Source organism: Lotus japonicus, chromosome 2 (assembly GCF_012489685.1).
Source record: "Lotus japonicus ecotype B-129 chromosome 2, LjGifu_v1.2".
NCBI lineage: Eukaryota > Viridiplantae > Streptophyta > Magnoliopsida > Fabales > Fabaceae > Lotus > Lotus japonicus.
This window is the reverse complement of record NC_080042.1, coordinates 45575575-45636522: the sequence shown is the minus strand read 5'-3', so window position 1 is coordinate 45636522 and position 60948 is coordinate 45575575. Positions and strand designations below refer to the sequence as shown.

General features: G+C 37.4%; 3 protein-coding genes across 3 annotated transcripts; 2 read left to right on the top strand and 1 right to left on the bottom strand.

Annotated features, from left to right (window-relative positions):
* The first annotated feature begins 13305 nt into the window (after positions 1 to 13305).
* Positions 13306 to 14574, top strand: LOC130736498 (uncharacterized). The gene has a single exon (XM_057588324.1). It carries the CDS (start codon positions 13306 to 13308, stop codon positions 14572 to 14574), a length of 1269 nt encoding a protein of 422 aa, XP_057444307.1.
* Positions 14575 to 25113: 10539 nt separating this feature from the next.
* On the top strand, positions 25114 to 25879 carry LOC130736497 (probable serine/threonine-protein kinase At1g01540). Its single transcript, XM_057588323.1, has 4 exons — positions 25114 to 25187; positions 25288 to 25410; positions 25500 to 25773; positions 25868 to 25879. The coding sequence occupies exons 1-4, from the start codon at positions 25114 to 25116 to the stop codon at positions 25877 to 25879; spliced, it is 483 nt and encodes a 160-aa protein (XP_057444306.1).
* A 292-nt stretch (positions 25880 to 26171) lies between these two features.
* LOC130735413 (probable polygalacturonase) lies at positions 26172 to 29553 on the bottom strand. The gene is made up of 6 exons (XM_057587415.1): positions 29479 to 29553; positions 28657 to 28989; positions 27726 to 27846; positions 27446 to 27620; positions 27301 to 27371; positions 26172 to 27056 (listed from the first exon to the last, which is right to left on the bottom strand). Exons 1-6 carry the CDS (start codon positions 29509 to 29511, stop codon positions 26356 to 26358), a joined length of 1434 nt encoding a protein of 477 aa, XP_057443398.1. The 5' UTR covers positions 29512 to 29553; the 3' UTR covers positions 26172 to 26355.
* Positions 29554 to 60948: the final 31395 nt, after the last annotated feature.

The window sequence follows — 60948 nt, the reverse complement described above, 5'->3', positions numbered from 1 at the left end:
CTTTAATTAAAACATACATATCAATCAAGAAAATCATCAATCATTGAAAATTCATACTCTATTATTTATTTAAAATAAATAATAGTAATCATAAAATTAGGGTCTTATATTACCACCCCCTTAAAATAGTTTCGCCCTCGAAACTCTAGGTTCTTCAATCAGATTCTGAATGCAGTTCCAGCAATTGGCCAACGGTGAACTTCGTAAGGGTCACTTGCTAATGGCCTAAGCCAACTGTGTGTTAGATGGATCGTGTCGTGGTTGTATCTTTCAACCGTCACGAGTTCCTCATCTAGGTTCACAGTCCACAAAACATCAAATAAGACTTCAGAGTCTAAAGACTCCAAGGGTTGAGCATCATGACAATGATGCTCCAGACAATCTCACAAGTCAAGCAAACATCTTAGCAAAACTAGTCTACCCAAATCTCACCGCGGAAATCTAGAAATCACTTCTACCCAAAACAAAACACAAACGAGTTCAAAAACTCGTGTGCCCAAAACCCTTAGTGCTCTAGTTTCTCAACTGGAGCTCTGATACCACAATGTAACGCCCCGATTTATCGAGTGTCACATAGTAACTAAATAATACAATTTTCGTAAATAATTTTCGTCGATTCAATTATTAACCCTTAATTAATGACAAACGTTCAATTTTACGAAACTCTTGAAACTTAACCTTTTTAAAACGCGGAAAATAATCGACATCGCAAAACTTTCCAATTGACCATCTGAAGTAGTATGAAATATATGTTTGGAATCAAAGTAAATTACATCAAAGTAAAATATCCAAACGAAAATAAAGTAAATTTTCTTCCTCTTCATTAGACGTGTAGTCGTCATCCGGTAGTGGCTCGTCACAGAGTATCAACTCCCAAGAACGCACCACACTCTTTGTCAAGGTCATCTGCCCCCCCAGAACAAAACAAATAACTGATAATAGAGGGTCAGTTCCCATGTATCAATCACAGATAAAACAATTACAGAATAATCATAAGATCATTATCGGTCTCAAGTACTCATCTCTAGAGTTAGCAACTTAATGTTCAGTTAGACTAACGTCCTCACCATTCACACAACCACCTCAACACCTTGGATCCAATCTCGATCATCCGCAGATGAACAACACAAGGGGACCACACAGTCAACCCAAGCCACGTGGAGACCACACAGTCAATCCTTATCCCATGACTAAATCATGGTTATCACGTGGAGACCACACAGTCAATCCACAAAAACTCCCTCGCGTGTCAGTCACCGTTTGTCTCTAACGGCACCATCGTTCTCATGGTCCATAGCCTATACCCTAGCATTATAGCCATAACATTCACTACTTGCAAGCGAAGTTCACATCTCTAGGTTTAGTTACTAATATCATTACACACAGGCAACTTAATGAGTTATCATGGTCATCAAGGGGCTTAGGGTTTTGTCCCATTCCTCACAGAGTAGAAAAATTATCAAATAAATTATCATCATGTAAACCTAGTCCATGCCTACCCCTAAAGAGCCAATAGGGTTCGATCAAGGCATCATCCATTCAATCAAGTACTCATGGCAACACGCTTCTTCACACATCAAATACAAAGTCTAGCAACTAACATCAACACATGCCTCCATAGACAAAACAAAGTCACATGCGCCTAACCCTAACAAACTAGGGTTTCGGCCACCATGACTAAGGTATCATCAAATCTTGTTATCATGCTTAATCATTCATTACATGAAAAATCCAGCAAGCTTTCAACATATTTATCATCAAATAACTCATTCTAAAACACATGTTATATACTATCACCTAGATCCAAACATATTCATCAAGTATAGCATGATTTCATCTAAGGATTTCATAGATCATGGCATCAACCTTAAGAGAAGGTAAAAACAGAACCTTGGCCCTAAACATGTTCAAAAGGACTCTACTTGATCAATACAAAGTTTCACATACTAGAGAGATGACAAAACATCATCACAAGAAAGCTTTTCATGCATTCAAACCAAAACATGCATCACATAACCTAGACTCTACCCAAGACCAGAAAAGCCCTCACCTTGGCCTAAGATTTGAGGAAGGAAATATGAAAAATGTAGAAGATGGTCCTTGCTCCCTGCTCCTTTCTTAAGTCCCTTCTTCTCCCTTGATCTCCTTCACAAGCTTCTTCTTCTTCCCCTTGCTCTCTTTCTCTTTCACGATCTCTCTCCCTCTCTCTTTTCTCTCAAAAGCTCTCTCTTCTCTTTGCTGGAGTTTTTTACGTGAAAACAGTATGTGGTTGCCTTTCTATTTTTCCCTTCTTTGGCTTGAGAAAAGAAAATAAAACCCATCTCTCTCCCTTGCATAACACCGGCGGCTACAACACAGTGGGTTAGGGTTTTTCACACTTTTCTACCCAAGCCCAACTCAATTCAATTAATATCTCTTAATTAAAATAAAATAAAACCCCCATTTTGTGAAAACAAACTCAAACCTTTAGAATTTAAAGATAAAATTCGGAATATGCAAACCCTTGCAGCAAATCGTGAAAAACAGGGCAGCTTGACCTCTGCTCACTAAAACGTGAATAACTCAAGCTACAGAGGTCAGAATGACATGAAGTCAAAGGGAGAATTTAGATAACAGAGAGTGCTACAACTCTTATGAAGGACGTTTCTTCAGATTAGGTCGTTACGACCACTCTAAAAATCATTCAAAATTACGTAATATTCTAAAAAAACCCAATCTTTTTTTTTTGAAAACTAAATCTTATCATATCTCTTAGGTTTTAAAAAAAAGAAGATAAAACCCTTATCTTTTTAAAAAACTGAAATCAATCAATTAAATCCATTTTTAATAAAAAGAAACCCAATCTTTTATTAAAACATATATATCAATCAAGAAAATCATCAATCATTGAAAATCCATACTCTATTAATTATTTAAAATAAATAATAGTTATCATAAAATTAGGGTCTTATAACCTTCATGAGCTACCTTGAGAATTTCCCAAGCATCTTTTGCCACAGTGCAAGTGTTGATAAGTCGGAACATATTATTGTCAACTCCATTAAAAATAGAATTCAGTGCCTTGGAATTTCCTAGAGCTTCCTCATCTACTTCTTTATTCCACTCCTCCTCAGGTTTCAGCTCAGTTGTTGAGGTACCCTCTTTATTAGCTGTCACAAGATGTTTCCAGCCTTTGACAATCGCTTTCCAAGTTTTGCTGTCAATGGACTTGAGAAAAGCAATCATACGAGCCTTCCAGTAATCATAGTTGGTCCAATCCAAAATATGTGGCATGTTGATAGATCCTCATTCCTTTTCGTTGTCCATAATACTAGAATATAACTTCCCTGGTGCTTACCCTAAACAGAACAGGGTGCCTGCTCTGATGCCGATTGAAATTTTGGCACACGTAAGGACAGATGTTGTACACGATGTCTAGGACATCTTGTATAACATATTACAATCAGAAAACATATTTGACAGAATGTAAAATAACTGCAAAAAGAACACACATGATTGTTAACCCAGTTCGGTGCAAATTCACCTACGTCTGGAAGATTTTCATCCGAGAAAGATAATCCACTATATCAAATAATCAAGTACACAAGGTCTTAAATGAATAGCCCATTTTCCCTATTACTATAGTGTCTTATTACTTAGTCCTCCCCCCTAAGTATGAGAGCCCCTCTCACTTTCTCACATAACCACTGCCACAGTCATTGATCCCTTACAATCAGAGTAAAGATAGATCACACGATCAAACAAACCGCACAAACTACTCTTAGCCTAACCAGATTCAGTAAGAGCTGCTAAGAGAGTTACACCAAAGTACACAGTATGAACTCACTAGAAAACTCTAATATTCTCTCTACTTAAAAACTCATGACCTATCAGCTAGGTCTTGGTCTTCACATATAGCAGTTCCTCAGGCCGTTTCTTCGATGGGCTTGAGCAACAAAGAGTCCATAACTCAAACAGGAAGTCTATCTTTTTAAAGCAGCAACAAATCTCTTACTACTAAGATTTGAACATAAGATAAACCTTCCACAAACAACCGTTAGATCAAACCAGCTGAAATCAATTTGATCACACTTGACATATCCATTATACAGCGCGTAGAAGCGTTATAGCAAACCCTAGCATGTTGACTGTAAGGCCCTAAACTCATTTTATATTATTCAAGTGGAAAATTGAATAAAAATGAAGGTTTTTACAAGGTTTGATTTTTGACAGATTCTGGCTGTTACTTTGTACGAATTTTTAGAGGGTCTTTAAGTTAAGAAAATTTTCCAAGTGGTTTCAGGGCATTCCGATCTCGGTAGCTCGAGATATCCTCGTTTTAGTGACTGTGGTTAGGGATGTACAGTGCCAGCGAATTAATTGAATTGTTTTTCTTTTAATTCCGAGTTTGCTTGTAAATTTACTAAAAAAGGTTTAGGTTTTAAGTAGGTTCAGACCTGATTAAGTGTGTGATTAGTGGGTCAAGGTAGATATGGGTTTGGGCTTAAGTGAAAAGAAAGAAAACAACCCTAACCCATGGGTTGTGATCCGCGGGTTGCATGGGGATTAAGGGGGAAAACCCTTATTTTTCCTTCACACTCAGAAACAGAACTGCACCCACACCATATTCATGTAAAACACAGAGGGAAAAAGAGAGAGAAGCCGAGTGAGAGAAGGAGGAGCCGCCGCCCCTAGCCCATCATCGCCGTCGAGTGCCGCGCAAAGGAGGGAGAGTTCGCGAGAGAGAGTGAGACCGCGAGGGAGGAAGAAGAAAGAAAGGGACTTGGACAGCAAGGGACTGAGTTCTGAACCTGCATTCTTTTCTATTTTTCAGAACAAGGATTCAAGGTAAGGGCTGGTCTAGGAAACGGGTAGTTGCTTAGGGTTTTTCTTTACCATGAAATTCATGAGAAAGTTGTGATATTGCATGTTTGTGTGTGAGATATGTGAAAGTGTATGTTGCTGCACCTTTGTGCTTGAAAACCATGTTTATTGAGGATGCTTGGCTTAGAGTTTTATCAGGTTGAATCAAAATAGGAACCCTAGACTTGATCATTCGTAAAGAAATATGAGGCCGAAGGGACGCTGTCAGATTTCTGTGCTGGACAGAGAACTTCGAGGTCCAATATCACCCAGTTGTAGCGTTCAAATGAAAGTGAAATGAACTAAGAAATTGTAGGATTTTTAACCAGCTTTCCAGACGTATACAGAACATAATTTTTGGTTTAGTAATGAGTTCTGGAGAACGTTTTTAGTAACTGTTGTACCTGCTGTTTTTCCTGTACTGGACAGAAACCTTCGTGGTCCAATATCACCTAGTTCTGATTTTCAAACGAAAACGTGGTGAACTAGAAAGTTGTAGGATTTCAAATTCTCTTTCCAGATATGTGTAAAACGTAAAATTGGGTTGTGAAATGCGTTCTGTAAAACATTTTTAGTGACTGTAGTTTCTGCTGTTTTTTTTAGAAAACGACCGTGACCTTTAAATTCAGAAAAACTTGTATCCATCTGCTATTTAGTTGGTTGTCCTTTTGAATTTGGCATGGTTTATGTGTGAAAGACATGTGAATATGATTATGAATATCTATGATATACGAATATTGCCTGACTGAGGAACCATGGGTCGCTCACCTAGCCGTAATTCCCATTGGTGTTGTGAATATCTATTGTCGTTATGTTTATTATTTGTCGTTAAGGTTGATAAGACTCTAGGACTGACTTTAGAGCCTTAAATACAAAGAGAATGAGATTATAACTCGCTTGCAAGTAAATGTGATTAATCGGTCATAGGTCTAGTGAAGACTATGGGTCATGAGAACGATGGTGCCGTTAGAGACAAACGGTAGCTTGCACGCGAGGGAGATTTTGTGGATCAGTGGATCCTCGTGATTTGGTTGACTGCGGTCACCGTGAGAATTGTGATTTGTGGATCATTGCGTATCCATGTGATTGTACATCTGCGGATGTATGTGATTGGCCAAGGTGTTTTGGTGGGTTGTGTGATGTGAGGATGCGCTAGTTTAACTGACTAACTGTCATAAAACTTAAATTTCATAAGCGAATGATTATTCTGCTTTATGATATGGATTATGATTTTGTTGTTTGCGACCTGACCCTTGCACTACTTGTTTATGTGTTTATTTGGGGGGGTAGATGGTCGTGAAGATAACGGCGACGGCTCATTCTTGGGAGCTGATACTACGTGACGAGCCACTACCGGATGACGACTATACTCCTGATGAAGAGGAAGAAGATAAAGAGGAAGGGGTCAAGGATATGGTTGGGTTGAGAGACATCCATTTTTCCTTTTGGGTTGAGAGTACCGAGTTTTGGAAGCATTGAACCATTACTTTATTTTAGTTGAGATATTTTAACTTGATGTAATTTACTTTGAAATTTTCTTTCGGATATTTATTTCATACTCTTTTCAACGATTAATAAAGTTTCAGGTTTACGTTGATGATTATTTCCGCAAGTTTGAAATGGTTAAGCTTCAAGAAGTTTGTAAAACTGAACTTTTGTCACTAATTGAAGATTAATTAATTAAACGACGAAAATTCACGACGTTTTGGTTACTGTGTGACACTCGAGAAATCGGGGCGTTACATTGACCACTTGATGAATCCAACGCTTCTGAGATAAACAAATTAATCACACACAACAGACCCACAGGGACAAATGTTACATCCAAGATGCTACAACATCGTGTCCCACATCTTGCCACAAAAACACTGTAACACCCCGATTTCTCGAGTGTCACGAGTAACCAAATATCATAAAGTTTGTAGAGAATTTTTGTCGATTAAATTATTAATCTTCAATTAATGAATAAACGTTCAAATTTTCCAAAAACTCTTGAAACTTAACCTTTTCAAAACATGCGGAAGTATTCAATATCGCAAACCTTTCGAAATAAATAAACCATTAAATATCCAATTGAAATAAATATGAAACATGCGTCTGATTACATCAAATTTTTTCCAAAAGACATAAGGATAATTAAGATAGTTTGAAACCAAATTCGCACTCTAGCCCAACAACAAAACAATCTCACGACCCAACCCTAGTCATCCAGGAACCTTCCCTCCATGTAAGCCCTCAGTCCCTTGTAGATACCACCATAATGATACTCGAACTGTCGCCTCGCCCTGGCAGTAAAGCTCCGGAACCTCGGCTCATCATCAGACGGGTCAACCTCGTTCCAGGGATCGCCTATCACCTCTGGAAGTTCCTCCTCTAGCTCGGCACTTGACCCCTTCTCCTCTTCCATGCTCTCTGGCATCTACTCGGAATCCTCAGCGTGATCACTCTGATCCATAGCCACCTGCTCGTCAAGGTCGATCTCCGGGTCTGGCATCGGTGGTGCCTCCTCAGCTAGCTCCTCGTCCCACTCTCTCGGGGTGTCCTCTAAAGGATCCGACTCGGACTCTGACTTAGTAGTCGAAGATCCCTCTGGGTCAATGGGTCTCCATTCCTCTCGGGAACCAATCCACCTCCCCTGCTGGTCTAGCTTACGGAAGTTGGCAACGTCGTCGTCATAACTCTGGCCCTGGTACCCGTCGGTAGCTCCAGTCATGCCCCTATTCACCTCATGCAGATGAGTCTCCCAGGTCTTGTATGTCGACTTCTTCACGGACATCTGGCCGCAATTAAGCGCACTAGAGGGTCACTTCCGACTCTCAAACAAAACACTCAAGCAAGATAAAAACATCACAAGAATAAATAATAGAACTCATATGACTAAACAGTTATCATGTTCATCGTTAAGGTTAGATGTTTAACCTATAAGTTTAGTCAGTCACATTCATCCGCAGATGAACAAGTGAGCATGGCTCACAACCTCATGGGTCACAGACACCCACCAGTCTCCTCATAGGTCACGACACCTACCAGTCTCAGTGGATTAACCACCATCTCATGGGCCACAAAGGACACCACATTCTCCCTCGCGTGCAAGTTAACCGTTTTAATCTCTAACGGCTCATCGTTCTCATGGTCCATAGTCTACACTTAGAACTACGTTCCATGATTCACATCGCCCTACTTGCAAGCGAATCACTTCACATCACTAGTTTAAGGCTCTAAAGTTAAGCACTTTCTAGATCTTGAACAATTATCATGAGTCAAAACAGAGATCTCTAACATCACAATACTCAGTTCACAGTAGAGGTAAAAACTCATGAAACAACCATCAAGGCATTATTCACCCACAACAACTAACATGGCATGAGGGAAAAATAAAGAACATCATGTTTACACACTTAGATGGTTCGACCATCATCACATACTCAACATATATCACAAGATCTGAACTTATATTGATTAAAATGGATGTATCATGCTCCCAAAAACAAGGATCTCTCAACCCAAACCTCATTTCACATGCTCATGTATCAAGGAAAGATAGGCAAGACAAAAATAAACCCAAAACCCTCATAGAGCCTCACGGCCAGCCTCCTCTTTCCATTCATGCTCTCATGATTCCAAAATCATTTACCCCAAATTAACATAGCACATCATGCATACTAGATCTAATTCGTTTTCCTGACAAAGAAAGGAAGCATACTAGATCTGGTCATTACAATTGAATCACACGTGTTCAAGAAGAGAAATTTGACAAATCCATGGACAAATATCATATAGGCCTCTCGGCCACACATATATTACACACACCACACAAGATCATGCTTGCTTTTCATGGAATAGAGAAAAGATCATTACTTCCAACACAAACCGTGCAAGGATCATACAAGGCATGTTATCTCTCAAGATCATGTTATCATACAACTCATACATCAACAATAAGCATACAAAATGATGGCATCAAAGGTAAAGGACCTATCCTAGGAAGTGATCCCCTCACCTTGATTAGATCTAGTTGAAAAAGAAGAATAAGTGGTCTTTCTCCTAGAGCAAGGTTCGGCCACTCCTCCTTGGTGATCAAGAGCTTCACTTTGTTCCTCCTCAAGCTTGATCAAGTCTTCCTCCCTTGCTATAGCTCACGACCCTCTCTCCCTTTCCCTCTAGTTCTCTCTCAATTCTTGTGTGTTATGAAATTGTGGTGGCTAGGGTTCTCCTTGGCTTTACCTATCATCTATTTATAAGATCCACCTAGGCTTCACAAAACTAAACCTAGCCTCCTCCTCTTCCCCTATGACCATCCCCTGGTCTTCATTTCAAATTAATGCTCAATCAACTCCTTGATTGAAACCTTCCTAAATTAGAATCCATCTCCACTTCAAATTCCTCCATAAATGGCCCTAGTCAACTCTTGATTATTTTTAAAATAATTAAACAAATGGCTGAATATATAATCAACTAAAAATGATAAAAACTTTCCTCACTCAAGCCCCATCACACGTGACACACACCCAAGCAAGGGCAAATATCACAAAAATTCACTTCTCGTGCACACATGCATATCACCAATCACCTTGACGTAATATTTCTAATTATGCAAGACTTTATTGATTATTAAATCAGAGAAATCACAACAACACATAAAGCCACATAAGTCACCCAAAGATGCAAAAACAATAACTTAGCAGTTACCGTCGGATCACACAAGGTAAAACAATAACTACTGTAACTGTATTACTGAATCACGCAATTATTATTTAATTAAGTAATATTCATCAAAACAAGGTCTTACAAACACTTAGCTAAAATGTAGACAATCCAAGATAAAGGAACAACAACCATCAATAGTCCCAGATCAGCATTAACGAGGGTGAGAAATTATAATTGGAAATTGCAAATTCGAATTCAACAAATTGAATAACAGATCAAAAATTAAGCGCAACAACAACAAATAGCCAAACAATAATCATTTATTGCTAAATTGAAGTTCAAGAGCTATTACACAATATCAAGTGAAATCTGGTTCTCCCTCTTCTTCCAGCAACCCGCATTAGAACTTGGTTCTCCCTCTTCTCCCAGCAATCAGAGCCCCAAAACCCATAACCCCAACCCATCGAAACCCACACCCAAAAACCCATAACTTGTCCCACAGAACCTGTTGGAGTTGAAATGGAAGAGCGTGAGATCTGAGAGCAAGCCAAGCTCTTCGGCAATGTCGTCGTGGTTGAGGTCATTTTCAGCGACTGTGCAGATCTTGGGGTGGTCGACGAAGAGAAGAGGGTGTTGGTGATGGATTTTGAGAAAATGGGTTTCTGGCTGGAGAAGAGAAGAGGCAGATCTGTTGGTGGAGAAGAGAAAATGAGTTTTAATGGATTGATTCCTGGGACAACTATTGCTCTCACTTCCAGGTCGTCCTCCACGGCGTCGTTAACATTGAGCTTCCAAATCGGTGACTTTGGGATATGTGGATGAGTTCGTTCACCAGTTTCAAATCTTCTCTCAGTACTGTGCCAAGATGAAGAAGGAGGAAAGTTTTTTTTCTGGGTTTTTTATGATGCTTTTCTGGGTTTTTCAGGGGTAGAGACTTATTTCGATTAAAAAAAAAATTCCAGGGATCCGGAATAGGATTTTTTTTTCAGAGACTTATTTTCGTACGCTACACAATTTCAGGGATCTCTAGAGTATTTAAGCATTTTCATATTTATGCTTACACTTTTGAACAGTTGTGAAAAGAAAAATGGTGTAGTGAGGGAAGCATGCTGACCCCATGATTTGACCTTTGATCTTTCCATAAAACTAGCCCAAAATGAATGAAATTTTCCTTCGAGAACGCAACATCTATATTTGCTTTTAGGTTAAACAATAAATATGCATACGAAAATAAATTTCAATCAAAAGTCTTGATATAATAAGTGATTGATTCCAAGGACAATTTGAAGTCAATTTTATTACTAACAATCAAGTGATTATCACAAAATCCACAATTGACCTCAAAAAATACTAACGAGTTGTTTGTTCAAGTGAGAAATGTTTGATTCTTTTGAAGTAAAGTCTTCAATCAAAGTTTCATGGATGAAAATAACTATTCCTCGGAAACTAGCCCACTAAAATATGAATGTTCTCGACTCGAACATGTCAATTTACCTACTGAGGAGGAAATTTTTCTTACAGAAAAACTTCAATAAGGTAAACATAGTGATTATATTTGCCTCTGGTAAACATGTCAAATTATATGAATATTGTAATTAGTTGATTGAGGGCCATATGTTTGTAATTGGGCTTTTATATTAGGTTTAGCCTTTAATTTGTATTCTGGTTCATATAGGTTATCGGTTTTTGGGTCTTGCATTTCCAATGGATTAAAGTGTACCTATGGGAGGGTAGCATAAGCTTTGGGCCATCATGGGCTTGGACTATTAAATCTACATGGTCGCATTTATAAGGAATGCTATTCGTAGTTTTCCTTTTTACTTTTCTCATTACGATTATTCATATTTTGAAATTCAAATTTGTGAATTTAGAAAACTTTCTCCCAATTATCTCTTGGAAATCCTAACTTGAGAATGATCAAGTTCTTTAGATCATTTGTGGCTTCTCCTCAATTTGCTTATCATTCCTCTTCACAAGATGAATGTGGCGCAACACTTCCTGCTCATTCCTTTCCAATTTTGGTTTTCTTCCCTTTGGTGACTTCCTCCACAAGCAAAGTTCTATCCAAAGCAATTGAAGCTAGATCCACAGAGTTTGATATCCTTATCATGTGGTATCAAGAGTTTATTGTTATATGATGACCCGAGGTTTATTCTATGTTTATCGAGTCCTTTTGCCTCTTTATTCTTCTTTTTGAGTCCTTCATTGAGTGTTGAGTCAAGTTGAGTCCCTTTATAGTTCATAATTGCATTTGCATTAGTTTATGTATTTTTAATTTATTTATTTGTTCTTTTTATTAGTTTTAGTTTGAGGTTAATTCTTATGTTCAGATTTGAGCTGAAATCTAGAGAGAATATGAGAGTTGATTCCATATTAGGAGTTTTATTTGATGAATTGAATGGGTGATTTCTAAATTATTGTGATTAAATGAGTGGATCCATGAGTTACATTGGTGGAATGATGGTTTGTTAAGATTCCTTGAAGGTTTCAAGTGTTTTTGATGGCTAATGAAGTTGATTGAAGACCAAGTAATGAGCCATGATGATAGTTGAAGAAGGAGTTACAAAATTCGGAGAAGAATCTGATGAGCCACGCATGTGCGCCACCTGTGCCACGCACATGCGTGGCTGTTCTGTGAATGAAGGGGAGGATTTGCTAAAGCCCACGCATGTGTGCCCCCTTGGCCACGCACATGCGTGGTGGACGGGCCTGGGAGTTATTTTGGACAGGTTGTCCACGCATGTGCATGGTGTGGCGGGCCGCTGGAAAGTCTATAAATTAGGATTTTGTGATTTCTTTTTGGTATCTTTGTACTTTTCTGAACAAAACTTAAGTTCTAGTTTCTTGGAGCTTGTGGGAGGCTTCTTGGCACTCTTGTTTCAGGTTTTTGTTCTTTTGATTTACATTATGAATTCTCTAGCCATGCTTGGCTAATTTCTCTTTGTACTTTGGGTGAAGTGAACTTTAGTTCTGATTATGGTTTGATCTCTTATTTTCTTATATGAATAAAGTTTATTTTCCAAGTATCTTTTCTCTGAATCAATATTCTCTTGAGTGCACACAAGTGTTTTGCTTTCTTCTTGCACAACGGAAGTTGGTAAGGATTAAAGGACTTGGGATGAGATTGATTTGTTTGCTATCACTTAGGTATAAGGGTAGAAACTTATTGTGTTGGCATGAACTTATAAACTTCATTCTTCAATTGAATTGACTAGGCACTAAGGCATTAGGTTTGGCAAATGAAATTGAATGATTTACTTGATTAAGGAATTAACAAGTTGAGGTAGAGGCTACATCACCATGGATAAGGATTCTGAATTTCATATAAGAACTTGATTTGAGAAACATAATTGGACTAAGTGGAGCTTTGCCCAGGGTACTTCTTTTCTGAATTATAATTTTAGCTTTTACTCACAAGTGTTTCTCACACAATCAAACTTCAAACATATATTGCTTTTACCTTTTAATTTACAATTTTGAACACTAAAGTCCTTGAACAATTTGATAAACAACTATCTCTGTGGTTCAATATCTTTATATTACTTCGGGCAATCCGTGCACTTGCAGAATTGCTATCAAGTTTTTGGCGCCGTTGCCGGGGATAGTTTTGTTTTATCAAACATTCTTGGATTGTTTTTGTTTAGAATCTTTGTTACTTACTTGCTTGAATCTCTGCTGAGTGAATAAGTGCTATTAACTGTTTGCTAGTTTATGCGAGGTTCAGTTGATCCTAAGTCATTGCTATTTGATCCAGAGATTGACCATACCTTCCATCGCAGACTTGCATAACAGAGGAGACGCACCCCGGCTATTAACATGGCCGCTGAAGAAACACTAGCTGAGATAGAAGCAAGGCTTCGTGTGGAAATGGAAGCGAGACTTCGTGCTGAGATCACTGCTCAAGTTGCTGCCCAGAATGAAAGAGATAGGCAACTTCGAGAAGAGCAGGAGGCTCAAAGGTCCTTGGGAGACATCACTGCACCTCGTGTGGACTACAACTTTGAGGGGAGCGTTGTTGTACCTCAAGATGCTCCTCCAGACTTCCAAATTCCACCACACTTCATCACTTTGGTCAGTCAACATCAATTCGGTGGGAGTGCAAACGAGGATGTTCATGGACACTTGGAGCGCTTTACCAGACAATGTTCCACACTTAAAAGGAATGTCAACTTGGACACTATTAGGTTAATGTTGTTTCCTTTTTCTTTCAGGAACACTGCTGAAGAATGGTTGAGAACACAACCATTGAGGAGTATTACTTCTTGGGATGATTTAGCTGAAAAATTTACAGCTAAGTTCTTTCCCTACAACCGCATAAGGAAGTTGAAACAAGAGATCAATTCCTTCATCCAGCTGGACTCCGAGAATCTCTATGAGTCATGGGTGAGGTTCAAAAGACTCTTGATGAAATGCCCAGGCCACAACTTCTCCACAGCTGACCAAGTGGAGAAGTTCTATGCAGCTCTCAATGACTACACTAGAGACAAGTTGGACATAGCTGCAAGCGGAGCCTTTGATGCTCTAGCAACCCAACCAGCACTTGATATCATAAACAAGTTGGCTGCTAGAGCTGCACATTCAAACAATGACAGGCAGAACCGGAAGGGAGTTTATGAGGTTGAGACTCTTGATGCAGTTCTTGCATCCAACAAAAAGCTTGCACAAAAGGTGGATGTCATGGTGAAGAGGCTTGAAGGTGGGCAAAGGAATGCTGAGGATGCTGAATTTGATGAAGAGGTGAAGGCCATGGGGAATTATCAAAATGATCCCTACTCCAACACTTATAATCCAGGTTGGAGAAATCATCCTAACTTCTCTTGGAGGGACCAAAACAACTCAGGAGATGCTGGTGGTTCAAAGCAATTTCCAAATCAGAGGCAATACCAGCTGAATCAAAGGCCTCCACCACCTCAAAATCAGGAGAATGGTAAGAAGAGTTTGGAGGAGATTGTAGCTGATTTGACACTTACCAATCAGAGTTTCATGAATGAGACCAGAAGTTTCATAAATGAAACCAGAACCAGCTCGAAGAATCACGAGTCCTCCATAAAAAATTTGGAGACTCAAGTTGGACAAATTTCCTAGGCCATTACTGAAAGGTTCCCAGGCATGTTCCCCAGTGACACTCTCATTAATCCTAAGGACTCCAAATCTGAAAATTGTTCTGCTGTCACTCTTAGGAGTGGCAAAATTTTAAATGAAATTGAGGAGTTAGTTGAAAAGAAGAGTGATGAACTTGAGAAAGAAAAAGAGGGAACAAAAAGTGAGGAAGCTGTAAAAAACAAAGAGAGTAAGGATTCTTCTCCTGAGAAAATAACTTGCAAGGTACCATTTCCTAAGGCTTTAGTGAAGAAAAATCTGGAAAAACAATTTTCAAAGTTCTTAGAAATTTTTAAAAAGTTGCAAATCAACATTCCTTTTTCTGAAGCCTTAGAGCAAATGCCTACCTATGCAAAGTTCATGAAGGATATTGTATCTGGGAGGAAGAGATTGAGTGAGGTGAATGAAACAATTATGATGACAGAGGAGTGTAGTGCAATTGTCCAGAGAAAACTCCCCCAAAATTTGAAAGATCCTAGGAGTTTTACTATTCCTGTTGACATTGAAGGATTGCCTGGGGCTAAAGCCTTGTGTGATCTGGGAGCTAGCATCAATCTGATGCTGCTCTCCATGTTTAAAAGGTTGGATATGGGTGAGGCCACCCCTACCTTGATGTCATTGCAGTTGGCGGACAGGTCCATTAAGCGCCCCTATGGGGTCGCTGAAGATGTTTTGGTAAGGGTGGACAAATTTATTTTTCCTGTTGATTTTGTGATTTTGGACATTGAAGAGGACTCTAGAGTTCCTCTAATTTTGGGGAGACCTTTCTTGGCAACCGGTAATGCAAAAATCAATGTTGCCAAGGGTCTTTTGTCTTTGAAAGTTGGTGATGAAAAGGTAAAATTTTCTGTCATTGAAACATTGAAGCATCCTAACTATGAGGATGTATTTAGCTGTGAAGTGATTAATGAATATGTTTGTGAAGAGTTTGCTAAGATTTCAGGAAAGGCGGTCTCAGAAGTAAAAAAAGACAACTATGAGATGAACCCAACTCTCATAAAGCTTGTAGGCGAGAACCAATATGGAGGTTCAGCCACAGAGAATTTTCATGCTCATATGGTGCAGTTTCATCAGTTCAGTAGCATGGTAAGGATAAAAGATGTGTCCGATGATGCCTTTAGGCTGAGGTTGTTCCCATACTCCTTGAAGGATGAAGCTAAGGTTTTGTTTCAATCTCAACCTCAAGGAAGTATTGTTACTTGGGAAGACCTTGTGGAAAAGTTTGGGGCAAAATTCCTACCTTGCTCATGCAAAAGTTTGAGAAAGTGTGATTCTAATCCTTCTTAGCTGAAAAGGAAAGAAGTCTATCAAAGACTTTAAAATTGAGCTTCTTGGGAGACAACCCAAGTCCAGGTTTGCTTTTCTTGAATTTGAGTTTGCTTTAGTTTTGTGTTCCTCTATAAAAAAAAAATTTCTTTTTAGGTAGTTAGTGCATTGAGTCTTTTGCATGTTTTGCTTTTTACCTTTGAGTCAGTATGAATATCCTTGAGTTTCTTGCTGCTATGCTGAACTTGCTTAAGTGGTTTCACCCTTGACTTAGCTGCTTCTTATTGAAAGTTGATGATACTTCCATGTTTTTATCTTGTGGTCTTTGTACATACTATTGTGATTGGAAGGTGAGGTAGCTTGATCTTACTTGCTTGAGTTCATAAGAAAGGGTATTTCGCTTCAACACCCTATTGTTTTTGTTGAGTGCTAAGTGTCTCAAAGTTTATTCCTAACATGTTTGCACACATTTAGCTCTGTTTTGAAATGCATATTGATTGTTGCTTAGTGCTTGAATGTTTTAAGAGACTTGGTAGGAAATTCTTTCTGGCCTCAAAGTTTTGTTGAAATTGCACTTTTTCCCCTAGTTGCCCAAGTTGAGCCTTATAATTGAATAATTTTCCTTGGTCCCCAAACTATGGTAAATTGTGTTGTTGGTGAGTGTCTTATGGTTTTGTTTGAGCAGGTAAAATTATAAAAGAATTCCTTCCTAACAAAGAAAAAAAAAAAGCTAGCTAAATTGTCAAAAGAAGGGCAAGTGCCTTGATAATTGAAAAAAAATATAAAAGGAAAATAAATATAAAAAGAAGGAAGGAGTCCCAAAGTCTTAGCATTCTGCTCAGGTTGTATTGAATAAAGAAGTCACTCACCCCAAAATGTCTTGAGAGCTTCTTGTGCTATCCCTCTTCTTGGTTTCCCTACCTTTACCCTAGCCAAAGTTACAACCATTTTCAGTCTCTATCTGATTCTTGCTTCTTAGCAACTAACTTTGATTTGATTGATTACCAGGGCTGAAGTTTTGTGCTTGTATGTTAGAGCACCAAAATGTGAGGAAAGAGCTTGATATGTGAGGAAGTTGATGAGCTCTTGCTTGGAAGTCTTGCTTACTCTTGATGACCCGAGGTTTATTCTATGTTTATCAAGTCATTTTGCCTCTTTATTCTTCTTTTTGAGTCCTTCATTGAGTGTTGAGTCAAGTTGAGTCCCTTTATAGTTCATAATTGCATTTGCATTAGTTTAGGTATTTTTAATTTATTTATTTGGTCTTTTTATTAGTTTTAGTTTGAGGTTAATTCTTATGTTCAGATTTGAGCTGAAATCTAGAGAGAATATGAGAGTTGATTGCATATTAGAAGTTTTATTTGATGAATTGAATGGATGATTTCTGAATTATTGTGATTAAATGAGTGGATCCATGAGTTACATTGGTGGAATGATGGTTTGTTAAGATTCCTTGAAGGTTTCAAGTGTTTTTGATGGCTAATGAAGTTGATTGAAGACCAAGTAATGAGCCATGATGATAGTTGAAGAAGGAGTTACAAAATTCGGAGAAGAATCTGATGAGCCACGCATGTGCGCCACCTGTGCCACAAACATGCGTGGCTGTTCTGTGAACGAAGGGGAGGATTTGCTGAAGCCCACGCATGTGCACCCCCTTGGCCACACGCATGCGTGGTGGACGAGCCTGGGAGTTATTTTGGACAGGTTGTCCACGCATGTGCGTGGTGGGCCGCTGGAAAGTCTATAAATTAGGATTTTGTGATTTCTTTTAGGTATCTTTGTACTTTTCTAGTTTCTTGGAGCTTGTGGGAGGCTTCTTGACACTCTTGTTTTTAGGTTTTTGTTCTTTTGATTTACATTATGAATTCTCTTGCCATGCTTGGCTAATTTCTCTTTGTACTTTGGGTGAAGTGAACCTTAGTTCTGATTATGGTTTGATCTCCTTATGTTCTTATATGAATAAAGTTTCTTTTCCATGTATCTTTTCTCTGAATCAATATTCTCTTGAGGGCACACAAGTGTTTTGCTTTCTTCTTGCACAAGGGAAGTTGGTAAGGATTAAGGGACTTGGGATGAGATTGATTTGTTTGCTATCACTTAGGTATAAGTGTAGAAACTTATTGTGTTGGCATGAACTTATAAACTTCATTCTTCAATTGAATTGACTAGGCACTAAGGCATTAGGTTTGACAAATGAAATTGAATGATTTACTTGATTAAGGAATTAACAAGTTGAGGTAGAGGCTACATCACCATGGATAAGGATTCTGAATTTCATATAAGAACTTGATTTGAGAAACATAATTGGACTAAGTGGAGCTTTGCCCAGGGCACTTCTTTTCTGAATTATAATTTTAGCTTTTACTCACAATTGTTTCTCACACAATCAAACTTCAAACATATATTGCTTTTACCTTTTAATTTCCAATTCTGAACACTAAAGTCCTTGAACAATTTGATAAACAACTATCTCTGTGGTTCGATATCTTTATATTACTTCAGGCAATCCGTGCACTTGCGGAATTGCTATCATTAGACTCTGAAAAATATAGGTTTGATCTGTGTCTTCTCATGTTGGAGGTTTCCCATATAAATAGCATAATACAATCCATCGAAAGTAGCTTAACTGTTGAATAAGCTATCTTACAACTAGGCTATTCTAATTATGAAGAAATTACAAAATCACATAATTAGTGCTCTGCAAAAATGTAAGATGTGTTGGTTTAAATGGTAGGCTATTCTAATTAAGGAGATAATTATAGAATTGTAGAGTCACAATTGTACGTAATGCATGATGTTGGTTTTAATGGAAAAATATGCCACAAATTGTTTGTCTAGCAGAACAAGAGAAGCCCTAAGATGGGAAACTCTACAGAAATAGGAAAGTGTAATAATCTAGCCGCAATTCAACCCCCTTATACAAGTCAAACCCCTCCTTTTATAGTGGGAGGGTCTGGATCCTAATCCTTAGCCGAATTGGACTCTTGGGCCTTATAAATAATCGCCCAAGAGTCCTTACAAGAGAACATTCTAAACCTAATCTCTGATGGCGTGGCAAGATCTCCTCACTACGGTCGATTCGCCCTATTATGATGAAGCCTGTTGCAAGAGAGTCGTGTGGACCTCACTGGAAGGGGTGTGATGAGTCGCTCCTCTAGGCCTTGAGAAGGCCTCACGCTAGCCGTCCAACTGCTAGCTCATGCTCATGCCTACTGGTGAGTCCTATCATGCAACGTCCCACCCAACCCACATGCCCACAAGACAGTGCGCCTTTAAAGTGTGTCTTAGTTGTCCTTATTTGTTTGTCTTCAGGTTTCTGACTTCAAATGAGTTTAGATCATCCTGTCCTAGGCGACTTCTATAGCTCTAAGTCTAACCCAGTCCACGAATAATAACCAATATTCTGCAAGCTAATTTCATTGATAGGAAAACGGTGCATGTGCCCCATTCTCCAGTTTGACCGTTGGTAATTTGAAGGGGAGTCTTGACAAAACTGTAAAAAATAAATGTTGTCATGTGACTGTGGTCTGGGGTTGAAGTCTTGGGAACAGTCTCTTAGGTAAAACACGGGGTGAGGCTGTGAACAATAGATAAAGTGGTCAGACACTTCCTCGAAACTGCGCATAGCGAGAGATTTGGTGTTTCTTTGGCTGTTTGTAATGTTTTCTTGTATGCATTCAATTTTGCTTTTCTAAATTGATGGAATTGCTTATTGGAGTTAATTGTAATTCAGAAATATTTGTTTCTTTTATAGTTTGGTCCCTAGGATCTGATGTTAGTGGACTTAAGTCCTCAGACTGAGTAATAAATACTCAGAGTTTACACATTGTACTTTAGTGCGATTCAATAAAGTTTTCCTTCCCTCTGATCATTATTCTCTCTTGTTCTCATCGTGTTCAGCTCTGGTATCAGAATCAAGAGTGATCTTTGATTCTCGTTCTTTCCTACTGATTGCATTCCAATCCTACAATTGTTTGTGATAATCAATTGCTACTTGGTGATTTCTGAGACTGAAATCCAACAGTGGTATCAGAGCTTGACGATCCGGCGACCGGCGACGTAAGCCACCACCAGTGCACGGCGATCTACGGCGGAGTGTGAATCAGTCATAACGGAGGTGCTTGCTCCGTTTGAAGCTCCGGTGGAAGTGGACGCCTCTTTCAAGGTGATGGCTGGAACAAACGGTAATTTCCCAGCTTCGTTGCCGGTTCTTGACGGCAAGACTGATTGGGAACGGTGGAACACCCAGATGCTCGTGATTTTCGGATTCCAGGACGTTCTTGAGCTGGTGACTTCTGGGTTGGAGGCTCTACCAGCGGAACCCACGGTGGAGCAGATTGCAGCTAACAAGGAATTGAAGAAGAAAGATATGCGGGCTCTGTTCATTATCCATCAGTGTGTTTCCCCTGCCAATTTTGAGAAAATTGCAGCGGCGAAAACGTCGAAGGAGGCGTGGGATATTCTGATCAAGAGTTACGAAGGTGTGGCAAAATTGAAGAAGGTCAAGTTGCAAACTCTCATAAGACAGTATGAAGCTCTGAAGATGGAGAAATCAGAGACGATTTCTAAGTTTTTCACTCGACTTCAGACCTTGACAAACCAAATGAAGACGAATGGAGAGACCATGAATGATCAAATGCTTGTAGAAAAGGTTCTTCGATCTTTGACTACAAGATTTGATCATATAGTCACTACGATAGAGGAGTCTAAGGATCTTGAGACTATGAAGGTGGAGGAGCTTCAAGGTTCATTGGAGGCTCATGAAATGCGGTTAAATCTGCGAGATTCTGAGAGAGAAACTGAGCAGGCACTATACGTTAAAGGCAGTACTAGCAAGAAGAAATGGGGTAGCAACTATAAGACCTTCAAGGAGAAGAATTGGAAGAACAAGGATTCTGGGCAGTCTTCACATGAGAATGAGGGTGAATCCAAGAAGAAGTGGGATTCCAAGGAAAAGAATCAGGACAAAGATAAGTTCAAGAAAGGGAAAAGCAAGCAGAGTGTTCAGTGTTTTGCCTGCAAAAAGTATGGCCATTTTGCATTTGAGTGCAAAAGTAAGAAGAAGAATGCCAAGCAAAGTGGTGGTGAGAGTGCATACTCTGCTCAGGAGGAAGATGACTCTGATGATGAGCAGGTATTACTTGTTGTTTATGATATGCCTGCAAATAATAGTTCAAATGATCTGCCAGTCAATGATAGTTCACATGATATGCCTGCAAATGATAGTTCTGTTATAGTTCTTAGTAGTCATGTGAAAGCTTCTGAGATAGTTAGACAAGAAGTTAGTAATTCTGCTGTGGAATCTAGTTCCAATATTGAGGGCACTTGGTACTTGGATTCTGGCTGTTCTTCCCATATGACAGGCCACAAGGAGTGGTTTGTAGAGCTAGATGAAGGGAAGATTAGTAGTGTCAAATTTGCAGATAATAGAACTATCAAGGCTGCTGGTATTGGCAAGGTTTTGGTGAAAAAAAGGAATGGAAAGCAGGCCTTCATTCCTGATGTTTTGTATGTTCCAAATGTGACACATAACCTGATCAGTCTGGGACAACTGGTAGAAAAGGGATATTCTGTTAAGATTGAAGATAGGAGATTGGAGCTGTTTGATCCAAAGAAGAAGTTTATTTTGAAGTCAGTATTGTCAAAGAATAGGACATTTCGTGTAGATTTGCAAACTGATGAACTGAAATGTTTGTCAGCTAGTCTTCAAGATGAGAACTGGTTATGGCACTTGAGATATGGTCATCTACACTTCAAAGGATTGCATCAGCTTCATCATGATGGAATGGTTGAGGGTCTACCAATGATCAAGTCTCCAGGACAGCTCTGTGAAGGTTGTTTGCTCAGTAAGCTACCTAGGAATTCATTTGGTGATACAATGCCAGTGGTGTCAAAGGGAGCTCTTGATGTGATCTTTTCAGATGTTTGTGGTCCCTTTGAGGTTGCTTCTACAGGAGGCAATAGGTATTTTGTGTCATTTATTGATGATCATACTAGAAGAATGTGGACATATCTTCTCAGTAAGAAATCAGAGGTGTTTGGAATTTTTAAGAAGTTCAAGGCTATGGTTGAAAAGCAAAGTGGAAGAAAAGTGAAGACTCTGAGAACTGATGGAGGTGGAGAGTATGTTTCAAATGAAATGAAGAGTTATTGTGAAGAAGAGGGCATCTTTCATGAAGTAATAGCGCCATATACTCCTCAGCACAATGGTGTGGCTGAGAGGAGAAATAGGACTATTGCAAACATGGTGAGAAGCATGCTTAAGAGTAAGAACTTGCCAGCTCATCTGTGGGGAGAAGCTGTGTCTACAGCCACATACATCATAAATAGATGCCCTACTAAGAAGCTGAAGTCTCTTACTCCTGAAGAAGCCTGGACAGGACTTAAACCTAGTGTAAGACATTTAAGGGTTTTTGGTTCATTATGTTTCAGACATATACCTGATCAGAGAAGGAAGAAACTTGATGATAAGAGTGAGAAGCTCTTGTTAGTTGGTTTTCATTCTACAGGTGCCTATAGGCTTCTTAATCCTACTACTAATGCCATAATTGTTAGTAGAGATGTTGTCATAGATGAGGAATCTGGTTGGGATTGGCAACATGATCAATCAGTGGGCACTAGCTTGCCTAATACTAGAACAAGTGTCAACTTTCCTGAGTTGAATCCCTTGCTAGAGACTGTGATAGTCTCTAATGGAGATCAAGGGATGGCAGTACCTACTCAACAAGGAGTTCAGAGGTCTTCAAGAGTGAGACAGCCTCCAGCTAGGCTTAATGACTATGTCCTTTTCCCAGACAATGCAGTTACTGGAGATGGTGACTTGGTTCATTTGGCACTTTATGCTGAGACTGAGCCAGTGAGTGTTGAAGAAGCCTTCAAGCATGAGAACTGGATTACTGCTATGAGAGAGGAGCTGAATTCCATTGATAAAAATAAAACTTGGAGTTTGGTGGAACTGCCTGAGAAGAAGAAGCCAATTTCAGTGAAATGGGTTTATAAGACCAAGCTAAAGCCTGATGGTTCAGTGTCTAGATACAAAGCCAGACTTGTAGCTAGAGGTTTTCAACAGAAAGAGGGTTTGGACTATACTGAGGTTTTTGCTCCTGTAGCGAGAATGGAAACTGTTAGGTTGGTGGTTATAGCTGCTAGCTTGAAGGGTTGGAAGTTACATCAGCTGGATGTAAAATCAGCTTTCTTGAATGGTCCTTTGGATGAGGAGGTTTACATACATCAGCCACCTGGTTTTGAGGTGCAGGGCAGTGAGCATATGGTGTACAAGTTGCATAAGGCTTTGTATGGCCTCAAGCAAGCTCCTCGAGCTTGGAATAAGAGGATTGATTCATTCTTGAATCAGATGGGGTTCTTAAAATGCACAACTGAGCATGGTGTGTATGTGATCAAGTCTAAGAGTTCAGGTATTCTTATTGTATGTTTGTATGTTGATGATTTGCTTGTGACTGGGAGTGATGAGGCTGAGGTACACAAGTTTAAAGATAAGATGGAAAAAGAGTTTGAGATGAGTGACATGGGAGAGTTATCCTATTTTCTAGGAATTGAGTTTCTGAAGACTGAGAGAGGTGTGTTCATGAGTCAGAAGAAATATGCTACTGAAGTGTTGAAGAGATTCAATCTTGCTGATTGTAATCCAGCAGCTACACCAGTGGATTGTGGACTGATTCTCACTAAGTCTGATACTGGAAAAGCAGTGAACTCTACTCTGTTTAAGCAGATTGTTGGTTCACTGAGATATTTGTGTTGCAGTAGGCCTGAGATCAGTTATGGTGTGGGATTGGTGAGTAGGTTTATGGAAAATCCTAAGGAGACACACTTCTTAGCTGCAAAGAGAATTCTCAGATACATAAAGGGAACAGTTGATCATGGAATCTTGTTTCCTGGCAAAGCTTATAATATGAGGAATGATGTGGTTGGATATGTTGATTCAGACTGGTGTGGAGATAAGGATGATAGGAAAAGCACTACTGGATATGTGTTTTTGTGTGGAGATGCACCAATTTCTTGGTGCTCAAAGAAGCAGCCGATTGTAGCATTATCTTCATGTGAAGCTGAGTATGTTGCAGCTTCTTATGGAGCTTGTCAGGCTGTGTGGCTTAGCATGTTGTTAGAAGAGATTGGACTGAAGACATCTAGCACAATGAAGCTTCTGATTGATAATAAGTCAGCAATTGACTTGGCCAAGCATCCAGTAGCACATGGACGTAGTAAACATATTGAAACCAGGTTTCATTTTCTGAGAGACCAAGTGTCTAAGGAGAAGCTGATGCTTGTGCATTGTCCAACTGAAGATCAGCTTGCAGATTTTTTCACTAAGCCTCTGAAGGCTGAGAGGTTTTCCTTGCTGTGCAAGAAGCTCAATATCATGTCACTTGATAGTATTCTGAATTAGGAGGGAGTATTGGAGTTAATTGTAATTCAGAAATATTTGTTTCTTTTATAGTTTGGTCCCTAGGATCTGATGTTAGTGGACTTAAGTCCTCAGACTGAGTAATAAATACTCAGAGTTAACACATTGTACTTTAGTGCAATTCAATAAAGTTTTCCTTCCCTCTGATCATTATTCTCTCTTGTTCTCATCGTGTTCAGCTCTGGTATCAGAATCAAGAGTGATCCTTGATTCTCGTTCTTTCCTACTGATTGCATTCCAATCCTACAATTGTTTGTGATAATCAATTGCTACTTGGTGATTTCTGAGACTGAAATCCAACATTGCTTTTCTAAATTGATGGAATTATTATGCCTTCACTGATCACAGAAATTAGTTGTTTTGAAAGTTGAATTTAATCAGAACTATCAAGTTGGATTTGTGCATGTTGCTTGACAAAAGTATGAGGTAACTTCATGTCATGTTTTGCTTTGTCTGATCAATTTAATGTAATAGAGAATTTATTTTACTAAATGCATGTTTGGATTAGTTGACTTTTTCTCAAGAATCAAGTCCGGCATTGAGAAGCTACTCACAAAAGCTTATGTCCAGAATTGATTTTGGTTTTAGAATCAACTGTAGAAAGATTTCCAAGCATACTATAAAATTGCATCCCGTGCAAGGAATCTAAAGGACTAAAACCATCAACATGTTATTTTTATTAATGTTATTATTATCTGCATATGGTTCAGATTGTGACTTAGTAATCGGAAAAACTCTTCAGTTTTAGGTTGACATCATTGGAAAGCAAGTAAATAGTGACTTGAATTTCTTACCTGTTTATTAGTAGTCAACTTAAAGAATATTTTGCATCACAAATGGAGGAAATTGGACATGTAAAGCACAACAACTTGGTGAAATTGCTTGGGTACTGTGCTGAGGGTGTTTACAGGTAAAACTAATTTTATCTAAAATGAAAGAACTCTTTCAAGTTCTACTCATATTATTATTGTAAATATACAAATTTTAACACTAAATAGTCCTCCTCTCAGGATGTCAGTATCTGAATATGTAGACAATGGAAATCTGCATTATTGGCTTCATGAATTTCCTGGACAAGTTAGCCCTTTAACGTGGACTATAAGATCAAACATTATTCATAATGTGGCAAAAGGGTTAGAATTAATTAGATACCAAAATAAACATTACAAATCATCTGAGGAAATTTATGTTTATTTGACCTGAAGACAAGGTACATTTGCAGATTGGCATACCTTCATGAGGAAAATAAACCAAAGATTCTCCCTGGCAGCATAAAATCCAGCACTATATTGCTTGATGAGAATTGGAATCCCAATATTTCTGATTATGGTCTTGCTAAACTTCTCAGTCCTGAATCGAGTCACATTTTATTTTGCACATGCTCCAGTCATGTATCCACCAATACTTCCATTGAGGGTAGTGACATTTATGGTTTTGGAGTACTCATGATGGAGATTATATCAGGAAAGATTCATGTACTGCACAGTCAGCTCCAGGTATAATTAGTAAAATTGAATTCATTAGTTACTGGTTTTCATTCCTGATTACTAATCTTTGTGAAAATGAACTTAACATGAGTCCAAAATGCAGGGTTCTCTATAGTAGATTGGTTCAAATCATGAGTCCAAATTGAGGCATTAATACCTGGTGCTGATTTAGATTGTGTTTGAGTAAACAGTTTAATTAAGCGATAACTGGATTAAATGCTTATTCATATGCTAATTTGAGACACTTATTTAAATAATTAGAACATAAGTTGTATGTTAACATGAGTTGTTATTCATAAGTTAATCAAAACATTTTACGAAAATTAGTTCAAAACAACTTATAAATAGGCCATAAGGCATAAGCCATTAACATAAGCTATAAGCTAAATACTTGCATAAGTGTTTATGCCTTTATGGTATAACATAAGCTCAAATAAGCGATTATAGGTAATCCAACCCGACCAACATTATGGTACCAAGGAAAACACATGTTTACTCTCTAAATTTGATTTAATTTTTTCAGAACTCATTCATAGATAACAATAGCATCATTACTGTATTACATTCAAAATTTAAAATACATTCATTCTCTCAGAAGAGTGACAAACTTTTAAAGGAACAAGTCTTCAGCTGAACACTTTCAATGGGAAGTTTGTCTGCTGGAAAAGGACAGTCAAATTTCCCAGGCTTCTCTTGCAGCAATGCACAAGGCTCAGGAGACACATTGCTTGTAACACCGTGAACATCAGTGCAATTCCATGCCAATTTCTTTCCCACTTTCTCAATATTCGCATTAGAAATGCAAATTCCAGTGAAAGGATCATTAGCAATTCCTTCAAGCTTTGCAGGATATGTGACATTCTTCGCAATCACATCTCTATAATTGATTCCAGTGATGGTAGGAAGTGCTTTTGGATCAAAGCCAGTGTCAGGGTGTGATCCATAAGAACCTGTCATCCAAAACACATATTTCATGGTGAACAAGTTCATTCCTTTGACAAAAATGTTCTTCACATATGCTCCTCTACCAACTGCAGTTTTGATTCTAACTGCTGATTGAGTGTTGATAGCAGTGAGGTCTTCTGCTCTAATGTCTTGGATTCCACCAGACATTTCACTTCCTAAAGCAATCATAGCACTATCTGGGGATATGCATGTAAGTCTTCTGATTATTATGTGTTGGCTTGGCATCCCAACTTTGATTCCATACTCATCCCAACCACTTTTCACTGCAATGCAATCATCACCAGATACAATATAGCAATCTTCAATCCTAGTGTTGGAACAAGAATCTGCAAAATTGAGGAAAATAGTTAGAGAATGATTGAAATTTAAGTGAATAGTAACTTTACTCGTTGAAAATTATCAGGGCTAAGAAAATAGGGAAACTAGTCGCCGAAAGATGAAACCAAATTTCAGTTAGTCTTTCAAGATCTAAAATGGATTTTGTCCTTTTTTCATCTTTTAAGGACTAAATTGAAATCCAGTGGAAATAAAATATATATAATATAATTATAGAAATGTTATAAATATTACCAGGATCAATTCCATCTGTGTTAGGAGAGTCAACTGGTGCAAGAATGGTCAGCCCTTGAATTATAATGTCACTGCAGAGAAAGGTGAGACAAGAACATGAGAATAACATAACAGAAAATATGGTCCATGAAGATCATTGTCAAACCTGCTGTAAATTGGATGGACAAACCAAGATGGGGAATTGACCAAAGTGAGATTCGAGATTTGAATTTGATTAGAGTACATAATCTCAATCATGTAAGGCCTGGTGAGTGTAAATTGTCCCTTGTGGAACTTGTCCCACCAGTAAGATCCTTGCCCATCAATAGTACCATTGTGACCTAATGAACAAATTCAAAACATGTGAAATTAAAAATGATTTTCCAAAGGGGAATGAATTAACAAATTCTGATAGTGATGATAGTATATGGGCCTTGAAGTTTTACCAGTAATAACAACATCAGTGAGGTTTGTTCCAAAAATGAGACTACTGAACCTTCCAGCAGGTGCATCCCTTCCTCTGCCATATGATGGAAGAACAGGAAGTGAGGGCCACTCTGATTCAACCTGTTAAAGTTGGTCAATGGTCAATCGTAGTGTTTATTTAGGAGAAAAGTAATTAAAAAAAACTAACAATTGATGTCAAATGGTGCTTAACTAACGTGACCAGAAATCAAAGATAGGTTAGAGATAAATGTGATTAGATAAATAAATTTCCATCAATTGCACTGTGTTGACGAATGCTACATAGCTTTTGATAAATGCTACTTTCATAGTAAAATAGAATGCAAAGGACATGTGTAATACACAAAAGAAATCAATTTTTGCCACGTGGAAAGAGAGTTACATTCATTTTTAATTTTAATTAAAACAAAATCACATTTGCTTATTTGGCGGAATTCAATTGGATGTCAGTGTAAAACTATTTTACACTGACAGTGCATATCCATTAAATTCTTTTTTTTTTTGAAAGAAAAAGAAATCATATTCAATTAGTCAACAACTATAATTTTTTTACTTTTTTTCCACACCTCATATAGACAATACGCGATTGGCCACAAGAACAACATCGGATTTTATCTTTTTTTTTTACTCATTCACATCTCATATGAAGAACACATGATTGACCACAAAATCAACATGGTGTTTTTTTTTATAATTGGATTGGAATTATGTAACCATAATGAATAAAATCGTAAATTCACGCAAATAAGAAATTTGAATCGTTTGATCCACATTAGTCATCCGATCTTGAAAAAACCTTTGAGCCATTAGATATTGTTGGCTTCGATTAGGGTCACACCGAATGCAATGAATCAAAGACCCAAATAATATAACAATTTAACCACAGGAAAAGGGGAGAAGGTGACTAGATACCTGAGATCCAAGAATGACAGCCTCTTTTTGGAGAAAAAGTGTGAAATGGCTAGTGAGATTAAAGCTTCCTGTGAGCCATTTCCCTGGTGGCACCACCAGCATAGCCCCGCCATCATTTGCATAGTGGCTGAGATTGCTGATTGCAGATTGAAAGGCCTTGGTGTTAGATGTTTTGCCATCACCAACACCACCAAAATCAGTCAAGACTGCACTATGTTTTCTGCAGTTGATAGCAGGGTACTCAAGATCCTGTAATCTTCTGACTACTCTGCATTCTGCTACCTTCACTCCTAGTGACCCCAATAACACCACTGCAAAAATAATCCCTGCAACCTGCACAAATCAAAAAATTGTTTTCAATCGATAATTTCAATTATTTAGGGATTAAAATGATTGATGCATAATGTTCATATATTAAATTGTTATAATATTTAGAACCCTGTGACAAGGAATAACAAATTTGATTTGACTTTATTTCACGGTTATGCGTGGAACATTCACACCATTGTGGGTTCAACTGTATTTTTCATTCATATGATTTAACAATGACCCTTACTTAGGTTATGCATGTATGACTTGAATCAACCAAACAAAATTCTAGTCATGGAACAAGGTAATTAGAGTAAAAAAAACACTGAAGCAAAAGACACAAAATTGATCTTTGAACAAAACCAAGAAACAATTTTCTTTAAAATACTGGAAAAGAAAAGAGAAAAGTGCATTCGATATACTCAAACTCGAATCACATTCAGAAGAATAAAAAGAAAAGCATCGTTTAGATGTCTGAAAAGCTCAATGGAAAAAAAAAAGAGAAAAAATTACATAGGAGTTTCTAAGCTTTGGACACGACTTCATAGTTTGATTGTAACTTTGAGACTGGTTTCAGTTCTCTTTGGTGGCTAAGAAGGAATAGACAAAGGTCATATTTATAGTGTTAGATAAGTATGGAAGGGATTTTAGGCGTTACTTTGAGGAGCAATTATCGGAGAATTCAACGAACTTGTTGATTTAAGAGCAATTAATTAGTCAACTAAAAAAAAAGAGCTATTAATTAGAATATTAAAAATAATTAGTAACGGTTACATAAAGTTTATAATTACGTGTTGGGAAAGAACAGTATGGTCCTGTATAGTGGCGGTTATAGGCAAATGATACATGCATGGAAATGGATCAGTCATGATGCCTTGCCATTTCGGAGAAGTTTTTAGGGCCTATTCCTTTAAACGTTTAAAAGTAAGTGATTATAAAAGTCTATTTCTTTGGTACATACACCCTCCGGTCGCTATTATAAGCAAAAGTTAGCTTTTTAGGTTCATTTAATAAATGATGTATGTAGTCATTAAAATGGTCACATACATCATTTATTGAATGAACCTACAAAACTAACTTTTGCATATAATAGTGACCGAAGGGTGTACATATTTAAGATTTCAAGAAAGTAAATTATAAAAAGGGATATGCATATATGAAAAAGAACAATAAATATTTCTGAAATTTAATGGGAGTCTTAGATAGAGACACCAAATATGTCTCTACATGGTCTTATATCATAAATAGATTAAAGACCAAAAAATATTATAGATGAAGTGAGTAATAAATTTTTTAACTATTCCCTTTTTGAAAATTGTTATATTAAATTATTTTATTAATTATATTAAATATTGATTATAAACATCTAATACATTTAACTAAAATATGAAATATTTTATTTGAGTTTAAAAATATTAAATACTAAACTAAATTAAAACTTTAATTACTAATTAAAATAAATAGTGATAAAATATTAATTATTAAATAAATTTTATTTATATGTATAAAATAATTTTAATATTAATTAAAAATGCCATACATATAAATAAAATATTAAATATAACCAGTCAAATGTTAATTATTATGCATAATTTGAAGAAAAAATTCAAATAATAATATTTTATTAATTAATACTTGTAAATAAAAATAGTATTGAAAATAGCTAATTCCATAAAGAAACAATCACATAATTAGTATTATTTTCTATTGCATAAAGAAAAAAAATTAATTACATCATGTATTATTTTCTATTGACTCTAATGATTATGCATATTATTTAATTTCAATTTTTAAATATATTTAGTAATATTATATATATATATGTGTGTACATTAGTAGAATTGACTTGAAAGAATATATATATATATATATATATATTTATGAAATTCGTATGCACCTGGGACAGATGTTGTACACGATGTTGCACCAACGTGTACGACAATAATACACAACAGTCAGAGTTAAATGTTTCTCGTTAACAACTAAACAGAACCATAAATAAAAGAACACAAGGGATTGTTAACCCAGTTCGGTGAACATCACCTACGTCTGGAGGATACCAATCCAGGAGTTAATTCACTATTAAATAATAGCTCTAAGGTCTCATGAAAGTCCCTCCTATACCTAAGTACTTCCCCTTAGTATAGAGCTTTTTTTATGTCTACCACTATTACACAAGTGAATCTAGCTTAGCCCTTCTCCTCTAAGCTATGAGAAAACTTTCTCTAACCCCTAATGACCACTGCCACAGCGATCAAGACTTGTTTATCAATAAACAAGGTTGATGAGATTACAACTCAACTAAACAAATCAACTCAGTACTTTGATGAACACGAAAGCACTAAGTTGGTACAAAACTCACAAGAAAGACTCACACAATAAACCCTAGGGATGAAAACAACACGCTCAAAATCCTTGCACAGCTAGGGTTACAAAACTTGAATAAATAGACATCCAGCGTAGAGACTTGGGTCTTGGATGGGCTTGATGTCTTGAGTCCATAACACATCTTCTGAAAAACGAATCTTCAAAGAATCATATCTTTCCATAATCAAATCTGAACCAATTAAAAAAACAGAACATATCTCTTATTTCAAACTTGGTTCATACATCAACAACTTGTAACAACCTCAAGGTTAGCACACGCGATAATAACTGAATCCTTAAGCTTCAACAAAACGCACAGCTTCACTTAAGTCTTCTTGAACCCACAAACAACAATCAAACGTAACACAGAACCTTCAGCGTTTGATTGCACAATTTAGCAGAGACCACATGTTGCATCATCTGGTCGCACAATAATGTGTTGAGACAAAATGCAGCCAATTCACACATCACAAACACAGGAACAACAATCTCCCCCTTTGGCAAATTTTGGCTAAAACACATTCAAGGGGTCTTCAATAAATTAGCTTTTCAGAAACAGAGTTCTTCACCATAAGAGGCTTCAATTCACATACACATTTACAACATAGCACAGCGGAAAAGAGATTATCACTTTGCAGCACAAGCCTCTACATGGGGCTACCAGAAAATTAGCTAATTTAAACAATCAACATTGTAGATCTTCATACAGAATCTTCTTCAAGGTCTTCACAAAACACAAATAACTAATTCTCCCCCTTATTAGCACAATTTGACAAAGAGTGCAAGTGAGAACATAAAGCAAAGTCTTGATAAGGGGACAACCATATTGAATTGAACAAAAGACAGAAAATTCTAAAAATCACTAGATGTTGAGACATCTGGTTCATCATCTGTATCAGAAACATCTCCTTCTTGTTCATCAGCAGCAGCAGTGTTGTCATCAACTTTGCCTTTGCCCATAGTCAATTCCTTGATGAAGCGATCAACATTCCTCTTCCTTATAGTGCAGCTTGTGATAGTCTCTTGAAGAGTTTTGGAGACCTCCATTAACTCAGCAAGAACTGTCTCAGTTGGCTTGGAAGAACTTGCACCAGCATTATGAGACTTAGCAGTCATGCCAGCAATATCAGGAACATGAGTCCCAATCAGCAACCTGTTGTCAATAGTCAAAGGACTAGCCTTCACACTAGGTGACTCATCAGCAGAGAGGATATCAGGATGTTGACTCAAAATAATCTCAGAGATCATACAAGGAAAACCAATAGGAAGCTTCAAGGCATAGGAATCAGCATGCCTCATTGTTTGATCAAAAACAAAAGTTCCAAAATCAATCTGGGCATGAGTGCCAATCAGATATATCAGCTTTGCAAGCACAGAGGATACATTAGAAGCATGCTTGGTGGGTGCCCAATTTGCAGCCCCAATGCGATTCAAAATGGCATACTTCGCACTTAGATAAGCAGATGATAACAAACCTTTAGAGGGCCAGTGTGTGACTTGACCAGCAGTGATTTCAGCAGCAATCTTATCCCATGAGATCTCCTCACCAACAACATCAGTAGAGCTTCTGACCAAGTAACTATTGACAACCAAAGGAGAAAAATGAATGCATTTACCTCTGACAAAGACTTTGTGAAACTCTGGACTTCCAGAGATATTGCATTTCACAGAGATGTTGACAATGAATTCCTTCACCAGTTCGTCAAAACATCTTCCTAAACCAACCACCGTCTTCATCAACCCAGCTTCTTCAAGTAAGTCCATCACATCTTGGCAAGCAAGAACTTGAGCAAGAAAACAGAGGTTTCTGAGAAAATCAAAAACAGTTAAGAGAATTATAGCAGTTGATACTGCACTAAGAAACAATAGCGTATTTATAGGGAAAGGTGGGGGAATGAAGTTATTTTCCTTGATTGTGTGTGCCTCAATAATGACTAGATAGCCGTTAGCACACAAACATCCCTTTAATTGCTATGCTTCCTCAAATAGACAGATTCCAAGTAACCCTCTTAATTTCTCAAACTGAATTGCATCAAGAGCTTTTGTGAAAATATCTGCCAACTGCTTCTCTGTAGATACATGTTCTAACTTCACAATTTGATCTTCAACTAGTTCTCTGATGAAGTGATGACGAATATCTATGTGTTTAGTTCTGCTGTGCTGTATAGGATTTTTTGAAATATTGATAGCACTCATGTTGTCACAGAACAATGTCATGACATCTTGTTCGACATTGTACTCCTTGAGCATTTGCTTCATCCAGATTAGCTGAGTACAACTACTTCCAGCTGCTATATATTCTGCCTCAGCAGTGGAGAGAGATATGCAATTTTGCTTCTTACTAAACCAGGATATAAGATTGTTTCGAAGAAAGAAGCATCCTCCTGAAGTGCTTTTCCTATCATCAGCACTTCCAGCCCAATCAGCATCACAATAACCACTTAGCATAAAGTCAGTCTGATGAGAATAAAGAATGCCATAGTCACTGGTTCCACTGATGTATTTAATGATTCTTTTCACTTGAATCAGGTGACTTGTCTTAGGTTCTGATTGATACCTAGCACATACTCCAACAGCCAACGTGATATCAGGCCTGCTAGCAGTGAGATATAAGAGCCTCCCAATCATGCTTCTATAGAGACTCTGATCAACACTAACTCCTTTCTCATCCTTAGTGAGTTTGATGTGAGTTGCAGCAGGTGTTCTCTTGTGTCCAGCTTTTTCCAACCCAAACTTCTTGACAATACTCTTTGCATACTTGCTTTGGGATATGAATAGAGTATTTTCCATCTGTTTAACTTGCAAACCAAGAAAGTAGGTCAGTTCTCCAACAAGACTCATTTCAAACTCAGACTTCATCTGTTCAACAAATTGATCCACCATCTGGTTTGACATTCCGCTAAAAACTATGTCATCTACATAAATTTGAGCCACCATTAGATCCTTTCCATTCTTCTTCACAAAGAGAGTCTTGTCAATTCTTCCTTTGTGATAATCATTGTTGATCAGGAACTCAGTCAATCTTTCATACCAAGCTCTTGGAGCTTGTTTCAACCCATAGAGAGCCTTCTTGAGTCTGTAGACATGATCAGGATAGCTAGGATCCACAAAGCCTTTGGGTTGTTCTACATAGACTTCCTCATTTAAGTATCCATTTAAAAAGGCACTTTTCACATCCATCTGGAATAGTTTGAATTTCAACAAGCATGCTACTCCAAGTAGTAACCTGATGGATTCTAAACGCGCAACAGGAGCGAAGGTTTCATCGAAATCAATACCTTCAATTTGAGAGTAACCTTGAGCTACCAGTCTTGATTTATTTCTAGTTACTGTGTCACTTTCATCAGACTTATTTCTGAAGATCCATTTGGTTCCTACTACATTCACATTTTCAGGTCTAGGGACAAGTTCCCACACTTCATTCCTTCTGAATTGACCCAGTTCTTCTTGCATAGATTGAATCCAGAATTCATCTGTGAGAGCTTCTTTGACATTCTTTGGTTCTAGTTTTGAAATGAAACAAGAATCATAAATGAGTTCCCTTGATCTGGTTACTACACCTTCATCAAGTCTTCCTATAACATTTTCAATTGGGTGTATCTTTTGAATTTTGGTAGAAGGCCCTTTTGAAATAGTAGCAGGTTCTTCAGTGTTGTTAACTGATTCCTTGGGCGATGCAATGTCTGGCACATCTGGAGTGACATCTGCACTGGTACTTGGAGTGTCTTCTGCGTCATCTTCAATTTCCTCTCTCTTGATAGGAGTGTCATCAACAATTACATTAGCAGATTCTATCATTACCTTTGTACGATTGTTGAAGACCCTGTAGGCTCTACTGTTCAATGAGTACCCCAAGAAGATCCCTTCTTCACTTTTAGGGTCCATCTTTCTTCTATATTCACGATTTGCCAATATATAACACTTACTGTCAAACACATGAAAATATTTTACAGTGGGTTTCTTACCTTTCCATAACTCATATAGAGTAGAAGTGCTTCCCTTGCAAATAGTGACACGATTGTGAATGTAGCAAGCAGTGCTCATAGCCTCACCCCAAAAATGATATGGTAGACTCTTGGCATGTAACATGACTCTGGCTGATTCCTGTAAAGTTATGTTCTTCCTTTCAACCACCCCATTTTGCTGTGGAGTAATAGGAGCAGAGAACTCATGTTTGATTCCTTCTGCAGCACAAAATTCAAGGAACTGTCCATTTTCAAATTCTTTACCGTGATCACTTCTGATTTTTATAATGTCACTTCCTTTTTCTCTTTGAACACGAAGACAGAGATCCTTGAACACTTCAAAAGTTTCAGATTTTTCTCTAATGAAGTCAACCCATGTGAACCTTGAAAAGTCATCCACGCAAACAAAAACATACTTCTTTCCTCCTAAACTTTCAACCTGCATAGGTCCCATCAGGTCCATATGAAGTAGTTCAAGAGCTTTGGAAGTTGACAGATGTTGAACCGGATGGTGCAACATGCGAACTTGTTTTCCAATTTGACATTCTCCACAAACTTTTCCTTCCTGAATCTTGAGTTTGGACATCCCCCTAATTGCATCTTCAGTAACTATCTTCTTCATGCTTTTCAAATTCAGATGACCTAGTTTTTGATGCCACAATTTAACTTCATCTTCTTTAGTTACAAGACATCTTGACACTAGAGATTTTTTCTGATCTGTCCATATATAGCAATTGTCCTTTGATCTTTCTCCTCTCATAACCACATCCTTGTTTTTATTTTTGACAACACACTTTGAGTCACAGAACACCACTTTTAGACCTTGATCACACAGCTGACTAATACTTATTAGGTTAGCAGTCAATCCTTCCACTAATAACACATTTTCAAGTTTTGGAGATCCTGAATCAGCAAGCTTTCCAACACCTTTGATTCTCCCTTTTGCTCCATCTCCAAAAGTGACAAAGCTTTTAGAGTGTGGTTCTATGTCTTCAAGATAGCTTTTCACACCTGTCATATGTTTGGAGCATCCACTATCAAAGTACCAATCTTCCCTTGATGATGCACGAAGAGATGTGTACGCAATGAGTGCTTTAGCATCAACTCTTGGCTTCCACTTGCTCTTAACAGAAGTATACTTCTTCTTGGAACTCAGTTGAGCTTGGAATTGTGGGTATCCATAAAGCTTGAAACAATAAGGTCTTATGTGTCCAAATCTCCCACAGTAATGACAACTCCAGCTTGAGTTCTGATAGTTTCTCACCTGAGGATAATTGTGAGGTTTGTGTTGATAAACATATGGTATTTGATTACGTACATTGGTAACCGGTTGATGAACCATCTGGCTAGGCCTGAAGGGAGATTTCTCTTCAGCAAGAACAAACTTGACTTCAGTTGCCTTCCTCTTAGTCTCGTTGGTATCAGCTTCTTCATTGTACCCCAATCCTTTCATGTCTTTGGATGTCTTACCTTTCTCCAGAATAAAATCTAGCACATCAGTTCCTTTGTTAAGCATGCGTACTGATTTTACCATGCCTTCAATCTTGGATTTTAAAACAGATACTTCCTCTAGCAAGTCAGTATTAAAAACATGAAGACTATCTTTTTCTTTCTCCAGATTTTTGACTTTAATTTCAAACTTCCTACCGTAGTCACACGATTCTTCCCACTGTTTAAGCAAGAGCTTGTATGCTTCACCCAGTTCTTCATTAGATAATTCCAGATCACTGGCTTCATCTCCTGAGTCATACTTGACAGTGAAGGACATGACTCTGTTGGCTTTTTTCATCCTCAATCTCTTCATCAGATTCCTCATCAGATCATGTAGTGATCATCCATTTCTTTTGTTTCTTTGGCCAGGTAATCTGCAAGGACATTACCCTCCCTATGAACATGCTGGAAAACAAGAGAGCCATGGTGGCGCTGCAAGTCCAAAATCCTACGGGCCACCTCTTCATAGTGGTGAGTGATGATATCTTGTGAAATTAACAGCTCAACAACTTCCATGGAATCAGACTCGATAATCACACGAGGGAGGTCCAAAACATTTATATTTATATATAAAAGTTAGAATTGCTTATTTATAATTTAAAACTAATACAATTACTTTAGGAAAATTTTATTTGTGAACCATAAATTACTCCATGAAAAAAAAATGCATGAGACGACTTAACTAGCATGAAGTCAAGTAAATGTAAATTAATTATGAAAGTGTTTTCTACAAGAAAGAATCGACACAATTCTTTCATCTTTATTTGGCACGCGGGGAAGTTGAGAGCTTACCCCATCATCAGATGGAATGAATAATTTAGAGTATATGAGATTTCGACACCAAAGAGCCCATAGCCGATCTATCCAGGAGCAAGTGTAGTTTACCAATTCCAGTGAATGCATCCATCTCTTGGAAAAGATCGTGTTAGGAAGCAGTTGTGCTTCATATGTTGGGTTGAAAAGGCATCTAGATGAGAAACACTCTGCTAGGGTTTGGATTTATCACCCCTTTATGGTTGATGTGGTAGGGGTGGCCGGCCCTATGCGCGATGGTTCTTCTTATGGCCGTCGTGAAGCGTTTAAGGAATAAGATGGAGGAGTCAATGATGACGACTGCGAAGGGGATAACGATGGGTTGACTTGTAATCCAAAGATTCGTCCTGTAGTTGGAGATAGTTGTCGCTTTACAGTGATATTATTTTAGATAACCCAACATACCACAAGGTCAAAAACCTCTTTGCTCTCTTTGAAATGATTTTGTAGTGTTTTGGTTCAAAGGAGGAAGAAAGTGGGATGGACTGGCACTTTCAAGTTTTTTTGGATGGTGTCTAAGAGAGATGCCTAAAGTCGATCAAAGTAGCACAAGAAAAGGGAGTTTTTAATTGTGCCTTCCAAAACTTGAATTTCCAAACGATTGAAAGATATAACATCTATGTTGAAATCGTTTGGTGCAGCGGAAATGTGTAATAGGGAAGTAGACGATGCACACCAGCAATTTTATTCTGGTTCACCCCCAAAACGATAGAGCTACATCCAGTCATTAGCATCGCCAAGATTTCACTAAGTACAAGTATCAAGGACCCCTCCATACAAGTATTATTTGGACCCTGCCTCTTCAGACAACTTGAGTACTCTATGTCCCTGCCTCTTCAGGAAGACCAAGTATTTTTTGTCCATGCCTCTTCATGCAGTTGAGTATTCTTTGGCCACTGCCTCTCCATGCATTGTTTAATATTCTTTGGACCCTGCATCTCTAGGAAAAACGAGTATTCGTAGGACTCCTCCTTACTAAGTATTATCATAAATCCTCCATATAACAAGTTTAAAGGACTTATCCTCAAACAATCTTACACAAGATCATTTCATCTACGAATAGTCTCTTCTAATAAGAGTGATGGTAGATACATTTAAGTTCATGAATCATAAAGTATTTTAGATCAAGTTTGACTCTGAGTGTATGCTTTATGTTCTGTTACATGAGAGAGTTACAAAGGATTTGACTCTTCAGAAAATCTACTCTCCATGTTGAAGCAGACGATGTTGATGATCATCCTTGAGCGATGAGCACTGAGGCTTCTTTTCACGCTTAATTGATTTGAGCATAGAAGCTCATATATTGTGAGCATAAGCAATACTTCTATACTTATGAATCTTATGTGAGATGGATTAGAGCCGTTGGAGCTTTGTCTTCATGAAGATTCTAGTCATTCCATTAAACAGTAGAAAATGTACTTGCGTTAGAGCGTGGTACTATTTGATGGAGACCCTTTGTCGTAAAGGTGTAATCTGTCATCTAGCAGGTAGCATAGGTCTGAACTTTTATCCGTAGGTGTACAAATATGACAATGTGATAGTGACACCACAGTTCCTTCATAGCATTGTGTTAGGTCTTGAGATTTTATCTTTGAAACTTCTGCACAAAGCTTTCTTGGTTTTTTCTTCAACGGGAAGCGAACTTGATTTGACTTTGTAGCTTGCGTTGAGTGTGAGCTTGATTCTTCAGATGATTTTATGCTTCTGTCATCTTCATTCTGCTTCAGATAGTCTTTCTTCATTGTTCTTCAATTCGTCAGTCCTTCAGACGATAATGCTTGCTTCAGTTAATCTACGTTCTCTCAGATAATTGACTATGAAACTTGTTCTTCTTTTCTTTCCATCTGAAGCTGCAGACTTCATTCCATGGTAGATGTTGTTCCTTTCTAAAGTTCTACTTCCATCGTTCATGTAGCCTTTAGACGATGCTTCTTTGCTTCAGCAGTTATGCTCTTTAGATGATCTATCAGTTCAGCACAACTTCATTCTTTTCTTCCATTGGTTATTCAGAATGTACCTGATGGCGTTTGACCAAATCTTCTTCTTCTTCAGAAATGTATTACCTTGTGTTGCCTAAATAAGATTGATGCTTGTAGGCGTAGACAATAAGCTTTGCTCCATTTCTTCATTTCTTGGTGGAGAGAGAGACATGAAAGTTTTGATGTTGACATGTTGTACTAGTGTCCTTGGTCAGCGTGCTTTGTAGAGTATCATGTGATTTCTCAACACTTGACTTTCTCCTCAACAATGTCAGAGATATTTCCATTTGAATATGACGCTCTTTTCTCTTGGCATTGCTTCCTTTGATCAGCCTTGAGATATACGATGTAGTAGACATTGAGTACAATCTTCTCAGACGGTAAAATAGCTTGGAATGTTCTTGCATAGTTTGTCCTTGAAGCTTTGCTTGATCTTGCATGTGTAGTTCTGAAGCTGAGACTATCTCCTCAAGTGGATGCGCTTGAACCATGAGCTTTTTCCTTTTGAAGATGATCTAGTTGATTTGACCCTTCTGGTAACTTGATCTCTTCTTATTTCTCTAGATAGAAGATCTGGCATATGTAATTTTTCCTTGTTGGCTCATGATGCCTTGATACTTTTGATTCATCTTCTGATTCTTCCTACTTGACCCATTCAGCATAATCAGCATTCCTTTTGTTGTCCATCTTGTCTTGCAACTTTGATCAATCTCTTCTTTGTTGATGCTCAGACGATGTGACATGTTTGACTTTCTTTCACAGTGTCGCCTGCCCTTGTTGCTTTGTCCTTACTTGCACTTGACTAGGTTGACTCCTTGCATAGTCTTGTTGCTTCAACCAGAATTTTCTTTGTCTTCATGTCATCTTCTTGCATTGCTTCTTTAGAAGAATCAATGTGAGGGATATAATTGTGATTTTCTGAAATGCAATTCACATGATATATTTAATCAATTCACTTATACTCTTGAAAATTGTTATCATTCAAAATATGATATACGATATAAATAGAGTTTGAACTTAACAATTTCCCCTTTTTTGATGAAGACAATTTTAAAGAGAAAAACATGGAATTGATATTTGAAAAACATGTAGAATACTCCCCCTGAGTTTTCTACTTGGTGCTCCCCCTCATGTTTGGACTTTAAGCACGAAAGGAAATATGATTTTCATAAACTAAGTTTATTTATCGTTCTTTTCCCTTACATGAAATTAAAGAGTTCTTTCAAAACATATCAAAGTATTTTCATGTAAAACTTTTCTTATTCTTGCCCTTTTTCTTACTCTCCCCCTTTGGCATTATCAAAAAGCATTACACAAGAAAAGAATAAGATATTAGATGATAAAATGCAAAAACTTATCACACAAGAATAATGAGAAAAGGATAAGCATATGGTAAGCACTATGGATTAAGCAGTCAAGCATATAGATCAGACGATAACAGGGAGGAAATAACAAAAGATGTCATGCAGTGATTGGCAATTAGATTAAACTATTAGCATGAAAAAGAATTATGTCAAGGCAAGTATAGAGGCCAAAAACATGGCAAACAAGTCAATTTTTTATAAGGTAACAATAATGCAAAGCAATGAAGAATATTAGGGATAGAGATTTGGCTTCAGCCACGTTTCTTCATGAGAATCTGCATAGCTTTGAGGAGAGCATCCAATTTTTTATTCACTTCTGCTTTGAATTTCAGGTAGTCTTAAACTGGAAACGGCATGGGTGCATGGGAGTTGTTGTTGCCTGACTTCTTCGAGTCTTCTGCTGAAATTTCTTCAATACTTACTGAAATCCTGGCAACCGCTGGAGAGATGTTATACCCAATGTCTAAGACATTGTGCACAACATATTAAACACAAAGCGTACAGTTCAGTGAGTAAATCAATAATGCAATAAGGATTGACACAAGGAGTTGGTAACCCAGTTCGGTGCAATATCACCTACGTCTGGAGGGTTTTCACCCGAGAAAGCAAATCCACTATTAGCGTATTGGTACAATGGTTTTACAAAAGCAAACCCTGCTTAATACCCATGTCCCCTAATATTAACCAGTGTTTTGTACTTAGTCCTCCCCCGTTGAAGATAGCGAACTATGAAATTGAGAGGGTTCTGTTGGACCAAGGGAGTTCAGCTAACTTAATTTATGGTGATGCTTATGAAAAGCTTGGGCTGACAGAATCAGATTTGTTTCCTTATGATGGGGCGTTAGTCAGATTTTCAGGAGAAAAGGTGTTTGTGTATGGATACGTTGAGTTGAATACAGTGTTTGGTGAAGGCAAGAATGCGGAGGTTTTTGCGATTAAGTTTTTGCTGGTCAAGTGTACCATCGGGCGTGCGTCTTTGAATAGACTTGGCGCGATAATTTCTACCAGGCATTTGACAGCTAAGTATCTGTTAAGTAAGGGAGGTGTTGGAGTTTTGAAGGATGATCAAGTTGTAGCTCGTAAGTGTTATTTAGAGAGCTTCAAGCAGTACAGTCACATGGGAAAGAAGGCGGTGACAAAGGGAGATCGAGTGTATGAAGTGTCAGTGGATCAAGTTGGAGTTTGCTTAGACCCACATGAAGGATTTCTTGATCATAAAATGACACCAGAGGAAGAAACTGAGAAGGTAGTGATAGGCGAACGAAGTTTAAAAGCGGGTGTGAATTTGACTTCAAGCTAGGAAAGCAAATTAGTTCAATTGCTTGCTGAGAACATGGATTTGTTTTCATGGAGCGCACAAGATCTTTCTGGAATTGATTCGGATTTTATTAGTCACAAGTGGGCTCTGAATCCAAGGGCGAAGCCAATTGCTCAGTTTAAAAGGAAGATGGGTGAAGAAAAGGCAGTTGGTGTAAAAGTTAAGACTAATAAGTTGTTGGAAGCTGGTTTCATAAGGGAAGACAAATATCCAACTTAGCTGGCAAATGTTGTTATGGTAAAGAAAAGCAATGGGAAGTGGCGAATGTGAACTGACTACACAGATTTGAAAAAATATTGTCCAAAGGATTCCTATCCATTTCCAAACATAGATAAACTGGTGGATAAGGCCTCGGGATTTGGGATGTTAAGTATTATGGATGCCTATTTTGGGTACCATCAGATTAAAAATTATGTGCCTGATGAGGAGAAGATTGCATTCATGATCAACCAAGCAAATTAATGCTACTAGACTATGCCATTTGGTCTTAAGAATGTAGGAGCGATGGATAGAGTCTTTGAGAATCAAGTAGGGCGTAACATGGAAATATATGTGGATGACATGGTGGTCAAATCGAAAGAGGTGATGGCTCAATGTTTGGATTTGGCGTAGGCTTTTGGAGAGATTAGAAAGCATAACATGCGCCTCAACCTGGAGAAATGTTCATTTGACATCCATAATGGGAAGTTTTTGGGCTTTATGATCACGAGAAGAGGAATTGAGGTCAATCTTGACAAGTGCAAGGCGATCTTGGAAATGCAAAGTTCAGCTTCAGTCAAGAAAGTGCAGAAGTTAACTGGAAGGATTGCAGCTTTATCAAGGTTTCTACCATGTTTTGGGAGCAAGACAACACCATTCTTCCAGTGTTTAAGGAAGAACAAGGCTTTCAAGTGGACCGAAAAATGTGAAGAGGCTTTTCAGCGCCTAAAGGAGCATCTATCTAAGCCTCCCATATTATCCAAGCCTAGGTATTCCATTATCGCTCTATATTTCAATATTAGATAATGTTGTTAGTTTAGTGTGTAAGATCAAGTTTTGATCTAGTAGTACAACTCTATGTTTTGATGATTACAAGTTAACCTTTTGATATGAACAATTGTGGTACTCTAACGTGTTTTTCTGAGTGTGCTATTTACAGGCTCTGACCTCAACTCAATCTCACACAAATCAGAAGCACTGTGTTAAAGAGCGACCCAAGCAACGCTTTCGCATTCACCATGTTCAGTATGAACAGTGGAAAAGCTTCAGAAGTTCTGAAGTTATACAAACTCTGATGTGGACTCAGTCACTAGAAGTTCTGAAGATCCAGAAAGTCTGATAACCAAGAAACACTGAAGGCTCAGATATTCTGATGGTGTAGAAGACTCTGAAGATCCAGAAGCTGATTAGTGAAATTCCGATGTCCAGAAGCAAGATACTCTGAAGACCATGTTCTTCCCTCTGAGTTCAGAATCAGAAGAAACAATGGTCAGAGGATCTGGGCTTTCCCTCTGACTCTGATCAACCGGCTTCACAAGTTCCAATATGAAGCATTCCCCTGATCAGAAGTCTCCTAGGTTTAAAGGTCAAGTCGCTATCCAAGTACAAAAGCAACTGTACCTCCCTGACGACCTACCTAACAGTCTCAGACATAGCAGAAGCTGGATTTTCCAGAACTGCCCTCCAACGGTAGCATTTTCCATGCAACGCTCAACCCTAATCCTTGGAGTATATAAAGAGGCTGAAGACTGAAAGAAGCGGCTAGAAGCATTCACATACGCGCAAGACAAATTCAAATTCTTCTAAGCTTTCTTTCATCTGAAATTCATTGAGTTTACTATTAGCTTTTTAGAAGCAAATCTCTTGTAAACAATTCTTTGATAAACAGTTTGTTTAGTTCCTTTAGGAGATCAAGGTTGATCGGATCCTAGAGAAGACTAAGAGAGTGAATCTTAGTGTGAGCTAAGTCAGTGTAATTGTTAGTCACTTGTAGGTTTCAAGTGCAGTTGTAACTCTTACCTGATTAGTGGATTGCCTTCATTCTAAGAAGGAGGAAATCACCTTAACGGGTGGACTGGAGTAGCTTGAGTGATTTATCAAGTGAACCAGGATAAAATCCTTGTGTGCTTTTCTATCTCTTATCTTTAGCACTTAAGTTCTCGAAAGATTTGTCAAAATCTTTAAGGTGGAAGCTTTATCTTGAAAACGTTATTCAAACCCCCCCCCCTTTCTACCGTTTTTCATACCTTCATAGTGTTGTTGCAAGAAAGCAAGGATGAACTTAGAATAATATATTTTATAAGCCACGCTTTCCATGGGGCGGAGGTAAGGTATCAGAGGATAGAAAAAGCATATTTTGCCCTTATTATTTCTGCTCGGAAATTGCGACCTTATTTTCAAGGTTTTCAAATTAAGGTCAAGACTGATTTTCTGTTACAAAAGCCAGATTTAGCAGGGCGAATGGTTTCCTAGGCCGTTGAATTGTCTGAATCTGGCATAACATTTGAGAAAAAAGGACAAGTCCAGGCACAAGCTTTAGTATATTTCGTTAATGAAATGTCTCCTGAGGAAAAGATTGATGAAGAAAGGAACTGCGTCTTATTTGTTGATAGATCGTTAAACATGAAAGTTAGTGGAGCTGGTGTGGTGTTGGAAGGGTCTGGCGGTGTGACAATTTAGCAGTCTTTGAAGTTTGATTTTAAAGCAAGTAATAATCAAGCAGAGTATGAGGCGATCATAGCGGGGTTGTGCCTAGCCATTGAGATGGATATACGCCACCTTTTGCTTAAAACGGATTCTCAGATGATTTCCAATCAGATTCAGGGGGAATATCAAGCGAAGGACGCTCAACTTTCCAAGTACCTGGAGAAGACGCGAGCTTTGATGAAGAAATTTGTTAAGGTACAAGTTGGCCATGTGTCAAGAGAAGAAAATATGAGGGCTGACATACTTTCAAAGTTGGCAAGCACCAAGAAACTAGGGAACAACAAGTTAGTGATTCAAGAAACATTAAAGAGTCCAAGTATTGGCGAGGAAACTACTGTGATGGTTTTGGGTGCAGTGGATCAGAACTGGATGGATCGCACTCGAACTTGCTTAGAGGCAGAAGGGGCAGACCTAATAACATTTACTAAAGATCAGGTTCAAGAGGCGAGCCATTACGTAATCCTTGGTGATAAGTTGTACAGAAGGGGCGTTGGCATTCCGTTGCTCAAGTGTGTTACTAATGAAGAGGATGACAAAATTATGTTTGAAGTCCATGATGGAGTTTGTGCAAGCCATGTGGGCGGAAGATCTCTGGCAACAAAGGTTTTGAGGGCAGGATTTTATTGGCCAACTCTGAGGAAAGATTGTATGGAGTACGTGAATAACTGTGAGAAGTGTCAGGTTTATGCTGATCTGCACAAATCACCACTAGAGGTTCTTAGTTCCATGAGTTCTTCGTGGCCTTTTGCGATGTGCGGCGTAGATATTTATGGACCATTTACTCCAGCAGGTGCACAAGTCAGATTTTTTTTTGTGGCAGTAGACTATTTCACAAAATGGATTGAAGCGGAATCAATGGCGAAGATCACACTTGAAAAAGTTAAAAAAATTTATTGGAGAAAATTGGTTTGTAAGTTTTGTGTTCCAGCCACGATTGCCTCAGACAATGGTACTCAATTCACAAGCAGAGTGGTTAAGGATTTTTGCGCGGAGATGGGAATTGAAATAAGGTTTGCTTCTGTTGAGCATCCCTAATCAAATTGGCAAATTGAAGCTGCTAACAAGGTGATTCTGAATGGCATTAAGAAGCGTCCGGGCGAAGCAAGAGAATTGTGGGCTGATGAATTGATAACTGTAGTATGGGCTTACAACACAACCCCGCAATCCACTACTGGTGAGACTCCTTTCAAACTTACTTATGGGGTGGATGCAATGATCCCAATGGAGATTCAGGACATGACATTCAGAGTGGCAACCTATGATGAAAATCAAAACAATAAGAACATGAAGGTGGATTTGAATCTAGAAGAAGAAGTGCAAGTAGAGGTTCGTCTAAGGCAGGAAGTTGTTAAACAGAGGTCTCAAAGGCGATATAATTCTAGAGACGTCCCTAGGAACAGGCAGGTTGGCAATCTGGTCCTGCGAAGAAAGGCTAAGGGGCCCGATGATTCGAAGCTATCACCAAACTAGGAATTTCCATACAGGATTCCGCGAGACTTGGGACAAGATTCGTACATTTTGGAGGAGTTGTCAAGACGAATAATTCCTAGAGCTTTGAACACCCAGCATCTCCATTACTACTACAGTTGATTTGCCAAGCCATGTGTTATTTATTAGTTGCATTTGTTGCTATACAGTTAGTTGTCTGTTATGTTGTGAAGACTATGTGTGTTTCGTTTTATGTTTGTCCAGAGACTACGTTTTTGTGTTAAGACTTAGTGTGATGTGCTCTTTTCTCTACCCGAAAAGGGGGAGTTTTTAACGAGGCATTGCACATTATATAATGAATAACACGTATGCACTATTTTCTCTATCCCAGGCGGGAGATTTTTTAACGAGGCATAACCTTTAGAGTGTTGCTTTTTCAGCATGTTTTGTATAATTTATTAACTTAGGTCTATCAATTGGGCGATGCCAGACAATTGAGACAAGAGTAGGTCTCTTAAAACTAGAGCGTTTGACCATGAATTCATGAGCACAACCTTAATTGGATTAAGCTTGTCCAAATTAAGCACAAGTCTCCAAGTGAGCAAAGTCTTTTAAGCCAGAAATTAAAGTTTTGGTTAAATTTTTTGATTAAGTTCAAATTTCAAAAGCCTTATGAATTCAAAGAATAGTTGATTGAATGAGATTTCTTTTGCAAAGAACTAGAAGGTAACGCGTGGATTAACTTACGAGTTCAAAGGTGAAAGTAAGTTTGCTCCATGTCATTTAACTTTATTACGAATTTTCTAAGTTTTTTGGTATTTAGAAACCTTAGAGCTTATGTTTTAGGTTTAGTTGAGAACTAAAGTGTTGGCAGAGAATAGATACTTGTAAGCATTTGTGAAGTTGAAGATAAAAGAACAAATAACATGAATTGCAAACATAGTTATATTAAGTTGAACAAAGCAATACACTAGGTAGGGAAAAACATAGGAGAAACTAGAATTCAAAGGGTAAAACGTTGGCAAGGAAAACGAAATGCAAACATGGGGAAAGCAAAACAGGAGAACACTTAAACACTTTTCGGGGTAGAAACTGAGGGGTTAGTGGATTTCCTCGTCGCCTTCTTCTTTATCCTTCTTCTTTAGATCAATGGTAGACAGAAACTTGCAGTCTACCATTTCTTCTACAGTCAAAGAATCTTCTGTCATTTTGTATATGACTTCCGATTGGTCAGACCAATAAAAGGGAAATCTTAGGCTCCTATCGTTAAAGTAGAAAACATCCCTACATTTTTCAGTCTCTTTCAGTTTAAAAAACTTCCTTTTCCACTGCTTATAATTGCTCCTAAACAGTGAAAACAACCCACGCCCGCGTGCAAAGGCAAGAGAAATGTTATCAGCTTTCACACTCTTTCCTCTGGTTTCAAAGAAATAGAAAAACCTATTGCATGTAGGTACTATCCCTAGCAGATGCATAAAAGTTCAGACTCCTTCAAATAGGCCCAACTATTTTAGTGAATTTGAGTGGGAGCAATGTTTAGAAGGGTGAGAATAGAGCAAGTGAAATCAGATGGGGGCAAGGTGTATTCTAAATTTGAGAAGATGTTTTCATAAAAGTAGGTGAAGTTTTTGCCTTTATCATTTGGTTTTCCAAAACAACGAGGCTCGTCATGAGCAAAGGGGATTATGTCCAAGTAAACGTCGTTCCCATAAGAACGAAAGTTGTTGTTGGTGATTAATTCCATTTCATTTTGAGTGTTGGAAAATTTAGAAAATTTGGTGCTAACTTTACGAACAACCCATAAGGAGACAGCGAGGTCAGGGGAATTAGCAATGCTAGGAGTTCTACGGGTTCGATTGCCAGCCATTTTTCAGAGGACTCTTGAAATTAGGAAGGAAGATTTGAGTTATAAGACGGAAAGGTCAAGACTTTGTGTTTTTCCCAGAAAGATGATTTTCATTTATGTTCATATAGTGATAAAAGAAGAAATCTAAGTCGGGTCATAAAATGTATAATGCATAGGAATAATTCTGGGTTTTCAAGTTTAAGTTTGTAAAAGAGTATTATATTGGTAGCCATGAGAACAGACAAAATCCAGGTCCTAAGGAAATTAAAGGAAAAAAGTAGTAAGAACAGAGGAACTTACGGGTTACTTCTAGAAAAATCTTGAATGAAGACTTGAAGTTCTTCGACAGAATGCGAAAAACCTTTGCTTTGATTCTCACAAGCTTTGAAAAATTGAAATTTGATGTTTTGTGGAGAGAGCAGTAAGTTTAATAGCAGTGAAAATGGTTATATATATATATATATATATATATATATATATAGACAAGGGATTGTTCTTAGGTATAAAGTTTGGGAATGAAGGGTATCAGACGCGTGTTCTAACATGGAGAATCAGGGTCATTGGATCAAAACGTTTCGCTTCAATCAAGCGAATTGATGTCAGAGGTGAAACGTATTGGGGGGGGGAAGGGTCATGTCTTTTCATTTCAAAGCATGTCTTTTCAATTTGAATTTTTTCTCTCATTTAATGCGTTGGTGGAGTTTTATTCACCGCATGACCTTAATGGTAAGGATTGCTTCACTTTATTTTTTTGAGTTTCAAAATGTTTTGATTGCATTGCTATTGAAGTGACAAGAGCAAGTGGCGATGACTTCAGGAAGCGCAGGCAATCATGGTAATAATACCTCTGCACGTGATAATGAGGCAGGGGTTTGGAAGTAAGGTCAGAGGAACAAAAGTGTTTTTTCTTATGTCGGCTTTTGTATTTTGTACTTTTTGATTCTGAGTTGGAGCCTACGCGCCTGTTGTTATTTTAGCATTAGAAGAGCGAATTAATCAATTGTGGGCTTACCAAAAGACACCCTACGCCTTAAAGTTTTTTAAGTCTTAGTGTCTTGTGGGTTTGTGGTCTGATATGGGCGGACCGAATTTGTTACATAGTGGGCTGGTCAATACTCGTGTAAATTATGGGTCGGGCGACCCATGACCCAAACGGGTCAAAACCCAAATATAAATAAGGAGCACCTACCCACGCAGCAGGAGATCTCTCTCATATTTTACCAATTTTGTTATTCTCCCTCGCTCTCTAGCTTCTTGACTCTCGAGCTCTTAGAAACTCGAGTTATTGGCTCTATACCGGAACAATGATGAAGATTGTGGAATTATGGAGAATGATCTAATCAATCTCTATCAAGTCATGCAAGGCTTTAATTCTAAAAAATGGGTTGAGAAATAAACTTGCAGTATCAATTTATTTCAATGTTCTCAAAATTGGGTTGATTATTGAGCCGTTCAAAACACCAATTTAAGGTTCAATGATCAAATTGGGATAAAACTATGCATTGATGGTTGAAGAATGTTGAAAGTTCTTTAAAAAAAAAACTAACAACATTTGTGCTTTTTTCATCGCTGAAAAAAGTTGAAAAGAAACATTTGTGGTTTTTTGAAAAAATAAGAAACTAGAAAAAGAATGTTGGTCCAAAAAATCGCACATGTTTTCGTTTAAGGAATGGTAGAGTTAAAAAAAAAACCTGCATACTTGCACATGGGCTCTTACGCATTTTGGGCCTTTACTGAGGAAATTAAACGCTACATCCCTAGCTTTAGTTTGCCTTTTTCTCTTACGCAAAAAAATAATTTACCTTTTTCTCTTGCCCGGTTCTTTTGCAGCAAAGCATTTTTACAGTGGAGACTGGAGACCGTCAAGTTTTGTAACTCGGCGATGTTGAGAGAAGGGCACCACCCTTCGAAAGTTCATTCCTTCCTCTCCATCTCCTCTCTTTCTTCTGCCACCCACCATCCACTCTTCTCCCTTCCCAACACGTTTAGCATCCACACAGGCTAATCAATTACAGTTAAACTTGTTTGGATCGAACCGGTTTAGACCGTTTGAATGCCGGTTCTCACTGGCTTTACTGGTTCTCCACCAGTTTTGATGAGTTTCGGTTATGTTCAAGGAATGAATCAGCTCAAGCAACGTTCCCGGTCAAACAGTTCGGACTGTTCGGTTGGTCCGATTTTATAATACATTGGTTTATATTAGACAATAAAGTTTACGAACTCATCTCATTATCAAACCAAAATCTCAGGGCTATACTCAATAGGATTGTTTGACTTTAGAAAAACTTTCTCTCTGTTATCCATGAAACACTCTTTTTGGTCAATCATGGTACTAGTCTTATACATGATTCTTGAACTTCATAAGATGGATGTCAAATAATGTTTCTCAGTGGTGACATTGATGAAAATACATAAGTCGCATCTTGAAAACAATGGTTTAGGCGACCCAAAGAAGATGGTTTGCAAATCAATAAAATTCATCTTTGGACTTAAGCAAGTTTCTAAATAATAATATTATAGATTTCATCAAGTAGTCATCTCATTTGGTTTTGAGATAAACATCATTTATAATTGTGAGTGTCAAAAGTTCAATGAGATTAAGTTTAGTGGGAATAATGATCTTTTTTATACCCTTATTTTCAAAGGTGATAAATTTAGTCTCAGTTATTGCCCTAAATATAACCTTAAATTAAAGGATTTTAAAGGTCCACTAAAGACGTCATCTATTGAGAGTTTTAAGTATGCTCAAGTTTGTACTCATATGGATATTCCATACATGGTATGTATTCTAGGATGATATTTAAATAATTTTGGGATGGACAATTGGATAGCAAAAGAGACTCGTAGTTTATTAATTACTCCAGTATCTGTAGTATGCTATGGGACATCTAACTAAAAATTGTGGTTACAAATTTTGTCACTAGGCTACAATATTGGAAAATATAGAAAGACCAATAAAATTATATTATGACAACAAATAAACAGTTTTAGAAGAAAAACTTGCAGAGTGAAAAAAATATTCGTCGAATACATTGAGATGAATATAAGGTAGGAGAGCCACTCACATTGCATGTAATTGTCACATGCTATGCGCCCATGACTGATCTATGTGTTTGACTGTGTTAGTATAAGTGATCACTCTTTGATTCTATATTGATGCAGTCAATAGACCAAATTGTGTGTACCTTATGTTGATAATGACAACTTTTTGAACTCATAGAGTTAAATACACTTTTTTAAGTTATATATGTGACCTACTGAGAGATTGTTGGAATAAAATTCAGCATATAGAATCAACATATTATTATTATTATTAAAATTTCAATCCATTATTTATAAAAGTGCTCACGTTAATTAATCTCCCTAAGATATATGCTAACTTGAGTATGTGCCAAAGTATACACAAATTGCCAACATAAGAAATATATGAATTGTCAACCCGGCGGAACAAATACATGAATCGCCAAAAGGTGTGTCTAATATGTATAAAAGTGTGAATCACCTACAATTGTTGGTGATCATCCACCTGAAAAATCGTGCATTACAGTAAAAATATCAATAAAATGAGAAAGTCACTCACTAAAACAAAGAGTCACTCATCGGTGTGGTTATTCATTGCAAAAATGAATGAATTACTTTACTCATTTTCAGTCCAAAATGATGAGTTGAATTTTTGAAAAAGAGTCAATCATATTAATGTGTTGAAGTGTTCAAATAATCAAATTGATACAAAATTTCATATGTTAAAGGAAGTTGTGACTTTTGCTTCTTTTTGCAATGAAGGTGTGACTGGATTAATCAGTGCACATCCAAATACAAAAAGGAAAAAATAAAGAAAAGTGGGAGACATTGGGATTGGAATTGAAACGACCAGCACTAGCCAATAACAAAAGAGTAAAACTCTCAAGAACACGCCAAGTGTCACATGCACTCGTACCAACATGTCATACGTGTCAGTCTCTGGTTACACACAGTTGTGGGCCAATCCCCAGGTGAGACAAACAACGTCGTGAAAAAGGGAAGTCGTTAGTGTGACTATTGAGGAGGTATCGTGGACGCATATGATATGAGCGAGTGACATAGTCATTAATTAATTAATTAATAATATCTCAATTTCCATCCCATCGTTGATTAATTGTTATTTTTTATTAAATATATAAAAATATCGCCTAGTGGAGTCCAAATGCCCAATCCATGTTGAATCGCTATCAGCAAATTATTATTGAATTTTGTCAATGCATTTCAATAAATTAACTAAAGAAATTTTTTTTAACCAAAGAAGTTTGAAACTAACTAAATATGTTTGCGTAGTATTCTCTCCGTTCCTAAATATAAGACCTAATATAAAAAATTGCGCTTATTAAGAAAACATTAAATGTGTTCAATTAGTGTATTGGTTTTTTAAAAATGCATACATTCCTCCATATTTACCCTTTGTCATTTTCTCTCACTAATTAATGGTAAGTGGTAATCAAAACTTGGGAATTGAAAACATATCATTAATGTGGAGGGTAAAAATGGAAGAGTACAAAACCTTTTGTTAGATTATTGTAACTAGGTCTTATATTTAGGAACTTCAAAATTTTGAAACTAGGTCTTATATTTAGGAACGGAGGGAGTAGTTTAAAACTTTGTCACTTAAATAAATAATTAATGATACAGTTTTCAACTCTCATAAAAATTATTAAACAGTCTTTTATGGCTTTTTTATGAGTGACTGAGCTACTGTTTGGACTGTACATAGGTTGGGTTGAAAAAAATTTTGGGCTAATTAGAATTTAAACGGATCAAAAATGTTTAGGTTGGGTTGGGTTGGATTTTGTAAATTTTCACCTGTAGATCTGAATCAACCCAATCTGACAATCTTCGAATTGGGTTAGACAGATTGATTGGATCGTCAATATTAAAATTAAAATAAATCTAGAAAATATTTAAAAACAAGTACTTCAAGTCCCCCACAGGTCAATACATCATAAATTCATAACTAGTCTACACACATCCATACTACAACACATAACTAAATAAGTACTTTAAGTATTTAAATATGAGAAATAATTACAAACATATTAGTCTCTTAGTCTCCTAAAAATCCCTTAAGTAGTAAGACTTCAACTTTTCATAAATCATATACCCTACTAGTAGCTTAGGTAAAAATTAAAATTATTAAAAATATACAATTAATAATAATATATTATTATATGATTGGATTTTGGGTTGAGTTAAATAAATTATTATGGAATCTGATATCCAATTTAAAGACAACTGAATTTTAAGAAAATTCATCTGATAGACCTATTTACCTAATTCAACCCATATTTGTACCATTGAAATAATGTTGGGTTAAGCGGTTTCATTAGTTTACCTGACCCATGTGCATCTCTGGCTGCTATACGTCCATACTATATGTCCATACTTGAATATAAGTATGAATAATGATTCATAGACATCTAAATAGTAGAAACACCTCAAACACCCATTTTTCCTGCGGATTTGGCCAAATAATACACTGAACTAACCACCTAAATACACATAACTAACCATAAAGCACATAACCGTGTAAAGTTGAAATTCCTAAATTAGGGATTTGGCCAAATAATACACTGAACTAACCACCTAAATACACATGACTAACCATAAAGCACAGAACCGTGTAAAGTTGAAATTCCTAAATTAGGGATTTGGCCAAATAATACACTGAACTTACCACCTAAATACACATGACTAACCATAAAGCACAGAACCGTGTAAAATTGAATTTATGAATTTCAACTGAGTTTACACGGTTATGTGCTTTATGGTTAGTCATGTGTATTTAGGTGGTTAGTTCAGTGTATTATTTGGCCAAATCCGCAGGAAAAAGGAGTGTTTAGGGTGTTTTTACTATTTAGATGTCTATAAATCATTATTCTATAAGTATAGATTTCACACTTTATTTTTAAAGTTATTATGTCAACCAAAGTGGCACTAACGTCCGTTGTCAATGTAAAGTTGTGATTGTGAGCCCAACTCCTGTCCTATGATTCGCTGTCTTGCCCTTCCCTCTCTCTGCCGCCTCACATTCTTCATCCTCACACGGACATCTGTCATGCAATTCTGCTCACTCATCCAACCCATTACTCCAATTTTCACCCATTGTTCTTGTTGGAAATATTAGGAAGATAAGGCCGCGCCGTGGACAAATCACTGCCTTGAAAGCAAAAATTTCGGCAGACCTCCGGTGTAATCTATTGCCGGGTTTGCTCCCCAAGGTTAACACAACCGCATGTAAGGTACTGTGCACTCAGAACCTACATATGTTGGAATCTCTACAACAATGCTCAGTATTCTCAAGCAGGGACGTATCCAAGTTCTGGAGTATGAGGGCAAGTGCCCTCACTTAAATATGAAAAAATACATTAGAAAAAAATTTGAGTGGTAAAAGTATGTGGTTTTTATGATTCCTTTGATAAAAATTGCCCTCACTTATATTCCACATTGCTAAATGCCCTCACTTGTGTTCCACATTGCTAAATGCCCTCACTTGAGTAGTGAAATATGTGGTTTTTGATGACCCATTTGGTAAAAAATGACTTCACTTGTGTCTTCTTTGGTAAAAAATGTCTTCACTCCTAATAGAATATGTTAATTTTTTTATTACGAATTTATATGTATATATTGCCCTCACTACATAAAATTTCTGGATCCGTCACTGTTCTCAAGAGAGGAAGAACTATTCTATTTTGAGTATTTTCTATCATCACTTGTTCTCATCCATTTTCTCCTATATCAGACATAAGCCGTCCATCCCCTTTAATAGTCTAACTCCTCTCTTATCAAATTAATGCATAATAAAGTTTATGTTTTGAAACTGTTCATATTACAAATTCAATAAAAAGAAACCGAAAGAAGACTTTAAATTTCAATTATAGTGTTTAACATATGTTAGTGTAACTGAAAATGAATCAAATGAATTTTCTTGGTGTCATTAATCCAACAATCCCCCACTAATGACAACCAAGAAACAAATATTTTTCTGAGCAAAGAAAGTTAATTTTGTGCTTAAGTGTTAATGTCCAGAGGATTGAATTAACACATAGTGAAGTGAGACAACAACTTTTGTCAAAAGAGTGAACGAATCTTGAACTAGTTTGACTTGGTTGGAACCCCCACTACACAAACCATAACTTTAAAATGTAGAGACTCCGCGATAGAATATTAAAGCCATTTTTCGAACCTTGGGATACATGTGAGCGTTTTAGAAAGATTGCCCAAGTCTTTCATAGATGGCGGCTTTTACCATCTCACTCACATATTTATTCACAAAGTTTAAATGCGTATCATAAGCATTTAAGTGTGTCTCACAAAACACTTTCACACATGTCAATTGTGAATAAACTTTATTTTATAATCTTATTTGAAAGTAAGTCAAGTGCGTCTCAAAAGCACTTTATCATAGATACATCAAGTGCGTCTCAATAGCACCACCACAAATGGCTATGTATCTCTTTCAAAAAAAAAAACATTATCTCGCGCCATAGGGATGAGAATGTAATGCATAAGAGTAATCATACGGCTTAGTTTGACCAACAAATGGGTATCCACCATATTTTCCTCTTTCTCAAGGCTTAAGCCTCATCCCTCTCGACGTATCCAAGACAACTTTCTTGGTCAATCCTTTAGCAAGAAGATCAACAAGACTCTTTTCTCTTCTTACATACTCAAGGAAAATCAAACAAGTCATAATCAATTTCTTAGCAATATTTATGACATGTATATGTCTTTTCTCTTTATTGCAAGCATCGACGTTGCCAACTCCAGTTGCTTCTTGTGAATCACAAACACAAACACAAATTAATCTGAATCATTAATTAAAACTCAAGACATTCCAATAATCATACTATCATTCACGATCAAGAATTTATAGGCAGCAACATTATGAGCATAACCAACGAAAAAAATATGCCTTAGCACCAATACTCTTTCTCTTAAATCTGGTATTCTTACCTTAGTCAAATACCCCCCACCATATAAGAAGTTTACAATTCATGAAACAAACATGAAGCAGCTAGATTTAAGATCATTATCGATCAATTCTAATATGCATCACTCCCCAGTAAAATATATATCCTCTAATGAAAGTAAGCCACCACTTACCGGTCATGTTATAAGTGTTGTGGTGTCCACACACCTTCAAGAAATTGAAAAGCTCTATGCCATAGTTTTGCACTGATCGCGTTCTGCATGGTTGATTGCATACTTGACATTTCATTGTCATGATCACATAATCAATTGCTAATTCATCACCTCTTTCAGATCGAGCAATCTCACATCCTAATTCAACTCATGACTGGATGGGGATAACAACAAATTTCATAAGTGATTCCATATCTTGCATCAAAACAATTGTACTTTATCCAGAGAGCAATATAAGCATATATTTGGAAATGATCCTCTATATAAATAATTTAAATATAAAGAAGGCCTCACCATGCCAAGAAATGCAAACCGATCGATAGTAACAACCAAAGTGAATAATTAGCATGAATAATTAGTTACTTATGGGATTTTGCATTGCACGTCAAAATAGTCATAATAAAAATAATCTTGTGTGAAGCGAATGATACTTAGCTTTATTCAGAAACTTGGCTAATCCATTGGAAGAACAAGTTCTGCACCTTTTTGATGTTGGAGAAGTTGATAAATACCCAAAAAAATTATGCTTTCAAATTGTTGGAAATATTAGGAAGATAAGGCTGCGCCGTGGACGAACCACTGCCTTGAAAGCAAAAATTCCGGCAGACCTCCGGTGCAATCTATTGCCGGGTTTGCTCCCCAAGGTTAACACAGCCGCATGCAAGGTACTGCGCACTTAGAACCTACACATGTTGGAGTCTCTACAACAATGCTCAATATTCTTAAGAGAGGAAGAACTATTCTATTTTGAGTATTTTCTATCATCACTTGTTCTCATCCATTTTCTCCTATATCAGACATAAGTCGTCCATCCCCTTTAATAGTCTAACTCCTCTCTTATCAAATTAATGCATAATAAAGTTTATGTTTTGAAACTGTTCATATTACAAATTCAATAAAAAGAAACCGAAAGAAGACTTTAAATTTCAATTATAGTGTTTAACATATGTTAGTGTAACTGAAAAGGAATCAAATGAATTTTCTTGGCGTCATTAATCCAACAGTTCTCGCCTCTCTTTCACTTACCCAAAATGGCGCCATTGGCACATTTTACACTTTTTTATGGCTTTTGGTTTTAATTTCTCTCCCGACATTCTCTTTTTATCCAAGTTCAGTCTTGTTATGTAACCAAAAAAAAAAAAGTTATGTCTTGCTATTGTTTTTCCTCATATCACACATATTATTCACATATAAATCTTACATGAACTGCAGAATAAGTTGGCACAACTGACTTCAGATTTTGAGTTTAATTTCTGCTTCCACATAGGTCGAGGGTTCAAATCTCGTATGGTTAGAAAAATTTCATTTCGTAGACAACCCTCTTTTGGGGAGATCCTTCGATGCTCCTACTTAGGAATGAGCCCTTGTTGACCTCCCCTGCATGTCATTGGCGTCTTGCCCGATAGTTTGGAGTTACTTTCTCTTCGTTTTACGTTTTTTGTTAGACAAATAATAATCCTACATTTATTAAGTCAAACCATGCAACACAAATGAAAAACAATTCGCCTCTGAAAAATAACTCAAGTAGTAAGAGCTGTAAAATATTGGAGTGAGGGAGGAAAAGTCTAGAAATCAATCTTTAGATAGTGTAATTTATTTTTGCAGTGTATCAAAAGAAAAATGAACGGTAAACAATGGGAATCTTTTCATTTCTTTTAAGTCAAGTGGTAGTAAACCAAGTTACAGTTTATTATGATTATTAATTTTTTTATATTATATATTTTATTTTATATAAATCATTTGATAATGAAAAAATAAAAACTCAAAACAAACAAATTTAAAATTTGAAATACAACTATTCTCAAAATGAAAATGAAAATGAAAGTAAAAATAAAAAATATTTTCTCAAATTAAATTGCCCCTAAATTCTCCCACATATGAAATACCTAGTTAAAATCTTTTAAAAAAAATTAAAATTATTTGTTTAAGATACAGTTTAAAGTTTAAGAGCTTTAAGGAAAAAGTAAAATTTGTTTGATAATTTTTATTTTTTATAGTTTAAAAGCTAGTTTTAAATTAAAAATGAGTTTTGTCGCATTTTAAATTCACGAAAGTGGGTGGTTGTGATGACACAATTGTGGAGGGGTGAGGTAGCATTGGTAGTGGATGTTGGTGGTACCTAGTGACGACAACAACGATGGAGGTTGTTATTACTTGGTGGCTGAGGTGGTGAAAGTGGAGGTGGGTGGAGGAGGTGGGGGTGGCGGTGGTGATGGTGGTGGAAGTGGAGGTGGTGGTGGCGGCAATGACGATGGTGGCGGCGATGGAACTGGTGGTGCTAGCACGTGGGTAATACTTGGTGGTGATAGTCGCTGAGCCAGCGGAACAATAGTGGTGGTGGTGCAATGATGGTATATATAGGTGGTAGTGGAGGTGGTGGTGGAGGGTTTGATTTCTCGATTAGTTGGGTCTATGTTCGGTAGGTGTCGTGTGGCGATTGAAACGCTGTTTTTCGACTTGAACATGGTCCTTACTAGTGGGTAGTCGTTTGGTTATTTTGTGGGTGTTTGTTCAGGTGGTTTGGGAGGTTTTTGTCATAGTGCTCAAATTTATGTCAGCTTTTATTGATTGTGTTACTGTACCCATGTTGAGAGGGGATGTTTCTCAAGACTTTATTATTATATATATTTCTCTTTAAAAAAAACCCCAAAATAAGTTGGGTTAGACACTACATAAGTATCCAAATGAAACTTCTATACACCAATGCATTAAAGTTTTAGGTGAAAGATATAATGTCCAATTTAGATGCGGTTTAGCCCAATGTGAGGATCCCCTGTGATTTTAAACATTTTCTTTGGCTCAACAATGGTATTAGATCCGATGGTTATTTGGTCATGATGAACAGTTCATTGTGTCGAACGACTTCCTAACAACATGGTGATCAAACGGAGTGTCCTGTTGACCAGCCCGATGATAGTGCAAGTATTTGGATGCTTCCGCTCTCACATTGGAAAAATTAGAATGTGTTAAGCATTTTAAATGTGAAATGATTTATACACCTAATACTTTAAAATTTTGAGTGAAATATATATACAATCCAATTGACATTTTCTCTTTTAAGAGTTTAGCCCAATGTAAGTAGTTTAAAATATTCCCTTTTGGTCCAACATGTCTTTCATGCTCGTATAAGACCAACAAAAAAAACTATATAACAGTAAATAAATAATGGCTTAATTGCACTTTTGGTTCCCCACGATTACAAAAGCCACAATTTCGGTCCCTAACAAAATTTTATTGCATGGAGCGTCCCCCACGTTATGCTCCGTTAACAACTTTGGTCCCTCCCCTCTTTTCCATCCAAAAACTAACGGTTCTAGGACCAAAAGTGCAATTAAACTAATAAAAGGAATTTTAAAATAAAAATAAAATAAAAAACCAGAAACATTAGTATTATTCTTCATCATCATCTTCTTCGTCTTCAATTTCATCATCTTCAAACCCAAAACCCAGAAAAATCTATGAAACCCCAAATTAAGTAAAACCCAAAATACCCACACTTTTGCCCCTCTATCACCCTGTCTCTCATCATTGAATCACTCTCCATCACCTAACCTTTCGAGATCTGGTCATAGTGTGAGAACGTCTTAGGAAATAATACAGCTGAAGAAGTAAAGTAAAACCAGGAGCGCAATCAACAACACAAGAATATTACGTAGAAACTCCAAAACCGGAGAAAAAACCACGACCGTTGTCAAAACCGACAACCAGAGAATAAACACTATGTGAAAATTGTTACAACACATAGACTTCACTCTCAACCACCCCATGACCCCAGTACACCCACACTCTCCAAAGTAAATATTTGAACTACATCTCACAATACTCTAAAACAAGAACATAAGAGAAAAAGGAAACACAAATATAAACTTAAAGTGTTTTCAGGTGCTACATCTTTGGTGTTTTGGTGTGTTGAAACAAGGAGCTTGAGATCCCTATATATAGTCTTGGACCCTCCCACCCCTCACTAATCTAAGCGATGTGGGACTTCTCCAAGATGCATAACTTGATCTTTTTTCTCCTTCATTAGCAATGTGGGACTTACATTGCAATCAACCCCAACAATCTCCACCTTGATTGTAATGGTCTTTAGTCTTCATTGCCTATACCGACAATCATTGTCTTCACCGACAAACATAATTCTCATTGTCTATATACCGACAAATTAAATTATCATACTCCACCATAAAAGAGAACACTACACTTGGAACTAAACCATCCCAAGAATTTTCTTCACTTGGAACTAAACCATTCCAAGAATTTTCACATGCCGAAATCTTGCTGAAAATTTATGGTGCAACTTCCATGTTGGCTTTCCCCGGAAGTTCATCAGCCATCGACATAACCACGTACCTTGCATCAATGCCAACCAATGCCCGCACGCTATCACCACACACCTTGCATCTATATCAACCAATGCCCGTGTGCCACCTGGACAATCTCATGCCCAGAACGCCTTGTGTAATCATGATTGCATCAACTCCTCCATCACAGCATCATCACAGCTGCAGACCGACTGTAAACCGTGCACCAGGTTGGTTCCTAGCCAAAACCTTCC

Coding starts and splice junctions, on each gene's coding strand:
- LOC130735413 (XM_057587415.1), bottom strand. CDS start 29,511: ATGAAGTCGTGTCCAAAGCTTAGAAACTCCTAT. Junction 28,990..29,478: donor CAAAGCTTAGAAACTCCTAT/GTAATTTTTTCT, acceptor TGATTTGTGCAG/GTTGCAGGGATTATTTTTGC. Junction 27,847..28,656: donor CTGTCATTCTTGGATCTCAG/GTATCTAGTCAC, acceptor CAACTTTAACAG/GTTGAATCAGAGTGGCCCTC.
- LOC130736498 (XM_057588324.1), top strand. CDS start 13,306: ATGGCCGCTGAAGAAACACTAGCTGAGATAGAAGCAAGGCTTCGTGTG.
- LOC130736497 (XM_057588323.1), top strand. CDS start 25,114: ATGGAGGAAATTGGACATGTAAAGCACAACAACTTGGTGAAATTGCTT. Junction 25,188..25,287: donor TGTGCTGAGGGTGTTTACAG/GTAAAACTAATT, acceptor TCCTCCTCTCAG/GATGTCAGTATCTGAATATG. Junction 25,411..25,499: donor ATTCATAATGTGGCAAAAGG/GTTAGAATTAAT, acceptor GTACATTTGCAG/ATTGGCATACCTTCATGAGG.